Source organism: Narcine bancroftii, chromosome 11 (assembly GCF_036971445.1).
Source record: "Narcine bancroftii isolate sNarBan1 chromosome 11, sNarBan1.hap1, whole genome shotgun sequence".
Taxonomy (NCBI): domain Eukaryota; kingdom Metazoa; phylum Chordata; class Chondrichthyes; order Torpediniformes; family Narcinidae; genus Narcine; species Narcine bancroftii.
In genome coordinates this window covers 56,556,772-56,628,860 of record NC_091479.1, presented here as the reverse complement: position 1 = coordinate 56,628,860, position 72,089 = coordinate 56,556,772, and the positions used below count along the sequence as shown (strand labels likewise).

Genomic DNA, 72,089 nt, shown 5'->3' with positions numbered 1-72,089 from the left:
GTGATGTACGGGAGACTGAGGCAGATACTGTTGCATTGGGTTCACAGTAGGGTGAAGGTTCATGGGTGATGTAAGGTATATTGAGGCGGATGTTGTGATTCCAGGTTTGCAGTGGGGATAAGGTTTAACATTGTTGTACAGTGGGATGAGAGATATACTGTGACACCGGGTTTACAGCAGTGAGAGGTTTAACAGTGGTATACAATAAACTGTGTCAGATAATGTGACACCAGGTTCAGAATGGGGAGAAGGTTTATCGGTGATGTACAATAAACTCTGGCATATACTGTGACACTAGGTTCACAGTGTGCAGAAGGTTTAATGGTGATGTATGGGAGACTGAGGCAGATAGTATTACACCATTTTCACAGTGCGGACAAACTTTAATGGTGATGTACGGTTCATTGAGACAGAAACCGTGACACCGGGTTCAGAACAAAGAGAGGTTTTTTCAGTGATGTACGATAAACAAACATTTACTGTGAAAACCAGGTTCACAGTGGGGAGGTTCATCAGTAATGTTTGTTAAACAGTGGCAGATACTGTAACAACGGGTTCACAGTGTGGAGAAGGTTTACCAGTGATGTACGGGAGACTGAAGCAGATACTTTGACACCGGATATAAAGTGGGGAGAATGTTTAACATTGAAGTTGGATAAATTGTGGCAGATAGAGTGACACCTGTTTCACAGTTGAGAGAAGATTTAACGGTGATGTTCGCTGAACTGCGGCATATACTGTTTCCCCAGGATCACATTGGGGAGGTTCATAAGTGATGTACCATAAACTGTGGCATATACAGTGACACCAGATTCACTGTAGTGAGAAGGTTTAACAGTGATGTACAATAAATTCTGGCCTATACTTTGATATCAGGTTCATATTGGGGAGAAGGTTTAATGGTGATGTATGGTAGAGTGAGGCAGATACTGTGACACCAGGCTCATTGTATTGTTCATTTATCTTAATTACATCTAATTTATATGATCCATTTTTGTTGTGGCAACTTCTAAACATTCCATAAACTTCAATTCTAATCAGATTTTGCTCATTTAAATAGGTCACCACTAAAACCCCAAATCGTTTGGTCTCTTAAGTATTGCTGCACAAAATTAAATTCTTTACCTGAAGTTCAACGGCACTTCAGTCTGCTTCATTATTTTTTCAGTCCCTCATTTTGTGTTTTCTGCTTTGCCCAGCAGATTTGCCAAATGGGCATCCAACTCTGTCTTCTCAGCTTTACCCAACGTCTCCTCTGTAAACTTAAGCAAACCAAGAAGACCAAAGTTAAAATTTTCACATTTGCTTTTTCAAAAACAAAAATGACGCTGTGACTTGCAGTTTCACATCATAATCCCAGTTGCTAAACTTGCAAGCAACTGCACCGCATCCTACAGCTGGAAAATTGCAAGATAACTGCTTGGTTAAAGCAAAGATTCCACCCAGTCACCCCATTAAAGGCCTCCAAGTTAACAACAGATAGCAACCTGAAAGTTAAATACAAAGATCTGCATCAGGAAGATTAATGGGGTTTTAAAAAAAAATCATTTCCACTATTGAAAGGAAACTCCTCAGGGAACACCAGGCTCTTGTTACACAATTCCTGTTGTATTCCTCAAAATGGTTTGAATCTTCATTTCAAGTAGTGTCATTTAGTGAGAGGGATGTTTAGGGTGTTTTTGACTTAATGTACCAGCATCTGAAGTCCGTTATCTCTTCGGAAAAGTTCTGATAGCTTTAGCATGGAGCAGAGCTGAGCCAGGACTTTGCAGGTATTTAAGGGAATGTGTGGGCAGGGTTTGATCTGGACCAACAAAATAATTGAATACATTAAAACAGCAAGGAAAGAATATGAGGAGGAGGTGGGTGAATTAGAACAAGAAATTGCCTGTCTGGAAAGGGACTTTCAAAAATCGGACTCAGAAATTCAACACAGGGCTATTTCAAATAATAAGCTGAATACAATACATTTCAAACATATAGTATGGAAAAGGCCATATTACAATCAAAACAAAAATATTATGAATTGGGTGAAAGAGCCCATAAAGTCCTCAGTTGGCAGTTGAGTGCAGAGCAGGCCTCAAGGATGATCAATGCAGTACAAACTGGGAAGGATAGGGTCTCCTACTGAGGAAGGAAGGGGTTAAAAACTAGTGAGAATGTAGCTAGGTTTTGCAGTTTCTAGGTTTCTAGTAAGGCGAATAAGGCAATTCAAGAGAACCAATAAGCATGATAGGAATTTACTCTGAACCAATCAATGAGCAGGCATGATAAGAGGCTGGCAATCTTATATAGCAATGGAATATAGTAATTGCTTTGGGTAAGAACTTTAGATTGGGCCAAATGTAACTCCGTCCATATGTAGACTGAACAAAGGAAAAAGCTGTGAAACACGAGGTCAGTCTCTCTGCTTGCCTCTATAGAGAAGACATCTTTGTGGGATGAGCAATAGCTCACAATTCTGCAGAATAGAAGAGTCTGATCAGGATGAAGGTTTGGGTATCATCATTTCGTGAGGTCCACCGAACAAACTGGAATTCACACTACAAACCAAAGGAAATTAATGACACCTTCTGGAAATATTATGAAGGTTTATATAAATCAGCATTAGTGGGTAGGATGGACAAAATTGGCAAGTTCTTGTCCATGAAAAAGTTGCCAAATTTGGACCCAGAAGAGCAAGAAGGCCTAGATCGTCCTTTCACAGAAGATGAGATAGAGAAAGCATTAACAAGAGAATGGGTTTCCACCTGAGTTCTACAAAGAATTCAAAGATTTGCTGATACCTCTCTATATGGAGGTGGTAGGTCAGACAATGGAGACTCGTACAGTCCTGGAATCTTTCTCAACAGCAATTATTACGATGATCTTAAACAAAGACAAAGATCTGCTGTTACCATCTTCTTATAGGCCTAATTTGTTATTAAATACAGACTATAAGATAATAGTCTACACAAAAGAGTCTGGAAAAACAACCATCTGAAGAAACACACAAAGATCAGCGTGTACAGAGCCGTTGTCATACCCACGCTCCTGTTCAGCTCCAAATCATGAGTCCTCTACCGGCATCACCTATGGCTCCTAGAACGTTTCCATCAAAGCTGTCTCCGCTCCATCCTCAACATTCATTGGAGTGACTTCATCACCAACATCGAAGTACTCGAGCTGGCAGAGTCCCCAAGCATCGAATCCATGCTGCTGAAGACCCAACTGCGCTGGGTTGGTCATGTCTCCAGAATGGAGGACCATCGTCTTCCCAAGATCATGTTCTATGGCGAGCTCTTCACTGGCCACCGAGACAGAGGTACCACAAAGAAGAGGTACAAGGACTGCTTAAAGAAATCTCTTGGTGCCTGCCACATTGACCACCGCCAGTGGGCTGATATCACCTCCAACCGTGCATCTTGGCGTCTAATAGTTCGGCGGGCAGCAACCTCCTTTGAAGAAGACTGCAGAGCCCACCTCACTGACAAAAGGCAAAGGAGGAAAAACCCAACGCCCAACCCCAACCAACCAATTTTCCCTTGCAACCGCTGCAACCATGCCTGCCTGTCCCGCATCGGACTTGTCAGTCACCAACGAGCCTGCAACAGACGTAGACATACCCCTCCATAAATCTTCATCCGTGAAGCCAAGCCAAAGAAAAAGAAAGAAGATAATAACCAAACCCCTGGCAAATAGGTTGGCAAAGTATTTGTCAAAACTAATAAAGATCAAGTGGGCTTTGTATCAAAAAAACAGGCAGTAGATAACATTGGTAGACTGTTCAGTGTAACACACCTGGCACAAACTAGAAGTGAGAGTGGTCTGGCCATGACCCAGGATGCAAAAAGGGATTTGACAGACTGGAGTGGGACTTTTTATGCAAAGTGCTGGAGAAATTGGGGTTAGGGCCAACTTTTATCAATTGGATATGGACGCTATATCACGCACCCAAGGCAAAAGCTGTGACCAATTGACAAATTTCTCCAGCCTTCCCACTGACAAGATATAGTAGACAGGGTGTCCACTATCTCCAGCTCTGTTCGTACTGGGTTTGGAACCATTGGCCGAGGCTATTCACCAGGATCCAGACATTAAAGGTTTTAAAGTAGGCCAGGAAGAACACAAGATCAGCCTATTTGCTGATGATGCATTGATATATCTGACACACCCCGTAAAATCGCTGTCCAAACTGTGCTCTACTTTGGTGGACTATGGGGAGATCTCCGGGTATAAGGTCATTTGGAACGAATGAAATTATGTCACTTACGTGTGGGAGGGGGAATCTAAATTCAATGTCAAAAGAATTGTTATTTAACGTGGCTACAAAATGGGATCAAATAGATAACAATTTAAATAATTTGTACAAGTTAAGTTACACTGCCTTGCTGGGAAAAATCAAGGAGGACCTAAACAGGTGAATGTCCCTGTCCATCACACTAGTGGGCAGGGTCAACTGTATTAAAATTAATGTGTTGCCAAGACTTCAGTATCTTTTCCAGACATTGCCCATAGCTTTGCCTCGGGGCTTTTTTTTTCTCCAAAACCTGCTCTCACATTTGAGAGGATTCTAATGGAATGGAAAATTAGCCAGGGTCTCTATGGAGAAAAATTGACCTGGGAATGCCAGATTTCAAAAAGTACTTTTGGGCAGTCCAGTTGAGATACATCTTTGAGGGAGGAGAGGTACCATCCTGGGCAAAAATTGGTCTGCACTTGGTGGGTGAGAAGGTGGCAGAGGATTTTATTTATAAATGGGATGCCAAATTGTTATCTGGGAAAACAGACAGACCTATATTGAAACAAATTATCAGTATTTGGAATAATATTAACTGATATTTCAGAATAAAAGTGGGGCTGTCCCCAAAAACATCCCTGACTCTAAATAGATTAATATCATTGATGGTAGGTAACAAGATCCTGGACACCTAATGTCGAAATAGCATCAGGTGCATTGAGGACTGTTACAAGCAGGGGAAACTAATGTCAGCCCAGAAGTACAATTTATTAAATAAGACATTCCACTGCTACCTTCAGATAAAATGTTTCTACAGGACAAATTAGGTCCAACCACGGCCTTACCAAAGTGCAGTGACATAGTGACTTTGATTTGAAGGAAAACACACAGAAATCCATTTCGGCAATGTATTTTTTGCTGCAAGTGGAAGGACCTAAACAAGGCCTTCATAAATCAAGACAGATGGGAGTCAGATTTGGGAATGTCATTGATGAGTGATGCTGGTCTGACCTGTGTCGGACCGGCATGACTGTAGTCATCAAAGCGCGGTATAGATTGGTGCAATTCAATTTTTTTGCACTAGCTGTACCTGATCTGTAAAAAATTACTAGATCTAAACCAGAACTATCAGACCAAAGTTTTAGATGTGGCATTAAGACAGAAACCCTTGAACATGAGACCTGGACATGTACCAAGGTGAAGTCCTGTTGGGTGGAACTAGGCGAAGTCCTGGGGAAAATTATAGGTAAGGAATTCCCACAGGACCTGGAGTTGTTCCTCTTGGGTAACATAATGGATGTAAGACTTAAAATGAAGCTGTCCAAATTCCAAATTCATTGGCGATGGCCAGGAAGTGCATAGAGGTTACCTGGAAGACTGACTCCTGCCTGAGTATTGCATAGTGGAGCAAGGAAATGCAAGGCTGTGAACCCTTGGAGAAAATTACATAACTTAAGGGGAAGGTATGTTACTTACCAAAAAATTTGGCATACAAATTTATAGGAGCACAGTTGTAAAGAGAATTACTGCACCTCATTGCTTTGCCTTCCCACTTCCTCCTTAACCTTTTGGGGAAAGGGGGTGTGGTGTGAGGAGAGGGCTGGGGTTTCTGTCTCATTCCAGCCAGGTAAAGTCAGGAAAAGAAACTGGCCTGAACTTGGGCCGCATGCCGCGACAAACCTACCACTCCCCGACACTATGATTTACTCCTTTGTTGTAAGTGTTTTTAATATCCTGTATGCTTTTTTAATTCGTTGAGTGTTGAGTTTATATGTCACGGGAGTGGTGGTGGTGGGGGGGCGGATGGACTTGGCAGAGAAATCTGTATAAAATAAATACGGATAAGCTGTAGTCACTGACATTGACAATGTTGAAAACTGCTCAAGTTCAAGTCTGCAAAATCGTAAACAAAATATTCAACAAAAAAAGTGGAAGAACAGAGAGTTTTGACTAAAAAACAGAAGAAGATGAAAGAGACATATATCTACAACAGAAATGAAGAAATATATAGATACTTTTCAGCACTCTTTGGTGCAATTGACAATGAAAGTGAAAAGATGTAATGAGTGTATAGTTGAGAATAAAAGTTTTACATAAAAGGTGGAAAAATTATGTTGCAAATGGATAAAAAATGTGGAAGAAAAAATTAAAGAGAATGAATTTGAAATTAAAAATGTTAAAGAACAAAATGAAAACAATTCAAGCTGAAGCGGCCACAACAAAAGATCAACTAACTCAAAAAATTGACATTTTAGAACATTTTAGTAGAAGAAATTATATAAAAATTGTTGGATGAAGGTCAAGACATGGAGAGGTTTTTGCAACATTTTTGCAATCTTTGGGATGAATTTCAAAGAGAAGTTGAGATTGAAAGAGCCCATAGAGCATTACGACCAAAACCGTATCCAGATCAAAAGCCACGTTCAATACTGGTCAAGTTACTTCCTTATGAAGTGAGGGAAAAAATCTTGGTACTGGCAGCAAAGAGAGAATCACCATTAATTTATAATGAAAATAAGATCTCTTTTTACCCTTGTAGAGCTTGTCGAAAGAATCAAAGACTTGTTGATCCAAACCAAGGCTTTTATTAGCAAAAGACAGGAGCTCTTCACAGGTGGCCGACCAGTCCGGAATGATTTGTCCTGGCTAGGGACACAACCCTTTAAGGCCCAGACAATATGTGTGGCTTAGCTCTCAGCCAATCGCTGTAAGCACAGTCTAGATACAGTAACTATATACACTATTTACATTGGTGATAGATCTGTACTATCACAACCCTGATATAAGTTTTGGTTTATTGAAAAATAAAAGAATTCAATGCTGTTAAAAATGTATTATGGAGAAAAGGTTATGCTTTTGTGAATGTTTTTGTTCCTGAAGGAAAAAAATAGATTTTTACAGAACCCAATGAAGCAAAAGTGTTTGCAGATTCATTGCCTGAGAGAGGGAGACAAGAAGTGAGTGATGTTTGAAATCAGAGAGGAAGTAGAAAGATTACATCAGATATAAAAAATAAATATATGCTTTGAGAAAGAGAGAGAATATTAAGGAGGAAAATTCTTACCCAGAAGATCTATAAAAAAGTTTAAAATGCTAATTGGCAGAGGTTGAGGCATTAAGATACAGTATAATATTTGGGCGAGCCATTTGGAAGTATGAGCCTAGCTTCTGTGGAGTCATGAGAACGGATGTGGTTTTGACCACAACTCCTATAGATCTGTGGATTCCACATCTTTTGGTGGATCACACAAAATGACTATATCCAAACTTTAATCTTGGTCGAACTTCCTTTATTCTGCAGAATTGTGAGTTATCTGCACAGATCCTCACAGAGATGCTCTCTCTTGTGAAAGCTGGCAGAGACTGACCTCGTGTTTCACAGCTCTTTCCTTTGTCTTGCTCACACATGGGTGGAGTTACATTTGACCCAATCAAAAGTTCACACAATACATTCTTACCCAATGCAATTCCTACTAAATACATGTTCCATTGCTACAAAGGATTGACATCCTCTTATCTAACCTGCTCATTTAATTGGTTCAGAGTAAATTCCTACAGTTGGTCATCATGCTAATTGGTCCTTTTGAATTGCCATGCCCACCTTACTAGAATGCTGCAAAACCTACCTACACTATTACTAGCTATTAACCCTTTCCTTTCTCAGATAAGGGGTGTAAGGAAGTATTATCAAAAATGTACACCTTTGGTTTGGGGGGTCATTCTGTCTTTTTCTGTGTTTCTTTTATTTTTTTCTTTCTCAATACACCCAAATATAATAATTATATTATGAAATATACTATTAGTGTTTTAAATGTGAGAGGAATGGGAATGGAAAGATGGATGATTAATAGATTTCATGGAAGTTAATGGCAGATAAATTGAATTTTATTAGTATTAATATTAACGGGATACAGAACCAAATAAAGCAGAAATTGTAGCAGCAGCTACACTGCTACTGAAAGAACACACAACCAGACGGGTTGAGCTCAGTGAGCAGAACTGATTTATTGCAGGCTGCTGGACTGGACTTATACTCCCAGCACGGACCTGGCTGAGAACCGCACTGGGGGGCACTGATGTCACCCGGGCATCATGTGATGCCACAGCACGGGCTTCTGAGCCCTGTGCTGAGAAGGGGAAACCCCCGATGGCGCCATTTTGGTCGGCTGCCCCCGGCGTGTGGATAACAAGCGGGGCCGGTTCGCCTACCTAGTGTTGTGTCACCACACAGCCACCCCCCCCCCCCCAGAACCGGCACCAATGTCCTTTTTAGCTGGGTGGCCTTGCTTCTTGGGCTGGGCCACAATCGCTGGTTCGGTGGGGTCAAGGTGCACTGGCTTCCGCCCGTCCACAATAAATAGTTCCCACCTGCCGCCGATGCCCAGCGTGAACGTAGACCCTGAATGCTGGAAAACCTTGTACAGCCACTCTTAGGCGCAGGCGTGCCCTGCTGAATAAAAATGTACTCTGCGGAAACCAGCTCGCTTGGAAAGTGAGATGGCCGTGTGCCATGTCTGGGTGCTGGTGAGAGTGCAAAGGAGTCAAAGCAGGCCCGGAGTTGGGGAAGACCACTGGGGGTTGTGAGGCACATTGATTAACTCACCACAAAGTGTCAGCGGTGCGCCGTAGACCAGCTCAGCTGATGATAGCTGCAGATCCTTCTTGGGCTTGGAGTGGATGGCCAGGAACACCCAAGCCAGTTCGTCCTCCCAGTCGGGACTGGTGAGGCAGGCCATAAGTGCCGACTTAAGGTGGCAGTGCAGACGCTTGACCAGCCCATTGGCCTGCGGGTGATAGGCCGTAGTGTGGTGTAGCTCGATCCCCAACCTGTTGGCAAGCTGTTCCCAGAGCGCAGAGGTGAATTGGGCACCCTGATTGCTGGTAAGGTGATTCAAAACACCGAACCGGGTGACCCAACCGTGCAACAGCACTTGGGAACAGAAGTCCGTGGAGGTGTCCGGCATCGGGATCACCTCAGGCTAACGAGTGGTGTGGTCTACCACTATCAACAGGTAACGGTTGCCCCGGGAAATGTGTAAGGGCCTGACTATATCCACGTGAATGTGGCTGAACCATTCCCAGACATGCTCGAACCCTTGCACGGGTGGCCTGATGTGCCTGTGTATCTTGGACATTTGGCAATGGGTACGTGTTCTGGCCCAGCCCACGATCTGCTTCTGCAGCCCGTGCGAGACAAATCGCTCTGCCACCATCCAGGCTGTGGACTTAATGGACGGGTGCAAAAGGTCATGGATGTGATGGAAGACTTGCCTGTGCCACTGCTGGGGATCCATTGGCCGCAGGGTGCCCATGTAGACATCACACAGGTCGGTGCTTCCACCGCTCGGAATCAGAAGGTCTTGGAACCACAGGCCCCTGATGGCAGTTCTGAAGGCTCACGTCTCCTTGTCGGAATTCTGGTCCTGGGCGAGCTGGTTGAAGTCAAGGCCGGGCGTCAACACGCAGATGGCCAGTTACGAGAGTTCATTGGCGACCACGTTGTCCTTTCCCACCTTGTGCCGAATGTCGGTGGTAAACTCCGACATGAAGGAGAGGTGATGCTGCTGGTGGGCCGACCAGGGGTCCTTTGCCATCATGAGTGCCTAGGTGAGGGGTTTGTGGTCAGTGAAGATGGTAAAAGATCTCCCCTCCAAGAAATAGTGGAAATGCCGCACCACCAGGTACATACCCAGTAACTCATGGTCTAAAGTCTTATACTTGCATTCTGGTGGGCGGAGAAGCTGGCTGAAGAATGCCAGCCCCTTCCATTGTCCAGAATGGCATCCACGGCACAAATTGCATACTCTAGCTTGAACGCACAGCAAGTGGCAAATTATGATACTGTTAAACAAGCAGTATTGAAAGCTTATGAGTTGGTTCCAGAAGCATATAGACAAAAATTTAGGAGTTTGATAAAAACATGGAATCAATCTTATATGGATTTTGCTCTGAAGAAATCTGTATGGTTTGACCATTGGTGCGCCTCAAAAGGAATAAATAATGATTTTGACGGATTGAGAGAATTGATATTAAATGAGGAAATTAAAAGGTGTGTCCCAAAGGAGATTAAATTGTACCTGGATGAGAGAGATGTAGTACGTGACATCAAACAGCTAGATTAGCAGAGGAATTTGTGTTGATTCATAAAGGTACATCTCGGAATGGTAGGCATTTTTCAGAAAGTTAATGTGGAGCATTTATTCAGAAGATAAATATTGAGCAGGATAGTAAGCCTGAAATTAAGTCTGGAGAGAAGGTTGGAAAGGACAGAACTTCTGGATTTGTATGTCATTTTTGTAAGAAATCTGGTCATCTTATTGTAAATTGTTTAGTATTGAAAAACAAAAGAGAAAAGAATGTTTTACCAGAAGCATGTATTCAAACAGTTGAATTTGGGCAGAGCAGATGTTCTAAATCTAATAAGTGTCATGGATGTTTTCAAACCTTTTGTTTCAGAGGATTTTGTTTCAGTAAAGGAAGGAGAATCACAGGTTCCAGTTAAAATTCTGAGGGATTCTGGTTCTGCACAATCGTTGTTAGTACAAGGAATTTTATCTCTTTATCAAAGAACTGAGACAGGGGAGACAACTTTAATTAAAGGTGTTGGAGGTGAGATGGAGTTAATATCTCTTCACAAAATAGTGCTAAATTCAGAGTTAGTTAAAGGACCTGTTGTGATAGGAGTAATTTCAAAGTTACCCATGCAGGGGGTTCTCAATTTTATTAGGGAATGATTTGGCAGAGGATAAAGTTGGGTCAGTTTTGAGATGAACAAGTAGGCCTAGGAAAGATGAGGTGGAAGAGAATTGTGAGATATATCCTGTGTGTGCAGGATATATCTGTCTATATTTCTTATAGACAGATATATTTCTATATTTCTATATTGTCTATATTTCTTAGACAAGGTCGATGTCTAAGAAATTATTGAGAGATAAAGAAGATCCAGTTGACAGAGATTTGCCAGGTGCTTCTGAAATGGTTTTGAAAGAGCAGGGTAATTGTGAGAGTAAAGATTTCTCTTTGTCAAGGAAAGAGTTAATTCAGCAACAAAGAGGAGATACAAGTCTTGGTGACTTAGCCGACAAAGCTGAATAGGAGATTAAAGAAATGGCTTGTGGATATTACTTAAAGGGTGAATTGTTGATGGGAAAATGGAGACCTCGGGATTCCTGCTAATGAAGAGTGGGGGGGGGGGGGGGGGGTGTCATTCATGAGGTGATTGTTCCTAGAAATTACCAGAATGAAATTTTAAATTTAGCCCACAGAACACCTTTAGGTGGGCATCTTGGTGTAAAGAAAACCATGAATAAGATTTTGAAACAATTTTTCTGGACTGGTTTGAGGAAGGATTTTGTAAATTGGTGCCGGACATGTCATTTTTGTCAGGTTGTGGGGTCTTCCAGTGACTCCATTACAACCTATTCCTTTTGTGGGGAACCTTTCACTCGGGTTATTGTGGATTGTGTAGGTTCCTTGCCGAAAACTAAGTCTGGAAATCAGCACTTGTTAACAATTATGTGTACAGCATCGCGATTTCCAGAAACTATACCATTATAGAATATTAAATCTAAAACGGTGGTAAAGACTCTGGAAAGATTTTTCACAGTGTTTGGATTACCTAAAGAAATTCAGAGTGATCAAGGATCTAACTTTATATCTGCGTTGTTTCAACAGTTAATTTATGAGCTGGGAATAAAACAGATCACTTCATCTGCGTACCATCCTGAAACTCAGGGAGCTTTGGAAAGATTTCATTCTACTCTTAAAAATATAATAAGAATTTATTGTCTGGAGAATGGTAAAGATTGGGACAAAGGTATTCATTGTTATTTGCAGTAATAACAATTTGCAGCAAGGGAGGCTGTCATTAGGTTTCAGCCCTTTTGAAATTGTGTTTGGACAACAGTTGGACTATGTTTCTAAATTTAAGGAATAGGCTACAAAAAGTGTGGACTTTGGCTCAAGAGAATTAAAAAATGGCTCAGGGTAAAATGAAGCGTTTATTTGACAGGCAAGCTCAAGTGAGGAATTTTAAGATAGGAAGTAAATTTTTGATTTTGTTTCCAGCTCATGACAATCTTTTGAAAGCTAGGTTTTCTGGACTGTACAAAGTTAAATCAAAATTGAATGATGTTAATTATATTGTTAACATTCCAGATAGAAGGAATAAAACTCAGGTTTGTCACAATAACATATTGAAACCTCATTATGAGGATAATGGTAGAGAACAATCTGTATCAGAGGGTTGACAGATCTGTTGACAGGGTTTTTAAATTTTTTACACTATGAACCATATTAATGAAAATACACACAAACATTTCCCTCTTGAATATACACAGTGTCATTTTCTCCCCTTTTCCCCCCTCCATTCCCTCCCTCCTTCCCACCCCCCTTCAAAACCATTAAACGTTCAACATATACAATACAATAAACTCATTAAACACTGTCATCACACAATGAAAATAAAAAAAAGAAAATTGTGTCATCCTCTTTTACACACTGAGTCAGTTCGTCTTCTCATTCTATCATTTTAGGGGGTGGAGGTCTGTGGTACCATTCCATGTATGGTTCCCAAATTTGTTCAAATAATGTGACATTATTTAAAAAATTATATATTTTTTTTCCAATGGAATACATTTATTCATTTCTGCATACCATTGCTGTATTCTCAGGCTCTCTTCTGATTTCCAAGTTGACATTATACATTTTTTGCTACAGCTAAGGCTATCATAATAAATCTTTTTTGCGCTTCATCCAGTTTGAGGCCTAATTCTTTACCTCTTATATTATTTAGAAGAAAGATCTCTGGATTTTTTTGGTATGTTGATTTTTGTGATTTTATTTAATATCCCAGATCTTCTCAAAATTTTTTCACATTTTCACGTCCAAATTGCATGTACTGTTGTTCCCGTTTCCTTCTTACAGCGAAAACATCTATCTGATACTGTTGGATCCCATTTATTTAACTTTTGGGGTGTGATATATAGCCTGTGTAACCAATTATATTGTATCATGCGTAACCTCATATTTATTATATTTCTGATAGTTCCGGAGCATAACTTTTTCCATATTTCATTTTTTATCTTTTTGTTTAGATCTTTTTCCCACTTTTGTTTGGGTTTATAGATTATTTCATCATTTTCTTTCTCTTGCAGCTTGATGTACATGTTTGCTATAAATCTTTTAATTATCATTGTGTCTGTAATCACATATTCAAAGCTGCTTCCTTCTGCTAACCTCAGTCTGCTTCCCAATTTGTCCTTTAAGTAGGTTTTCAGTTGGTGGTTTGCAAACATTGTACCATGAGTTATTCGATATTTGTACTTCATTTGTTCAAATGATAATAAATTATTTCCCAAAAAACAATTTTCTATTCTTTTAATTCATTTTCTCTCCCATTCTCGAAAGGAAATCTATTGTGAAAGGGATTAGTTGATTTTGCGTCAATAATAATTTTGGTAGTTGGTAATTTATTTTTTTTTCCTTTCTATGCGAATCTTCTTCCAAATGCTGAGTAGATGGTGCAGTACTGATGAACTTCTATATTGCACCAGTTTTTCATCCCACTTATAAAGTAAAATAGTGTACCTTCTCCCCTATTTTATTGAGCTCTACCTTGGTCCAATCTCGTTTTTCCCTTGTTTAATAAAAATCTGAGATATCTTAATTGTGCTGCTCTATAATAATTTTTAAAGTTTGGTAGCTGCAAACCACCTTGTTTGTACCATTCTGTTAATTTATCTAGCGCTATCCTTGGTTTCCCCCTTTCCATAAGAATTTCCTTATTATTCTCTTTAATTCATTGAAGAATTTCTCTGTTAAGGGAATTGGTAACGATTGAAATAGGTATTGTATCCTTGGGAAGATATTCATTTTAATGCAATTTACCCTTCCGATCAGTGTTTGTGGTAAATCTTTCCAATGTTCTAAGTCATCTTGTAATTTCTTCATTAATGGCTGATAATTTAGTTTGTATAGATGGCCTAGATTATTATCTAGTCTAATACCTAGGTATCGGATTGCTTGTTTTTGCCATTTAAATGGTCATTCTTTTCTAAAATTTGTGTAATCCGCATTATTCATTGGCATCGCTTCACTTTTATTTGCGTTGATCTTGTATTTCTCCTTATTCCTTCAATATCTTATGTAATTCTTTTATTGATAATTCTGGTTCTGTTAAGTATACTATGATGTCATCTGCAAATAAACTGATTTTATATTCCTTCCCTTTTATTTTTATCCCTTTTATTCTATTTTCTGTTCTTATCAGTTCTGCCAAGGGTTCTATTGCTAAAGCGAACAGTGACCTGCTTAATTTAAATTGGTTCGATATATATCCATTTACTGTCACCTTTGCCATTGGTCCCTTATATAATGCTTTAATCCAATTAATATATTTCTCTGGTAGGTTGAATGTTTGTAATACTTTGAATAAATAATTCCATTCTACCCTGTCTCTGCATCTAAAGCAACAGCCACTGTTGGCATCTTATTTCCTTGTACTGCATGGATTAAGTTAATGAAGTTACAGACATTGTCCGTTGTTCGTCTTTTCTTAATAAATCCAGTTTGATCTAGTTTTACTATTTTTGGTACACAGTCGGCCAATCTGTTTGCCAATAGTTTTGCTATTATCTTATATTCTGAGTTAAGTAGAGATATTGGTCTATACAATGCTGGTGTTAGTGGATCTTTCCCTGTCTTTGATATTACTATAATTGGCCAGGAATCCTGGGCAAGCATAGTGTCGGCAAGTGCAACGACAACGGGCGCCTCCTGTTGGAGCTCTACGCAGAACAGCGGCTTGTCATTACAAACACCCTTTTTCAGCAGAAGGACAGCCTGAAGACTACCTGAATGCATCCCTGATCCAAACACTGGCACCTCCTGGACTACGTCCAGGTGTGAGAAAGAGACAAACGAGATGTGCTCCACACCAGGGTCATGCCCAGTGCGGAATGCCGGCTGACCACCGGCTGGTTCGCTGCAAGCTCAAACTGCACTTCAAGCCAAAGTCCAGGAACAGTAAAGCCCCCAGAAAGAGGTTCAATGTTGGAAACTTGCAGTCAGACAAAGTGAGAGGAAACTTCCAGGCAAACCTCAAAGCTAAGCTCGAGGATGCAATCTGCCTCACGGACTTGTCCTCTGAAACCCTCTGGGATCAGCTGAAGACTGCCATACTGCAATCCACTGAAGAGGTACTGGGCTTCTCCTCCAGGAAAAACAAGGACTGGTTCGACAAAAACAACCAGGAAATCCAGGAGCTGCTGGCAAAGAAGTGAGCTGCCCACCAGGCTCACATTGCAAAGCCGTCCTGGCCAGAGAAGAAACGAGCCTTCCATCGCGCATGCAGCCATCTTCAGCGCAAACTCCAGGAGATCCAAAATGAGTGGTGGACTAGCCTCGCCAAATGAACCCAGCTCAGCGCAGACATTGGCAACTTCAGGGTTTTTTTTACGAGTCTCTAAAGGCTGTGTATGGCCCCTCACCCCAAGTCCAAAGCCCGCTGGGCAGCTCAGATGGCAAAGTCCTCCTCAGCGACAAGATCTCCATCCTCAACCGATGGTCAGAACACTTCCAATCTCTTTTTGGTGCCAACCACTCAGTCCAAGAATCTGCCCTGCTCCAGCTCCCTCAACAGCCCTTAAGGCTAGAGCTGGATGAGGTCCTCACCCAGGAAGAGACATGTAAGACAATTGAACAACTGAAAAAGGCAAAGGAGCAGGTATGGATGGAATCCCCCCAGAGGTCTGGAAGGCTGGCGGCAAATCTCTGCATGCCAAACTGCATGAGTTTTTCAAGCTCTGCTTGGACGAAGGAAAGCTGCCTCAGGACCTTCACGATGCCATCATCATCAGCCTGTACAAAAACAAAGGTGAGAAATCAGACTGCTCAAACTACAGGGGAATCACTCTGCTCTCCATTGCAAGCAAAATCCTCGCTAGGATTCTCCTAAATAGAATAATACCTAGTGTCGCCGAAAATGTTCTCCCAGAATCACAGTGCGTCTTTCGCGCAAACAGAGGAACTACTGACATGGTCTTTGCCCTCAGACAGCTCCAAGAAAAGTGCAGAGAACAAAACAAAGGACTCTACATCACCTTTGTTACCTCACCAAAGGGTTCGACACCATGAGTAGGAAAGGGCTTTGGCAAATACTAGAGTGCCTCGGATGCCCCCCAAAGTTCGTCAACATGGTTATCCATCTTCACGAAAACCAACAAGGTCGGGTCAGATACAGCAATGAGGTCTCTGAACCCTTCTCCATTAACAATGGTGTGAAGCAAGGCTGCATTCTCGCACCAACCCTCTTTTCAATCTTCTTCAGCTTGATGCTGAACCAAGCCATGAAAGACCTCAACAATGAAGATGCTGTTTACATCCGGTACCGCATGGATGGCAGTCTCTTCAATCTGAGGTGCCTGCAAGCTCACACCAAGACACAAGAGCAACTTGTCCGTCAACTACTCTTTGCAGACAATGCCGCTTTAGTTGCCCATTCAGAGCCAGCTTTTCAGCGCTTGACGTCATGTTTTGCAGAAACTGCCAAAATGTTTGGCCTGGAAGTCAGCCTGAAGAAAACTGAGGTCCTCCATCAGCCAGCTCCCCACCATGACTACCAGCCCCCCCCCCCCCCCACATCTCCATCGGGCACACAAAACTCAAAACGGTCAACCAGTTTACCTATCTCGGCTGCACCATTTCATCGGATGCAAGGATCGACAACGAGATAGACAACAGACTCGCCAAGGCAAATAGCGCCTTTGGAAGACTACACAAAAGAGTCTGGAAAAACAACCAACTGAAAAACCTCACAAAGATTAGTGTACACAGAGCCATTGTCATACTCCTGTTCGGCTCTGAATCTTGGGTCCTCTACCGGCATCACCTACGGCTCCTAGAATGCTTCCACCAGCATTGTCTCCGCTCCATTCTCAACATTCATTGGAGCGACTTCATCTCCAGCATCGAAGTACTCGAGATGGCAGAGGCCGACAGCTCGAATCCACGCTGCTGAAGATCAAACTGTGCTGTGTAGGTCACGTCTCCAGAATGGAGGACCATCGCCTCCCCAAGATCGTGTTATATGGTGAGCTTTCCAATAGCCACCGAGACAGAGGTGCACCAAAGAAGAGGTGCAAGGACTGCCTAAAGAAATCTCTTGGTGCCTGCCACATTGACCACTGCCAGTGGGCTGATATTGCCTCAAACCGTGCATCTTGGCGCCTCACAGTTCGGCAGGCAGCAACCTCCTTTGAAAAAGACTGTAGAGCCCACCTCACTGACAAAAGACAAAGGAGGAAAAACTCAACACTCAACCCCAACCAACCAATTTTCCCTTGCAACCGCTGCAACCGTGTCTGCCTGTCCCGCATCGGACTTGTCAGCCACAAACGAGCCTGCAGCTGACGTGGACATTACCCCTCCATAAATCTTCGCCCGCGAAGCCAAGCCAAAGAAGGATTGTTTCTGTTTTACATGAATCTGGCAAGTTTTGTGTTTCTTCTATCTGGTTCATTACTTCCAGGAGAGGAGGAAGGAATTCTAAATGTTTTATAGAATTCTATTAGGAATCCATCCTCTCCAGGCATTTTATTGTTTGGCAGCATTTTTAATATAACCTGTATTTCCTCGATTTCAAATGGTTTTATCAATTTGTTTTGCTCCTCTTCTTGCAATTTCAGTAGTTCAATTTTAGCTAGAAATTCATCTATTTTGTCTTCTTTCCCTTCGTTCTCAGTTCGGTATAATTGCTCATAGAATTTCTTGAAGGTTTCATTGATCTCTGTTGGGTTATATGTAATTTGTTTGTCCTTTATCCTTGATGCCAATACCATTCTTTTAGCTTGTTCTGTTTTAAGCTGCCAAGCTAGTATTTTGTGCATTTTTTCTCCTCGCTCATTTCTGCTCTATTTTCATTATGTTCTTCTCCATCTTGTATGTTTGTAGTATTTCGTTTTTTTTTGTCGGCCAATTCTCTTTGTTGTATCTTCCCTTGTTGCTAGTTCTTTTTCTGTACTTACTATTTCCCTTTCGAGCTGTTCTATTTCCCGATTGTAGTTCTTTTTCATCTTAGTTACATAACTTATTATCTGCCCTCTGATGAAGGCTTTCATTTCATCCCTTAACATAAATTTGTCTTTCACTTATACCGTATTTATTTCCAAGTACATTTTAATTTGGCGCTCAATAAATTCTCCAAATTCCTGTCTTTTAAGTAGCATGGAGTTTAATCTCCATCTATATGTTCTTGGTGGGAAGCTGTTGACAGGGTTGAAGAAGCTGTGGATCATGGGATTATGGAAACAAAATCTTGTGAGGGTAATCTTAAAGAATCGATGGTTCCTGTGCGCCTATCTAACTGAGCAATTTTGGAAAATTTGGAGGAAAAGTTAAGTCATCTTAAGTCACAAGAACAGATGCAGTTGAAGGAATTAATTTTAAAGTACACAAATTTGTTTCCTGATGTTCCAAGAAGAACATCAGTGATTTATTATGATGTGGATGTTAGAGAGGCAAGTCTCATTAAACAATGCCCATACAAAAAACAGGTACACATCCTTTATCCGGAACCCTTGGGGTACAGTGTGTTCCGAATTTCGGATTTTTGCCGCCTCTCTCCCCACTTGTCGGATTTTGGAACTTTCCGGATTTTAGATGTCCAGATAAAGGATTGTGTACCTGTAAACATACAGAAAAGTAAAATCATGGATCAGGAGGGGGAAAATACGTTGAGAAATTATATTATTAGACCTTCAAACTCAGATTGGAGTTCTCCTTGTATTCTGGTACTGAAACCAGATCGAACTATTAGGTTTTGTACAGATTACTAAAACAGATGCTTATCCTATCCAAGAATAGATGACTGTATTGATAAAATTGGAAAAACTTCATAAATTTCTTACTAAGTTGGATTTGTTGAAGGGTAACTGGTGTGTGCCTTTAACTGAGAGAGGAAGGAATATTTCAGCTTTTGTTATTCCATCCTGTTTATATGAGTATAATACGTTACCTTTTGACTTGAAAAATGCCCCTGCAACATTTCAAAGGATGATTAATTTGGTAATCCAGGGGTTAACACACACAGATGCTTATATTGATGACTTGGTCACAAAAAGTGACACATGGGAAGAACATTTGAAGGAATTGGACAAATTGTTTGCAAGATTATCCAAAGCAAATTTAACTATTAACTTAGCGAAGAGTGAATTTGCAAATGCCATTGTGATATACTTGGATCATGCCGTTGGTCGTGGCAACGTTGCACCTATTCAAGCAAAAGTGAATGTAATTTCTGATTTTCCTATTCCCAATGGCAAGAAAGCAGTAAGAAGGTTTTTAGCAATGGCAGGATGATAGGAAGTTTCGCAGAAATTTTGCTGAGGTTGCTCTTCCTTTAACCGACTTTTTGAAAAATGGGGAGAAATTGTGTGGACTGAAGAGTGTCAGAGAGCTTTAGAAAATTTAAAGGATATGCTATGCCATTATCCTGTATTAAAATCTCCTGATTTTGATAAACCTTTTTCTGTAGCAGTGGATACAAGTGAGGGAGCAGCAGGGTCAGTTTTATAGCAAAAAACGTAATGAAATTGACCATCTAGTTGCCTTTTTAAAAAAAATGCAATGTTCATCAAAGGAACTATTCCACTATTGAAAAAGAACTGTTGTCTATTATGTCTGCTCTGCAGAATTTTGATGTATATCTCAGTACCGCTCAGGAACCAATTGTGATATTTACTGACCACAATTTTCTCATTTTTTTGAATAAAATGAAGAACAAGAACAGAAGATTGTTAAACTGGAGTTTGATATTACAAGAATATAAGTTGTAAGTTGTTCATATCTGAGTTTCAAATAATATTATAGCAGATTGTTTGTCAAGATGTTAAAATTGATCATGTATAAAATGCATGAAAGACAGCTGTCTTAAAGATGTAATATAAATATTGGGAGAAAATTGAGGTGTAATGTAGATAAATATTGAGTGAGAATTGTAAAATTAGAGTAGGTTACATAAACACATTTTAAAACAGATCTTATTTGAAATAATGAAGAATTCATATTCAGTGGACATTACAGAAACTATAGAGAATGCTATGCACATTTCACAAGTAGCTGCTAATTGAAATGATGTCATCAAATGAATGGACTAGAGACAAGTCATCTGGGTTGAACATCTTTACAAGGCTTCCGACTTTTCTGCAAACTGCTGGTACAAGATCAAACCAGCAACCACAAAGAAGACATATCGCACAGGGGTAAAGATGAACAATTACCTTAACAAAAAAATTCACTTTCAAACTTTAATTCAAAATCCTCCCTTTTATAACAATGCCCACTGGTTACTATGTTAATTTCTATAACAGTGTAAAACTAATAAATTCCCCAGCCTAAATACAACATATGTAATTAAAGTCTAAGTTATATTTCCAACCAGCCCACAGAAAAACTTAAGACACAAAACAAACACAAAACACACAAGACTAACAGTTTGTCTTCCACATCCAGAAATTTTTAGATCATTTTCTGCACATGCCCAGTCCATCTCCCACTCTCTCAGCAGTCCACCTTTACCTTGGCTCTTAAAGGCAAACTCTTTCTTTTCAACACAAAACCACACAACAGACAGGCCAATACACAACACAGAATTCTAACAGTAGAATATATTTGTTCTTAGTTTCAGCACATCTAGAAGCCCAAATTATTCAGGCTTCAAGAGTAGGATTGTGTCGGTTCTGAAGTTATGCAGTCAACTTACCGATGAAGATTTAATGCAATGTTATTGAAAAAAAATGAGTTCATTAATTATATTAAAGAACAAATTGCTTATATTCTAAGTATAAATACTAATTCAGTGAAGAGTAATTTTATTTTGTGGGATGCTTTGAAAGGATATTTACGAGGTCAAATTATTAGTTATTCAGCAAAAGTTAAGAAACAATATTTGGCAGAAAGTTTGACGTTGGAGAAACAGATACTTCATTTGGAAAAGGATTTCCAAAAAAAATTACTTAAGATTTGTTATAATACATTGCAAATATATTAATTTGAATGGTTAATTCAAAGGTCTACACAGTGTTATTATGAATTAGGTGAGTACTCAAGCTGGCAGAGTCCCCAAGCATCGAATCCATGCTGCTGAAGACCTAACTGCGCTGGGTGGGTCACGTCTCCAGAATGGAGGACCATCGCCTTCCCAAGATCGTGTTCTATGGCGAGCTCTCCACTGGCCACCGAGACAGAGGTGCACCAAAGAAGTGGTACAAGGACTGCTTAAAGGAATCTCTTGGTGCCTGCCACATTGACCACCGCCAGTGGGCTGATATCGCCTCAAACCGTGCATCTTGGCGCCTCACAGTTTGGCGGGCAGCAACCTCCTTTGAAAACCGCAGAGCCCACCTCACTGACAAAAGACAAAGGAGGAAAAACCCAACACCCAACCAACTAATTTTCCCTTGCAACCGCTGCAACCGTGCCTGCCTGTCCCGCATCGGACGTGTCAGTCACCAACGAGCCTGCAGCAGACGTGGACCTTACCCCTCCATAAATCTTCATCCACGAAGCCAAGCCAAAGAAGAAAAAGAAGATAGAGCTCATAAGGTATTAGCTTGGCAGTTGAAGACTGAACGAGTTTCGGGGACTATTAATGCTGTTGAAAAGAATTCAATAATTTTGTATAAACCTCAAGAAATTAATGATCAATTTCATTCATTTTATCAAAAATTATATACTTCTGAAGGGGTTCAAGATAATGGTTCTATTAAATCCTTTTTATCTGCTTTGGATTTGCCAGTTTTAGGAGAAGATGAAGTGAAAGAGTTGGAGTCTCCATTTACAGATTTTGAAATTGAGGAAATTATACAGGCGAAGCAAATGGGATATTTCCTGGAGATGATGGTTTACTGTAGAGTTTTCTAAGGCGTTTTATGAAGATTTGTCTCTTGTATTTTTGGAGGTGCTTCAACAAATAACAGATAAGCAATCATTACCAGACTCTTTTCCAAGAGTGATAATTACAATAATTCCAAAGGAAGACAGAGATCCATTGAATGGACCAATTTCTTTATTAAATGTAGATTATAAAATAATAGCTAAAACATTGGCAAAAAGACTTGTTATGCATTTACCATATTTGGTACATGCCAACCAAGCAGGTTTTATTAAGAATAGGTATGCTTTGGATAAGGTTAAATACAACCTTATTAAAGAAAAAATAATTTTCTGATTATGTGAGACAGCAGATAAAAAATGTTCTTGAAACTTCTTCTTTGCTTGGCTTCGCGGACGAAGATTTATGGAGGGGGGTAAATGTCCACGTCAGCTGCAGGCTCGTTGGTGGCTGACAAGTCTGATGCGGGACAGGCAGACACGGTTGCAGCAGTTGCAGGGGAAAATTGGTTGGTTGGGGTAGGGTGTTGGGTTTTTCCTCCTTTGCCTTTTGTCAGTGAGCTGGGCTCTGCGGTCTTCTTCAAAGGAGGTTGCTGCCCGCCAAACTGTGAGGCGCCAAGATGCACGGTTTGAGGCGATATCAGCCCACTGGCGGTGGTGAATGTGGCAGGCACCAAGAGATTTCTTTAGGCAGTCCTTGTACCTTTTCTTTGGTGCACCTCTGTCACGGTGGCCAGTGGAGAGCTCGCCATATAACACGATCTTGGGAAGGCGATGGTCTTCCATTCTGGAGACTTGACCCACCCAGCGCAGCTGGATCTTCAGCAGCGTGGACTCGATGCTGTCGACCTCTGCCATCTCGAGTACTTCGACGTTAGGGATGAAAGCGCTCCAATGAATGTTGAGGATGGAGCGGAGACAACGCTGGTGGAAGCGTTCTAGGAGCCGTAGGTGATGCCGGTAGAGGACCCATGATTCGGAGCCGAACAGGAGTGTGGGTATGACAACGGCTCTGTATACGCTTATCTTTGTGAGGTTTTTCAGTTGGTTGTTTTTCCAGACTCTTTTGTGTCGTCTTCCAAAGGCGCTATTTGCCTTGGCGAGTCTGTTGTCTATCTCGTTGTCGATCCTTGCATCTGATGAAATGGTGCAGCCGAGATAGGTAAACTGGTTGACCGTTTTGAGTTTTGTGTGCCCGATGGAGATGTGGGGGGGCTGGTAGTCATGGTGGGGAGCTGGCTGATGGAGGACCTCAGTTTTCTTCAGGCTGACTTCCAGGCCAAACATTTTGGCAGTTTCCGCAAAACAGGACGTCAAGCGCTGAAGAGCTGGCTCTGAATGGGCAACTGAAGCGGCATCGTCTGCAAAGAGTAGTTCACGGACAAGCAAGTTTACATTATGAAGGCATATTTAAGAGGTGAAACAATAAGCTATACTTCAAAAGTAAAGAAAGAATATGAAAGAAGTTGACCAGTTAGATAAAGAAATAATGAAATTGCCGAAGGAAATACAAGTCCAAAAGATGAGGAGAAACGAAAACTGTTAAGGTCTAAGAAATTATGATATAATACAGTACAGATATAGAATGGAAAGATATATAAGATTATGACAAAAATATTATGAGTTGGGTGAAAGGGTGCATAAAGTCTAAGCATGGAAATTAAAAATGGAACAGGTTTCTAGAACAACAACTGTAATTAAAAAAAACCTACAGGCCAGATTACTTATAAGCCGCAGAAAGTAATTGATAATTTTAAGGAATTTTATGCTAAACTTTATCATTCAGAATCTTTGAAAGATAACAATAAAATTAAAGTCTATTTGAGACAAGTTAAATTGCCTGTGTTAAAAGATAATGAAAAGTTAAGGTTTTCATAAATTGAAGTTTATGAGACCCTAATGTCTTTATTGAATAATAAAGCACCGGGTGAGGATGGTTTTCCCAATAAAGTTTAAGGATTTATTAATACCGATATTAATTGAGGTATTAGACCAGATGAAAGAGATATATGATTTGCCAGAATCATTTAAGTGTTAATAACAGTCATTAAGAAGGGAATGATTGTTTCCAACCTTCTTCATATAAACCTATATCATTATTGAATAAAGATTATAAAATTATATCAAAATTATTAACTAATAGGCTAATTGAATTTTTAACAAAATTAATAAATATGGATCAATCTGGTTTTTATCAAAAATAGTAGAGCAGCAGACAATATAGTTAAATTTTTAACTTTGATAAATATAGTGCAAAATACAAAGATCCCAGCAGTGGCAGTTGCATTAGGTGCAGAGGAAGCATTTGACAGGTTGGAATAGGACTTTTTATTTGAGACACAATACTTTTGGAATCCCAAATACTTTTATTATTGGATAAAACATATATGACCAGCCAAAGGCAAAAGTGATTATGAATAAACAAATACAAAAACCTTTTTCATTAGAAAGGTCTTCTAGACAAGGTTGTCCATGATCACCCTTTTTATTTGCATTAGCAATAGAACCATTAGCAGAAATAATTAGAATTCATAGAGAAATTAAGGGATTTGTAGGTATTAAAGAACATAAAATTAGCCTCTTTGCAGATGATGTGATAGCATATTTAATGAGACCAGAAATATTGTTAAATAAGTTGAATGAGAGATTAAAAGAGTTATAAAGGTAATGTTGATAAAAGTGAGGTATTGCCTCTGGTAGATATGGATTATTTTCAGTGTAAAAGATTGAGAACATTTAAGTGAAAAAATGATTCAATTAAATATTTAATAAAAAAACATTAGAAATATAAATAATTTGTTTAACTTGAAATATTTACCATTTTTAAAAAAGATGGAAAGATTCACCAATAACGTTAATTCCAAGAATACAATATTTATTTCAATTGTTACCCATTCATGTGCCTGAACACTTTTTCGGTTTGAATAAAATGATACGAAATTTTATTTGGAAAGGTAAGAGGTCAAGAGTTGGTCTAGAAAAATTAACGTGGAAATTTGATTAGGGTGGACTAAGATGACCAAATTTTAAGAATTATTTCAAAGCAGCTCAATTGAGATTCTTGTCCTCCTGTTGTCAAAGGGATGAAAAAACAGCTTGAGTTCAGATTGAAATGAGTAACATTGGAGAATCTACCCTAGAGCAAATTTTATATAAATGGAATAATGAGTTATTTCAAAGGATTAAGGAGATATTAGTTTTAAAACATTTTTAAATGTGGAATGGAATTCGTATGGGAGAGAAATGATCAACGACCAAAAATGTTGTTAAAACAAAACCAACTTCTTCCTTTGACTTTGAATAATCCTTTATTTGATAATTGGTTCAGTAAAGGTTTACAGAGGAGAAAAGATTGTTTCTTAGGATCATTCTTTTTAAGTTTTGAACAATTAAAAGATAAATATAATATAAAAATAATACAATCTTTGCATATTATCAGTTAAAATTATATTTAAAAAAGAAATTGGGAACAGTTTTGAGGCTTCCAAATCAAAGTCAATTTGATACATCTTATGGTCAAGAAATTTATTACTAATATGTATATAACATTACAAGAAACCACGAGGAAAAAAGATTTATATAAGTCAAAAATGCAATGGGAGAAAGATTTAAATATAGAAATTCAAGAGGAAATGTGGTCAAAACTATGTCAAGAAAGTGTCATGAATAGAGAATGCCACATACCAAATGGTTCAATTTAATTTTCTCCATCAATATTATACTCCACAAAATTTAAATGGACTCAAATCTAATTATTCCATTAAGTGTTTTTGATGTACAAAAGAAATAGGGACTTTTTTTTTACATGAGGTATGGTCTCGTGAAAAAGTGGAAAGTTTTTGAAATGATTTGAGTGTTTTACTAGGACAAATTATGAAGATAAAGATACCAAAGGATCCAAGAATATTTTTTACTTGGGAATATATATGAAAAGGATATAAAGCTGAAATTGGATAAATGTCAAGAGAAATTTTTAAGTACAGCAAAAGCGACAGCAAAGAAATGTATAGCAATAACATGGAAAACTGAAAACGTATTATTAAGTAGATGGCATAACGAATTTCAAAATTGTATACCTTTCGAAAAAATAATATTGTTTAAAGAATTGAGTTGAAAATCCTGCTGGTGCGAGATCCCTGGTGGCCACAGAGTCTTCCTGTGCCTCACTTCCACGGGCTCCACCAGCGGATCCGTCCTGTGGCATCTGCAGTGCTTCCAGAGGAGCTCCGGTCCTGGTGTCATCAGCCATCTAGGGAGCACAGTGCCTGTTGTGGCTTTCCTCGAGAAAGAAAACATACGGTCATGAGGTGTCATGTTAGTGGCAGCACACAATAGCGAGAGTATGGAGTGCAGGGCCTCCAGTAACACATCTTGCCACCTTGCCACTGGTAGGTCCTTTGCTTTTAGGGTCAGCAGGACCGTTTTCCAGATGGTGGCGTTCTCCATTTCTACCAGTCCATTGACCCTGGGGTTATAGCTTGTCGCAATGCCCATATCTCTTAGGTATTGCTGGACATCAGTGCTCATAAAGGCAGCACCCCTATCCATGTGCATGTAGCTGGGGTACCCGCACAAGCTGAAGATGGACTGCAGGCACTTTATTACCATAGCTGCAGAGACGTTGGGACATGGGATAGCAAAGGCGAAGCGTGAATATTCGTCAATGGCATTGAAGAAATAAATGTTCCTATCGTAGGAAGGGTGCAGACCTTTAAAGTTAAGGCTGAGACGCTTGAAAGGCCTGGTAGCTTTATTTGGTCGGTCGAACTGCGGTTTACACTCATCACAAGTGGGTTTACCATCCGTACCTCCTCTACTGAGGATGGGAGGTTTTGGGCCCTTAAAAGCCTAGCAAAAACCTGTCTGTTTTTGCTTGTACCTTGTGAAGGGTTTAAGCTGTTACCCTTTACGATACATGCTGCGTGACCTGCTGAGTTTCTCCAGCATGTTTGTGAACTGCCCCAAGACTGATGCATTGATGGGGACGCAACTGTTCTGAATAGGAGGATCAACCTGTGAACTCTTTCCCAATGTGCAGTGGATTAAGATCCCTTATCAAGAGCTGAACAACTCAATTAACAGGCAATTCTCCCTCCAGAGGCCTTGAGAGGAGTTCCAAATGCCAATCAGCAAATATTGGAGAGAGATTTGGAGCAGATACCCTTTTGGTCAGCTTCGACTCAAGAATTATTGAGGACCCTTTCCATCCAGACCACAGCATCTTTAACTTACTACTATTATGGAGGGACAGGAGCATCACAATCAGGACTGCCAGGCTGGGAATTGTATGTAAACACTGCTTTACACCACTTCAATCAATGCAAAATTCAGTTACAGCGATTCGGAAAACAGCGACCATTTCGGTTTTACACATATGATTATTCAGTTATCCTACCATGGTATCTTTCTGGAAATTTCTTTAAAATTCTGAGATAATCTTGGTCCCTGGCATCAAGGATGCAACATACTACCATCAGTGATACTCGATCTCTTTCACTCAGGACAGGACAAGGGTCTCTGGCTGGTGTGGATCCTCTGGTGCTTCCACAGGTTGGAGGTCTGGGTGAAGCCATAGCTGTACTCAGGGAAGGTGAAACACCTCTCCCTGGTGTGGACCCGTTGGTGCTTTCTTAGGTTGGAAATCTGATTGAAGCCCTTGCCACGCTTGGGTCAGGTGAAGGGTCTTTCCCCAGTGTGGACCAGCTGGTGCAGCCACAGGTTGGAGGTTTGGGTGAAACCCTTGTCACACTCAGGGTAAGTGAAGGGCCTCTCCCTTCTGTGGAATCACTAGTGGCTCAGTAGGTGGGAGGACTGGATGAACCTCTTTCTGCACTTGGGGCAGGCAAACGTTTTTTCCCCAGTGTGGCCCAACGGATATCTTAGCAGGTAGGAGGACTTGGTGAAACCCTCACCGCACACGGGGGAAGTGAAGGGCCTCTCTCCGGTGTGGCCCCATCAGTATATGGCAAGGCTGGACCAGTTGAAAGCCTTCTCACACTCAGGACAGATGAACGGCTTTTCCCTTTGTGGACCCACTGGTGACTCCGCAGGTTGGAAGACCAGGCAAATTCCTTTCCGCAATCGGAGCAGACGAATGGCTTTTCCCCTGTATGGACCCGCTGGTGGGTCAGCAAATGGGAGGTCTGGGTGAAACCTTTGCCACAGTCAGGGCAGGTGAAGGGTCTCTCCCCAGTGTGTCCTTGCTGGTGTCTCTCAAGATTGGACCTGTTGGCGAAGCCCTTTTCGCACACAGGGCAGATGAATGGTTTTTCCCCGGTGTGGACACGTTGGTGTATCTCAAGGCTGTACTTACTAGCGAAGCCCTTCCCACACTCAGAGCAGATGAAGGGTCTCTCCCTGGTGTGGACCCGCTGGTGGGTCTGCAGATTGGACCTGTTGGTGAAGGCCCTCCCACACTCAGGGCAGGTGAATGGCCTCTCCCCACTGTGGACTTGCTGGTGTCTCAGCAGGTTGGAAGTCTGGGTGAATCCCTTGCCGCACTCAGGACAGATGAAGGGCCTCTCCCCGGTGTGGCCCCTCTGATGGGTCAGCAGATTGGAGATTTGGCTGAAGCTCTTGCTGCACTCAGGGCAAGTGAAGGGCCTCTCCCCGGTGTGGACCAACTGGTGGGTCAACAGGCTGGACCTGTTGGTGAAGGCCCTCCCGCACTTGGGGCATGTGAATGGCCTCTCCCCGCTGTGGACCTGCTGGTGTCTCAGCAGGTTGGAGATTTGGGTGAATCCCTTGCCGCACTCAGGACAGATGAAGGGCCTCTCCCCGGTGTGGACCCGTCTGTGGGTCAGCAGATTGGAGATTTGGCTGAAGCTCTTACCGCACTCCGGGCAAGTGAAGGGCCTCTCCCCCGTATGAACCCGCCGGTGTCTCGTTAATTCACTCGGACTTTTAAAGTTCTTCCCGCAGTCGCAGCACAGAAACAGGTTCATCGCTGTGGGGACGAGAGGGTGTGACCAGGGGATAAATCAATGCAGTCCTGCCCCGGAGCGCACAGTGCAGGCTCAGCCCGTTGGAGGGTCCCGGAGAGTTGGGCCACGGGTTAAACCAACACCGAGGCTGTGACTAAAGCCGGGACCAGGGGAGAAGCGTCCTCTAACCGGGCGTTGCAAGCCCCAGACCACAGAAGCCCTCCGTTCCGGGACCCAGTGGTGAATCGAACCTCGACGAGCACCAAACGAGGGAAGACCGACCCCCCCCCCAGTCGGGGAAACACGCACTGCGCGTGTCTGTCAATCACGACATACACCACGATACCGGGCTGGCGAACGTGATGACGTCAGCCAGCATGACGTTCTGCTCCACGTTCCTTAAAGGCGCAGAGATCTGTCGTCTGCCTGGACTGGGTGTGACAGAGCTTCCTCATTGCAATAAATTCAAATAATATGAGTGAAGGTCACTCATTGCTCTGGTTCCCATCGAATGTGGGGTTAGGACTGCTGGAAACCTTCTCATTTATTACTTCCACACTGAATAATAATGCTGAATTGGCAGCTCCCTCCGTCCCTGGCTGCAAACGTGCCGGCGTATCCCGACCCAGGTGTGTGCGGGCTGACGTCACAGGGCGAGCCAGCATCCCTGAGCGCCGTTCCCTCAGCAACTTTCCATGGAGGAGGCTGCAGGCTGGCCACGGGGTGGAGCGGCAGAGCTGGGTAGCCAGGCCCTGCTTGGAGCCGCGCTGCCCGAAGGTGTAGCCTGGAGGTGAGTGAAGCCTTTGGGGATGAGTGCGAGTCGCAGTAGGTCCGGCCGGGGCCTCGTCCCCCCACAGTCGGGCCGGAGAGGGGGGGAGGAGGAGGACAGGGACCGCGTCTCCAGTCACACGGGGAGGGAGAAAGGTCCATGACAACGCTATGGGCAGCGAGTGTGTCCGGTTGCAGCCCCTGTTCCCGGCCGCACGGATGGGTGGGTCCATCAGTCGGACTGAAGAGGTGGGGGTGAGGAACAGGGTTCAGATCGTCTCCCACGCAAGGCAAAGTGAGTGCGCAGCTGGCGGACGAAGGGATAGAGCACGGAGCGTGGCCTGGGGATTGGGGACGTTGGGAAGTGGCTCTTCCTGGGGATTGGTGCAGGTTGGATAGGGACTCTGCATGGGGATTGTTGGAATCTAGGGGTTAAAACATTATGAAAGAAATGATTAATTAATAATTTTATATTTACTGCATGGTTCAGGGAAAAAGAGGAATGTGATTAAGTGGCAATCACAAAATTGTCTGCCCCAAAATACAGGGAGAGGAAATGCATAAAACGATTTAGGAGGAATGCTTAAACTGAAGGAGGTGGTGAGTAGCACAGGAGACACAGGCCAGACCAGAACAAAGAATGGCCTGCAAGAAACAAAGGGAATGGAAAACCAGTCTAGGAGGAAGATTAAGGCAGGAGGAGGTGTTAAAGAGAACAGCAGAAATTGGCCAGACAAGAACAGAATGGTGATTAGAAATATCTGGGGATGAATTAATTTCTGATCAACACAACAGGATAGTCTGGCCTGGAGGATTAAGATGGGAGTGCTACACCCCAGATATCTGCAAAACAGGAGATGACTTGTGATATCCCTTATGCAAAAAGATCTAGCAAAGGAAGACAACTTTTGTTCTGTATGATAATGAAATCTAGCAAAGGAAGCCAACTTTTGTTCTGTATGATAAGGTTGATCTATATAAACTGAGCCAACTGGACAATAGGGGTCAGTCTTGGGGAGTAGCTCACTGTGCAGGAGACCTATGAACTAATGATTGACCCAGAGCTCTGTTAAGTTTTATTCTTGTGCTGTGTAATAAATTGACTGTTGAACCGAATACCTTCTCCTATCACTTCATTCAAAGAACACACTGGACTCAGACTTTTTTTTCTTTGGCTTGGCTTCGCGGACGAAGATTTATGGAGGGGGTAAAAAGTCCACGTCAGCTGCAGGCTCGTTTGTGGCTGACAAGTCCGATGCGGGACAGGCAGACACGATTGCAGCGGTTGCAAGGGAAAATTGGTTGGTTGGGGTTGGGTGTTGGGTTTTTCCTTCTTTGCTTTTTGTCAGTGAGGTGGGCTCTGCGGTCTTCTTCAAAGGAGGTTGCTGCCCGCCAAACTGTGAGGCGCCAAGATGCACGGTTTGAGGCGTTATCAGCCCACTGGCGGTGGTCAATGTGGCAGGCACCAAGAGATTTCTTTAGGCAGTCCTTGTACCTTTTCTTTGGTGCACCTCTGTCACGGTGGCCAGTGGAGAGCTCGCCATATAATACGATCTTGGGAAGGCGATGGTCCTCCATTCTGGAGACGTGACCCATCCAGCGCAGCAGGATCTTCTGCAGCGTGGACTCGATGCTGTCGACCTCTGCCATCTCGAGTACTTCGACGTGAGGGGTGTAAGCGCTCCAATGGATGTTGAGGATGGAGCGGAGACAACGCTGGTGGAAGCGTTCTAGGAGCCGTAGGTGGTGCCGGTAGAGGACCCATGATTCGGAGCCGAACAGGAGTGTGTGTATTGCAACGGCTCTGTATACGCTTATCTTTGTGAGGTTTTTCAGTTGGTTGTTTTTCCAAACTCTTTTGTGTAGTCTTCCAAAGGCGCTATTTGCCTTGGCGAGTCTGTTGTCTATCTCATTGTCGATCCTTGCATCTGATGAAATGGTGCAGCCGGACTCAGACTACACATAGACTAAATTAAGAGTAAGGTAAAGCCAGAGTCTGACAATTTGGTGACCCCGACGTGATGAAGATGGAGAAGTGATAGAAGAAAAAGATACGAAACACCGGTCGATTGTGGTGTGGTGATAACAACAAGTGACCATCCTACAAAGGGAGGTAAGCAGACGCCTGTTTTAACGAAGTTCTGCTATTGGCAAAGATAAATTGTGTGTTGTCACTACTCTGCAAAAGCCCTCGTTAAAGCCAAAGAATAAAACAAAAGGGGGTTGGAGTTCCCCTAGTAGAACGGGGTTGGAGTCCCCTGTAGTAGAAGGGGGTTGGAGTCCTCCTAGTAGAAGGGGGTTGGAGTCCTCCTAGTAGAAGGGGGTTGGAGTCCTCCTAGTAGAAGGGGGTTGGAGTCCTCCTAGTAGAAGGGGGTTGGAGTCCTCCTAGTAGAAGGGGGTTGGAGTCCTCCTAGTAGAAGGGGGTTGGAGTCCTCCTAGTAGAAAGGGGTTGGAGTCCTCCTAGTAGAAGGGGGTTGGAGTCCTCCTAGTAGAAGGGGGTTGGAGTCCTCCTAGTAGAAGGGGGTTGGAGTCCTCCTAGTAGAAGGGGGTTGGAGTCCTCCTAGTAGAAGGGGGTTGGAGTCCTCCTAGTAGAAGGGGGTTGGAGTCCTCCTAGTAGTAAAAAGGGGGTTGGAGTCCTCCTAGTAGTAAAAAGGGGGTTGGAGTCCTCCTAGTAGTAAAAAGGGGGTTGGAGTCCTCCTAGTAGTAAAAAGGGGGTTGGAGTCCTCCTAGTAGTAAAAAGGGGGTTGGAGTCCTCCTAGTAGTAAAAAGGGGGTTGGAGTCCTCCTAGTAGTAAAAAGGGGGTTGGAGTCCTCCTAGTAGTAAAAAGGGGGTTGGAGTCCTCCTAGTAGTAAAAAGGGGGTTGGAGTCCTCCTAGTAGTAAAAAGGGGGTTGGAGTCCTCCTAGTAGTAAAAAGGGGGTTGGAGTCCTCCTAGTAGTAAAAAGGGGGTTGGAGTCCTCCTAGTAGTAAAAAGGGGGTTGGAGTCCTCCTAGTAGTAAAAAGGGGGTTGGAGTCCTCCTAGTAGTAAAAAGGGGGTTGGAGTCCTCCTAGTAGTAAAAAGGGGGTTGGAGTCCTCCTAGTAGTAAAAAGGGGGTTGGAGTCCTCCTGGTAGTAAAAAGGGGGTTGGAGTCCTCCTAGTAGTAAAAAGGGGGTTGGAGTCCTCCTGGTAGTAAAAAGGGGGTTGGAGTCCTCCTAGTAGTAAAAAGGGGGTTGGAGTCCTCCTGGTAGTAAAAAGGGGGTTGGAGTCCTCCTGGTAGTAAAAAGGGGGTTGGAGTCCTCCTGGTAGTAAAAAGGGGGTTGGAGTCCTCCTGGTAGTAAAAAGGGGGTTGGAGTCCTCCTGGTAGTAAAAAGGGGGTTGGAGTCCTCCTGGTAGTAAAAAGGGGGTTGGAGTCCTCCTGGTAGTAAAAAGGGGGTTGGAGTCCTCCTGGTAGTAAAAAGGGGGTTGGAGTCCTCCTGGTAGTAAAAAGGGGGTTGGAGTCCTCCTGGTAGTAAAAAGGGGGTTGGAGTCCTCCTGGTAGTAAAAAGGGGGTTGGAGTCCTCCTGGTAGTAAAAAGGGGGTTGGAGTCCTCCTGGTAGTAAAAAGGGGGTTGGAGTCCTCCTGGTAGTAAAAAGGGGGTTGGAGTCCTCCTGGTAGTAAAAAGGGGGTTGGAGTCCTCCTGGTAGTAAAAAGGGGGTTGGAGTCCTCCTGGTAGTAAAAAGGGGGTTGGAGTCCTCCTGGTAGTAAAAAGGGGGTTGGAGTCCTCCTGGTAGTAAAAAGGGGGTTGGAGTCCTCCTGGTAGTAAAAAGGGGGTTGGAGTCCTCCTGGTAGTAAAAAGGGGGTTGGAGTCCTCCTGGTAGTAAAAAGGGGGTTGGAGTCCTCCTGGTAGTAAAAAGGGGGTTGGAGTCCTCCTGGTAGTAAAAAGGGGGTTGGAGTCCTCCTGGTAGTAAAAAGGGGGTTGGAGTCCTCCTGGTAGTAAAAAGGGGGTTGGAGTCCTCCTGGTAGTAAAAAGGGGGTTGGAGTCCTCCTGGTAGTAAAAAGGGGGTTGGAGTCCTCCTGGTAGTAAAAAGGGGGTTGGAGTCCTCCTAGTAGAAGGGGGTTGGAGTCCTCCTAGTAGTAAAAAGGGGGTTGGAGTCCTCCTAGTAGTAAAAAGGGGGTTGGAGTCCTCCTAGTAGTAAAAAGGGGGTTGGAGTCCTCCTAGTAGTAAAAAGGGGGTTGGAGTCCTCCTAGTAGTAAAAAGGGGGTTGGAGTCCTCCTAGTAGTAAAAAGGGGGTTGGAGTCCTCCTAGTAGTAAAAAGGGGGTTGGAGTCCTCCTAGTAGTAAAAAGGGGGTTGGAGTCCTCCTAGTAGTAAAAAGGGGGTTGGAGTCCTCCTAGTAGTAAAAAGGGGGTTGGAGTCCTCCTAGTAGTAAAAAGGGGGTTGGAGTCCTCCTAGTAGTAAAAAGGGGGTTGGAGTCCTCCTAGTAGTAAAAAGGGGGTTGGAGTCCTCCTAGTAGTAAAAAGGGGGTTGGAGTCCTCCTAGTAGTAAAAAGGGGGTTGGAGTCCCCTCGTAGCGATCTCGAGAGAAAGGTTTAGACACTTGGCCAATTAGAATAAGGTGTATGGTGATGGTTATTTGCTTCTATAGTGTGTAATAAGTATTTGATTAAGGATCGTGTACCATAGTAGTGTATAATAAGTATCTGTATAAGGTGCATTGTGATAGTTATTTGTTTCTATAGTGTGTAATAAGTATTTGATTAAGGATCATATACCATAGTAGTGTATAATAAGTATCTGTATAAGGTGTATTGTGTTATAGTTATTTGCTTCTATAGTGGATAAGTATCTGTTTAAGAATCGTATAGTGTATCATAATAGTTTATAATAAGTATTTGTTTAAGGATTGTGTACAGTGTGCTGCTGGTGTTTATAATAACGTGGGAAGGGTCGAAGTAGATTGCAGGGTGTCAAAATCCTACCAGGGGAGAGACCCAGTGAAGTACGAAGTCTAAAGGGTTAAAAATCGGAACAGAGATAGGAGTAAATACGGATGTAGGGCAAGAGCTCGTGGAAGACAGAGGAGTTCCCCCATCTGTAAACCGACAGTGGGGAAAAAACAAGGAATCAATTACTGGGAGGAGTACCGAAGGGAGAGGAAGTACAGGCTATGGCACGGTACGAACAGATATGGAAAGAGCTGCAGAGTCAGGGGAAGGTACCACGAGGGTTTGAAAAAATCCGGCTGGTGCTGTACATAGGAGAAGCAGAGAGGGAAGCAGCCAAGGAGGTACAGGAACATGAGGCAAAGGGACAAGGATCTATATGGAATAGAAGAAGGCTTAAACAGCAGAAAGAAGTGAAGGAACAGAGAAGGGCAGATTTACACAATATGACATTGGCTTGCATGGCTGTGGAAGCGAACCTTCAACATGATATCATAAAGGAGAAAACGGGGGAGGTTAAGCCGTCAGCCCCGCTATATCCAAAGTTACCAGAGACATTGCCACCACCTTATCCTATTCCCCAGATGCCAGTGATGCAGATAAATGAGGGAATAGTGAATGTCACTGAATTAGCAGGTCACGAACTCCAGAGGGCAAAGGAGAGACTTAAGAGAGTTATGCAGGAAAGGGTGGAGGAAATGAAGGAGTTAACAAAGGAAATACAGAATGTATGTAAAGTAAGGGAAACTAGTATGCCACTGGAAAAAACAAATGAGAGAGAGCAAGAACAGTCACTTGAGAATGCCTTCTCGGTAGGAATGTCAGAGGATCACACTACCCCCACTCCTCACAATAGACAAAAGGAGTCAGAGGATGAGGAGATCTTGACCTTTTTGAGTCAGTGTAAGGAGAGTTGGACGGATAAAGCAGGAGTACACCCAGCCACAGATCCCTTGCAGACTACACTCTTTAGGGCTGCAGTAATGAGTGGACTGCCAGCTGTAGTTAGGGAAACGTTAGAGAATAACCCTGATATTCCTGGCTGCTCGAATGAGCAATGGGAAAAACATTTGACCCATCACATGAAACGTTACAGGGCTAGGCAAAAGGAGGACAAACAAACTACGGAGTCGGCACAAGTGCAACTCCTTATGCTTCAATTGGAAGAGGCTAGGAAAAAGGCGAATGAGGCAAAAAAGAATCCCTCAAAGGGTGCGAACCAGATGATTCAGCAGCCACCACAAGGGAATAATATGAGTTGGCACCCGGCCCCATATTGGGCACCGGGTCCCACCTATGTGGGCAGAACGGGAGGTCCAATGGGGGGATTCCGAATAAGAGGGAGAGGTCGGGGTGCTCCACGAATGCAACCAGCCGTATGTTTTGTATGCGGTCAGCCAGGACACTGGAAGAGAGACTGCCCCCTGGCTTGGAATCCTCAGGACACTGGGGGAAGGGGATATGGACCACCACAAAATGAGCATTGGGTCCAGCCCCAGAGATCGTCAGTGCCACCCCCGGTACATCAGGCACCCCATGCGGCTTTAGCTCCAAAGAGACAATTCCCTTTGCTGACAGAGGAGGAGCAATATTGCCCACAGTGACGGAGCCCGAGCACCCACGAGCAGGCTAGGTTGGCAGACCCTTTCCTGCAGATTAAAGTAATGGACATGGAAGTATCCTTTTTAGTGGATACGGGAGCCAGATTTTCAACACTCACTGGCGCTGAGTTTCAAGATAAAACATCATCCTCTAGCGTCCAGCTGATAGGGTTCTCGGGTACACCAGAAAATCTGCCGTTTTCTACACCACTAGTCACTTCTGTGGCGAGACAGACTTTTACACATCAATACATTTTGTCAGCCAGGTGCCCTATTAATCTTTTGGGCAGAGACCTACTGGTCAGGTGTGGAGCATCGAACCTTTGTGGACCCAGCGGAATAGAGGTCACCTTTCCAAATGGATATTCTATGAACTGTTCAGTAACTACACTGCATTCCAGTTCTCAGATGTTGTTGGCAGCAGCTGGAGTATCCGCGTCTGAGGGACAATGGGCTGACATTTACTGGGGGCTGCTGCAACCAGAGGACCCACAGAAGGGAGGGCTGCTAAAGCTTTATAATCAATGGAAGCCGTAGATCCAGATGTTACACCCGTATACCCCTCCCTCGGACCCCCCCCTCATATGACCCTCTTTTACGATAGGGATGGGGATGAAATGTATCAGCATGCCTTTTATGAAGAGGTAGAGGGCAGGCAATGGGAGATAAATTCGGACTACATAGTGGTAGGAAAGGAGGGAGTGGCCACTACGGTGGCACTGACGTCTGAACAGCTGGAATGGTATGAGATGGCAGGTGAGGCCATTCCTCATGTCACCCTTGCAATTGGCACTACTCACCAGGCAAAAGATTTGGGACCGAGGTGTCGGAACTTGAGGTCCCTTAGTGACTGGTCTGACACCCAAATACCGACAGTGCAGTTCTCCTCATCTGGTCAGGCATACAAAATTTTGTCTCCGACATATGATCAAGTCCTCCTTGAGCATAGACAGATTGAACGCTTTCATGGTAGAGAGAAGATGGATCACCCCGACTCGGCCCCTATGCTAGATTCTCTCCCTGAGAACCTGTGGTCAGTGGGATCAGCAGATGTGGGTTTTTGTCAGCAGGTTGATCCCATAACCTTCAAACTGTCAGATTACACCCCTATTTGGCAGATGCAGTATCCCCATAAACCTGAAGCTGAGGAAGGTTTGGCAGATACCATTGATGGCCTTATGCATTCAGGGGTGTTGGAACATTCGTGTTCTAGTTGGAATACACCCATCTTACCTGTTCCTAAACAAGACACGGGCAAATATCGGATGGCCCATGACTTAAGGCGCATCAATGGTATTGTGCGAACACCCACAGTTCCAGTACCAAACCCATATACTGCCATGACTGCTTTAACCCCTAACCACAAGTGGTTCTCTTGCATAGATTTAGCGAATGCTTTCTTTTGCTTGCCGCTGGCAGAACCATTAAGAGATGTGTTTTCGTTCACGTATAGAGGTAGAAAGTTGCAATATACTAGGCTTCCGCAGGGCTTTATCTTATCTCCAGGGATTTTCAATCAGGTGTTGAAAGAACAGCTGGGGGGGCTAGCACTGCCAGGTGGGGTAGTTCTGATCCAGTATGTAGATGACATCCTATTAGCAGCACCTGATCATACTTCCTGTTTGGAGGCCACCTGTCTCCTGCTAGTGCAGCTGTTCAAGGCAGGCTTTAAAGTCTGTCGCTCAAAGCTGCAATGCTGCAGGCAGGTGGTCACCTTTTTAGGGAGAATGGTCTCAGCAAAAGGCACAGGGATTTCCCCTGCACATCGAACAGCGATACTACATCATCCAAAACCAAAGACAGTAAAAGAGATGCTTTCGTTTTTGGGTTTGTCAGGTTATAGTAGGCAATTTATCCCATCGTCTGGTGAGTTGACACATCCACTGCGAACTTTGGTGAATGAGCAGGGGATGAGGAATCTGGGAGCTACACTTGATTGGACTGCACAGGCTGAGATGAGTTTTATTCTATTGAAGCAAGCTCTTACAACAGCTACAGATTTGGCGATTCCAAATTATAAACTACCTTTCTTTTTGGATGTTTCTGAAAAAGCACACACAATTGATGGTGTTCTTTCAGAAAAAAGGGGGTGGAAGATGTGTGCTCATGTATTTGAGTATCACACTAGACCCAACGGAAGACAAACACCCACCATGTATGAGACATGCAGCGGGAGTAGCAAAGATTTTACAAAAGGTGGCACACATAGTAATGGGACATGGCCTGACGGTATTAACAACACATAGCATTGTAGCATTTGTGAGCTCGACAGCATTTACAATGACTTCGCTAAGGCAGACGAGACTAGAAAAGATCCTGAATGCTCCGAATGTTACATTTACCCATGAAGGCATTAACATGGCAGACAATATGGGAGAGGGAGAACCACACTGTTGTGAGAAGAGGGTAGTGAAGGATATTAAAATAAGACCTGACTTACAGGCTACACCCTTAAGAGAACCAGATGAAACCTTGTTTACAGATGGGTGTTGTTACAGACACCCCACAGATGGATTGAAAGCTGCCTATGCGGTGGTACGGAAAACTACAGGAGGATTTGAAGAAATCATTACAGGGACAGTGAGAGGAAAGGAGTCAGCACAACTCGCAGAACTACAGGGAATGATAGCAGCATTAGAATGGGCAGAAGGGAAGGAGGTCAATATATATACAGACTCGGCATATGTGGTAGGGACAATACAGGTTGAACTTAGTCAATGGATTAGAAGTGGGTTTTTAACAGCAGCAATGACCCCAATTAAACACGAGAAGGACGTTAGGAAATTGGCTGAGGCCCTCCTGAAACCAAGGGCATTAGCAGTTCTTAAATGTAAAGGACATGATAGAACAGATACGATGGTGGCTCGGGGAAATCAGGAAGCGAACATGGCCACTAAAAGGGCAGCAGGATACGGCCCTCAGTTTATTATGATACAGGCAGACAGAACAGCACATGACTAATTACCACCGTGTAGGGTAGAAGTAATAGTACAGGAACAAGCAAAGGCATCACCTCAGGATGGTATGGGAGGAAAGGGGGGCAACCAAGGATCAAGGATTATGGAGATCGATAGACGGGAGGCCAGTCTTACCATCTGGACTCATGAAACCCCTCCTCGAGGAGGCGCATGGGCTAACACACTGTGGAACGAAGCAGATGATAAGGTACTTGATACATTGGTGGCACCCCTTCCTGCCGGCGATGGTGGAGAACCATATTAGAGAGTGTGAGGTATGTATAACTTTCAATGTAAAGGCGACTGTAAAGCCACATGAAGGACAGTTCCAGTTACCTAAGCTACCAGGGCAGGAAATCGTACTTGACTGTACGGACATGATTCAGAGGGTAAGTGGCTATCGATACCTCTTAGTAGCAGTAGATGTGTTCACAGGGTGGCCGGAGGCAATCCCTGCCAATAGAGAAGATGCAAGGATGGTATGTAAATTCCTGATCAACCAGTATATTCCGAGCCACGGATTTCCTAGAAAAATTAGGTCCGATAATGGAAGTCATTTTAAGAATAACGATCTACAGGAGGTAGAAGCAATGTTGGGATTGAAACATGCCTTTGGAACGGTGTACCATCCACAATCCCAAGGGAAAGTGGAGAAGATGAACCAAAAAATAAAAGGTAAGATCGGGAAAGTACGGGCACGGACCAAACTAAATTGGGTGGATGCGTTGCCCCTGGCATTAATGTCAATAAGGTGTTCGGTAAGTTCTGTGACAGGATTTACTCCATATGAATTACAAACAGGGCACCAGTTTCCAGGACCAGGAGCCGGAATTCAGACTACGAAGAATGAGGTAAGTTCAATGGGATGCAAGCTTTATTATGATAAACTAATGGCTCTGGTGTCAGATTTTTCACAACAGGTCACAAGTCCCAACAGAGAAGGGGAAACACCGATACCTTCAGTCGCGGAGTGGGTTCTGCTAAAGGTCATCAAAAGAAAGTGGTCGGAGCCCAGGTGGACAGGACCCTACAGAGTGGTGGAGAGGACGTCCCACGCGGTTCGACTACAAGGAAAAGGCGAGACGTGGTATCATTGGAGTCAGTGTGCAGCAACGAACCCACCTACACGGACACTGGAACAGATTCGAACGGAGATGACTGAGAACCTGTGAAGCAACTATGGACTAAGAACTTTTTGAACGGGTCCCTTTAAAGAGACTATTGGATTACAGTGACTGTATTTCAGTATTCGAAGTGATATTTCTATATTGAAGTCAACAGAATTTAGGGGGCTGTGATGGACACTATGTGGGGACTATGGGTGATGTTGTTCCTAGCCCTTGAAGCATCTGGAGAAGGAAACAACTATACAAAGTGTTTGTGGTCAGCCTGGGAGGCCCATAACGAACCGAAACAGTACTTTGCGGATAGGACTGACGTTCCTGAACACTGTGTTGGGGCCCCCACTGGACTGAAGTGTGTTCATAATGACCAAGTTTGTGAGGTTAAGTTTAACAAGGGGTCGTAGATGCCGGTCCTTGCAAAAACTCCTGAGGTCTTGGTCCCATAAGTTAACTGGTGGTTGGTCTCATTTTCATGAGACCAAAAGGGGGACTGTTGGAATCTAGGGGTTAAAACATTATGAAAGAAATGATTAATTAATAATTTTATATTTACTGCATGGTTCAGGGAAAAAGAGGAATGTGATTAAGTGGCAATCACAGCATGGAGCAAAGTTGGCTGAGCAAAATTGTCTGCCCCAAAATACAGGGAGAGGAAATGCATAAAACGATTTAGGAGGAATGCTCAAACTGAAGGAGGTGGTGAGTAGCACAGGAGACACAGGCCAGACCAGAACAAAGAATGGCCTGCAAGAAACAAAGGGAATGGAAAACCAGTCTAGGAGGAAGATTAAGGCAGGAGGAGGTGTTAAAGAGAACAGCAGAAATTGGCCAGACAAGAACAGAATGGTGATTAGAAATATCTGGGGATGAATTAATTTCTGATCAACACAACAGGATAGTCTGGCCTGGAGGATTAAGATGGGAGTGCTACACCCCAGATATCTGCAAAACAGGAGATGACTTGTGATATCCCTTATGCAAAAAGATCTAGCAAAGGAAGACAACTTTTGTTCTGTATGATAATGAAATCTAGCAAAGGAAGCCAACTTTTGTTCTGTATGATAAGGTTGATCTATATAAACTGAGCCAACTGGACAATAGGGGTCAGTCTTGGGGAGTAGCTCACTGTGCAGGAGACCTATGAACTAATGATTGACCCAGAGCTCTGTTAAGTTTTATTCTTGTGCTGTGTAATAAATTGACTGTTGAACCGAATACCTTCTCCTATCACTTCATTCAAAGAACACGCTGGACTCAGACTACACATAGACTAAATTCTTTGGCTTGGCTTCGCGGACGAAGATTTATGGAGGGGGTAAAAAGTCCACGTCAGCTGCAGGCTCGTTTGTGGCTGACAAGTCCGATGCGGGACAGGCAGACACGATTGCAGCGGTTGCAAGGGAAAATTGGTTGGTTGGGGTTGGGTGTTGGGTTTTTCCTTCTTTGCCTTTTGTCAGTGAGGTGGGCTCTGCGGTCTTCTTCAAAGGAGGTTGCTGCCTGCCAAACTGTGAGGCGCAAAGATGCACGGTTTGAGGCGTTATCAGCCCACTGGCGGTGGTCAATGTGGCAGGCACCAAGAGATTTCTTTAGGCAGTCCTTGTACCTTTTCTTTGGTGCACCTCTGTCACGGTGGCCAGTGGAGAGCTCGCCATATAACACGATAGAGCTCGCCATATAACACGATATAGACTAAATTAAGAGTAAGGTAAAGCCAGAGTCCGACAGGATTGAGGGCATGTTGGGCAGGGCTCCGCCTGGCTATTGGGGACAGGTTGGACAGGAACTTTGCCTGGGATGGGGGACAGGTGTTTTTTTTTTCTTTCTTGGACTGCCTTGGTGTGGTATGCTGTACTGGTATATATGGGTGACTCCCATATATAGTCGGGTTGACGACGACCTCCGGCCTTCGCTGGCCTCCGGGGTTGTATGTGCTGAGCTGCTTTTTGCAGTTGCTGGGCGACACTTTTCTGTCCCCATTTCATTCGGCCAAAGGGCCACAGCAGGTCTGGTTCTATCTCCTCCAAGTCGTAAGCTAGTTTGTCGACTTTAGTATGGGAGAATGCTCGCAAATGGCAATGTGTCGTTTCCACAGTCTGTTCCCCACTAGAACAGAGGACAGGGGCTCAGCTTATCACTCCTATCACCCGTGTGTCTTTGTATTCTTTGTAATCTTGTGCTTGTACTCTCGCCCACCTTCAGTGTTTTAGGTAAAGTTTGCGGTGCTGTTGATTTTTCTAAACGGAGGCCCAGATCCGGGTGAACTCTAGATAGCCTTGTCCACAGGTTGCGGCCAAAAATTCATTGCATTGGGTTGTGTTTTGTGGTAGAATGAGATGTGTTTTTGAATCCCAGTAGGAAATCTGCCATCTTGTGACTCCAGGAGGTGTTTAGAAGTTAACTTGGTTTTCTTTTTTAAAAAAAACATATAGTCAAAGAGTGATTATTATGTAAACTATTGGCGCTAGCAGGAGCTGAAGAAAATCACTGCTGCCTCACCGAAGGTCGTTAACGACTCTTTGTATTCCAATTCACCGCGCCCCTTTAAGGGCAGCATGAGTTCAATCACCCGGTGCATTGTGACATCATAATCGCTGCCCAGGGTGTGCGCTGGAAAGAATGCTGGAGTCAGAGAGAAATTCTGATGATGCCATTTCCCCATGGCTGCCCCTCCATGTGGTGATACAAGCGGGGTCAGTTCGCCATGAGGATGTGCACCGCCAGACAAACCCCCCCCCTCCCGAACCGGTTACACGTCCTGTCACTTTGGTGGCCGGTCATGATAAGTCAAAATGAGCCACCTTTAAGCGGTCCACAGTAAACAGTTCTTCTTCCCTGCCCCCCACATCTAAAGTAAAAGTCCCACCCGACCGCCGGAGAACCCTGTATGGCCCTTCGAATGGGCGCTGCAGCAGAGCTCTCTGTGGTCCTCTCCGGACGAACACAAATTGCACCACATCCAGATCTTTCGGTCGATGGGATGGTTGGGTACTATGGTGCGATAGGGGCAGCGGGGTTAGGTTGCCCAGTCGTTTACGGAGGTCCGCAAGCTGCTCGCCTTCATTGTGCATCGTCTCGGTCTCTGGGCCGAAGAAGTCACCTGGCAGGGAGAGTGACACGCCGTAAACCATTTCTGCTGACGAGGCTTGCAAGTCCTCCTTGGGCATCCTAACCCGGACACGTAGGATAGGTGGTGCTGTTGCTTGGCCATAGCCAGTTAGGGTTAGGGGTTTGTGATTGGTAAAAACGGTGAAAGTTCTGCCCTCCAGGAAGTATCGGAAGTGGCGGATGGGCAGGTACAACACCAGGAGCTCCCAGTCGAACGTACTGTATTGAAAAAGGTCAACGGGGCACCACTGCCCTTCCAGCCACTCTTCCAGTACTCCCCTGACCGCCGTAGTGGAAGCGTCGGCCGAAAGTGCCGTCTGCACTTCTGGGAGCGAGGGCACCAACAAAATCGCTTCTGCAAGGGCCTGTTTTATTGCAGTGAAGACCTCGCCCGCCTCCTCTGACCAGGCCAGGGTCTTCTCTCTCAAATGCTGGATGGCTGCCACTTTCTCTGGTGCCGGAGCTGCACAAGAGGGGCCGGTTCACCATGAGGATGTGTGCTGCCACAATTATATGTTATTTTTTTCTAAATAGATACATGATTTCAATTCATTATGCCATCTTTGAATACTTATCTCTGCATCATCCTTCCATGTTACCGCTATACATTTTCTTGCCACAGCCAGAACCAAGCGAATAAATGCAATTTGAAATTTATCCAAATTTAATCCCTCTTTTAAATCCATCATGAGTCCTAATAAAAATAATCAACTAATAACTGAATATAAACATTCTAAAAATTCTCTAATTTTCACCCAAAAATTTTGCACCTTTTCCCTTTTTGTATTCCACTCCGAAACATAGATATGAATCCCTAAAGCCATATCTTTTCAACTTTTCCGGTGTCAAATATAACCGATGTAAAAAATTATAATTAACTAAACTATATCTCACATGAATCAATCTAGTTACAGCACCTTCACACAACTTTACCCAATCTTCCTTCAATATAACGTTCTAAATCTTTCTCCCATTTATTTTTTTTATTTTAAAGACATTAGGTTTATTCATCTTTTCTCGTAATAAAGTATATATTTCTGATAGAAAACCTTTTTTCAAAGATTCTGTAATTAACTTTTCAAACATAGTCAAATTAATAAGTTTAAGTTCCTGTCCAAAATTTTCTTTTAAAAAAGCTTGCATTTGATAATAAGCAAATATTGAATTCAATGATATCTCAAATTTTTCTTGCAGTTGAGCAAAAGAAAGACACCCTTCTCAAAACAATCTTCCACCTTTCAAATAACTTTCAAATCCAACTCTTTTAAGTATCGACTATCCATTTAAACAGCAATGAGCTCTCTGAACCCTTCTCCATTAACAATGGCGTGAAGCAAGGCTGCGTTCTCGCACCAACCCTCTTTTCAATCTTCAGCATGATGCTGAACCAAGCCATGAAAGACCTCAACAATGAAGACGCTGACTACATCCGGTGCCGCACGGATGGCAGTCTCTTCTATCTGAGGCGCCTGCAAGCTCACACCAAGACACAAGAGCAACTTGTCCGTGAACTACTCTTTGCAGACGATGCCGTTTTAGTTGCCCATTCAGAGCCAGCTCTTCAGCGCTTGACGTCCTGTTTTGCAAAACTGCCAAAATGTTTGGCCTGGAAGTCAGCCTGAAGAAAACTGAGGTCCTCCATCAGCCAGCTCCCCACCATGACTACCATCCCCCACACATCTCCATCGGGCACACAAAACTCAAAACGGTCAACCTATCTCGGCTGCACCATTTCATCGGATGCAAGGATCGACAACGAGATAGACAACAGACTCGCCAAGGCAAATAGTGCCTTTGGAAGACTACACAAAAGAGTCTGGAAAAACAACCAACTGAAAAACCTCACAAAGATAAGCGTATACAGAGCCGTTGTCATACCCACACTCCTGTTCGGCTCCGAATCATGGGTCCTCAACCGGCATCACCTACGGCTCCTAGAACGCTTCCACCAGCGTTGTCTCCGCTCCATCCTCAACATTCATTGGAGCGACTTCATCCCTAACATCGAAGTACTCGAGATGGCAGAGGCCGACAGCATCGAATCCACGCTGTTGAAGATCCAACTGCACTGGGTAGGTCACGTCTCCAGATTGGAGGACCATCGCCTTCCCAAGATCATGTTATATGGCGAGCTCTCCACTGGCCATCGTGTCAGAGGTCCACCAAAGAAGAGGTACAAGGACTGCCTAAAGAAATCCCTTGGTGCCTGCCACATTGACCACCGCCAGTGGGCTGATATCGCCTCAAACCGTGCATCTTGGTGCCTCACAGTTCGGCGGGCAGCAACCTCCTTTGAAGAAGACCGCAGAGCCCACCTCACTGACAAAAGACAAAGGAGGAAAAACCCAACACCCAACCCCAACCAACCAATTTTCCCCTGCAACCACTGCAACCGTGTCTGCCTGTCCCGCATCGGACTTGTCAGCCACAAACGAGCCTGCAGCTGACGTGGACATTTACCCCTCCATAAATCTTTGTCCGCGAAGCCAAGCCAAAGATCCATTGAAATGGTATAATCCTATTTCTTTATATAGGGGTCTGACCAGTAATTTTACCCTTAGATCCAATCATATAATCTCTCTTATACCAAATTTCCAATAAATGTCTAAGTACAGGCACATTATAAGTCTTTTAAAAATTTGGTCTCCATTTATATATATATATAAAATAATTTGCATTATTCTCTGAAAGCTGTTTCCAGTCAACTTTAGCCCATGTTGGAATTTGTTCAGTATTTGACATATGGTTAATAAGTTTCAATTGTGCTGCTTCATAATAATTCTGAAAATTTGATAACTGAAGGCCTAAAGCATATTTTCAAGTCAATTTTAGCAATGAAACTCAAGATAATTTACTCTTCCATAAAAATAAGTAAATTGCAGCATTCAATTCTTTTAAATAAAAATCTTTGGTTGAAAACAAGGAATAGATTGAAAAAGATACTGTATTCGAGGAAACATAGAAACATAGAAGATAGGAGCAGGAGTAGGTCATTCAACCCTTCGAGCCTGCTCCGCCATTCAACGAGATCATAGCTGATCTTAAAGTTCAGTACCCCGTCCCCGCCTTCTCTCCGTAACCTTTAATACCCTTATACTGAAGAAATAGATCTAATTCCCTCTTAAATATTTTTAATGAACCTGCCTCTACTGCCCTCTGTGGCATTGAATTCCACAGATTCACCACCCTCTGGGTAAAGAAATTCCTCCTCATCTCGGTCCTAAATGGTTTGCCTATTATCCTCAAACCATGGCCCCGGGTTCTGGATTTTCCCATGATTGGAAACATCTCATCTGCATCCATTCTGTCCAGTCCTGCCAGAATTTTATATGTCTCTATGAGATCCCCTCTCAATCTTCTAAACTCCAGCGAGTACAATCCCAATTTGCGCAATCTTTCCTCATAAGTCATTCCTGCCATTCCAGGTATCAGCCTGGTGAATCTCCTCTGCACTCCCTCCATTGCAAGAACATCCTTCCTTAGATAAGGTGACCAAAACTGCACACAATACTCCAGGTGTGGTCTCACCAAGGCCTTGTACAGCTGCAGTAAGGTATCCTTGTTCCTATACTCAAACCCTCTTGATATGAAGGCCAACATAGCATTTGCCTTTTTAACCGCCTGATGTACCTGCATGCTCGCCATCAGAGACTGGTGTACAAGTACCCCTAGGTCTCTCTGCACTTCCCCATCTCTTAATCTATTGCCATTCAAATAGTAATCTGCCCTCGGGTTTGTATTACCAAAGTGGATAACCTCTCATTTATCCACATTGTAGTGAATTTGCCATGTATCTGCCCAGTCCCTCAATTTATCCAAATCACACCGGAGCTTCCTGACACCCCTCTTCCGTGCAAACAACCCCTCCTAGCTTAGTGTCATCTTCAAATTTGGAGATATTACATCCAATCCCCTCATCCAGATCATTAATGTAAATTGTGAACAGCTGGGGTCCCAGTACAGATCCCTGTGGCATCCCACTGGTCACCGCCTGCCACTCAGAAAACGAGCCATTTATCCAACTCTCTGTCTTCTACCTGCCAGCCAGTTCTCAATCCACATCAATACTTTGCCCCCAATCCCATGAGCCTTAATTTTGGAAGCCAGTCGTTTATGCGGGACCTTATCAAAGGCCTTTTGGAAGTCCAGGTACACCATATCCACTGGCTCTCCAATGTCACCATCTCAAAGAATTCCAATAGATTTGTCAAGCACAATTTACCTTTTGTAAATCCATGTTGACTCTGTCCGATCCCTTCTCTGCTAGTCATATGCTCAGCTATTACATCCTTAATAATGGATTCCATCATTTTGCCCACTACTGATGTAAGGCTCACCGGCCTATAATTCCCCACTTTTTCTCTACCCCCCTTTTTAAATAGTGGGGTAACATTAGCTACCCTCCAATCCATGGGTACTGATCCTGAGTCTATCGAGTTCTGGAAAATAATTCTTAAAGCATCTGCTATCTGAATAGCCACTTCCTTAAGAACCCTAGGATGTAGATTATCAGGCCCTTGGGATTTACCTGCCTTCAATCCCATCAATTTCCCCAAGACCATGTCTTTAGAGATACTGATTTCTTTCAGTTCCCAATCTTCTTGGGAGGTTATTTGTATCCTCTCTTGTAAAAACAGAACTAAAGTAAGAATTTAATTGCTCTGCCATTTCCTTATTCCCCATTATATATTCCCCTGATTCCGACTGCAAAGGACCTACTCTGGATTTCACCAATCTTTTCCTCTTGACGTATTTATAAAAGCTTTTGCAGTCGATTTTTATATTTGCCGCAAGCTTACTTTCGTAATTTATTTTTGCTCTCTTGATTAATCTCTTTGTCCTCATTTGGTGCATCTTGAACTGCTCCCAGTCTTCGGTTGTGGTACTTTTTTAGGCCAATTGATATGCTCTCTCTTTGGACCTAATGCTGTCTCTAATTTCCCTTGTTATCCACGGTTGAGTCACCTTTTTTGGTTTATTTTTATGCCAAACGATTTTTGCAATTTCTCCATTAGATCTGTGAATGCTTTCCATTGTCTATCCACAGTCAACTCCCCCATAAACACCACCCAATCAATCTTACTCAACTCCCGTCTCATACCATCATAATTCCCTTTATTTAAATTCAGGACCTTAGTCTCGGTTTTAATTTCATCACTCCCCATGTCGAGTGAGAATTCGATCATATTGTGATCGCTCCTACCCAAAGGGCCTTGTACAACAAGATTGTTGATTAGCCCCTTATCATTGCATAATACCCAATCTAAAATGGCCTGCTCCCGAGTTGGTTCCTCGACATATTAGTCTAGATAACCGTCCCGTAAACATTCAAGGAATTCCTCCTCCTCAGTATTTTTACTAATTTGGCTAGTCCAATCTATATGCAAATTAAATTCTCCCATGATGACAGCTGTTCCCTTATTGCACACTTTTCTAATTTCTCTTTAAATGCCTTCCCTCACCTCTACACTACTATTTGGGGACCTATATACCACCCCCACTAACGTTTTCCGCCCCTTGCTATTCCTCAGTTCTACCCATATAGATTCTGCATCTTCCGAGGTGATAACCTTTCTGTCAATCGTGTCGGTCCCTTCTCTCACCATCAATACTACCCCACCCCCTTTTCTTTCTTGCCGATTCCTCCTAAATATCGTATACCCCGGGATGTTAAGTTCCCAGGCTTGCCCACCCTGCAGCCATGTTTCTGAAATCCCAATCAAATCATATTTGTTTATCTCAATTTCCACAGCTAATTCATCTACCTTGTTCCGAATGCTTCTTGCATTAAGATATAAAGCCTTCAGATTTGCTTTCTTCACCCTCCTTGCTCTTTCTGATTTTTTACTTTCGCTGCCTAACCTAACTTTTCCTGTTTTATCTTTTCTGTCCTTTGCCCTATCATACAGGTTCCCACCCCCCTGCCAAATTAGTTTAAACCGCACCCGACGGGTGTACCAAACCTAGCTGCCAATATATTGACCCATTTTGGGTTTAGGTGTAACCCAACCTTCTTGTAGAGGTCATGCCTTCCTCAAAAGAGATCCCAATGATCCAAGAAGCCAAAACCCTGTACTTTACATCAGCTCCTCAGCCACACATTCATTTTTCTTAACCTTCCATTTTTGTCCTCAGTTGCACTTGGCACAGGGTAGCAAACCAGAGATCACCACCCTGGCTGTGCTATTTCTTAGTGTCTGTCCTAGCTCTCTGTAATCCTTTTTCAGTACTTCCTCCTTTTTATCTATGTCATTGGTACCCACATGTACCAAGACATCAAGCTGTTCGCCTTCCCCTTTTAGAATACCCTGGACCCGATTTGAGATATCCACACCCTTGCACCAGGGAGGCAGCACACCATGCGGGCATACCTATCTGGCTCACAGAATCTCCTGTCTGTATTTCTGACAATGGAGTCCCCAAAGACCACTGCATTCCTCTTTATCTTTTGGTCCACCATGCCAGGCTCAGTGCCAGCGACCTGGCACAACCCCATCCTTCTTCATCACGCGGAAATTACCCTCATATGGTCATTGTAACGGCGCTCCTGGGACCTGTCTGTGCACAAAAACATAATCAGTGTCCAGGAGTTTTGGGGGCACATACTGTTTAGGGCAACCATGCCAGTGGGTAGGAAAAGATTTGCTGATCACAACACCATGTCGAAGCTGCTGAAGGACGTTCAGATCAGAGTTGGTGTGAAATGAATGTCCCATGAAACTGTAAGGACCGTACCATAAACCATCTCTGTGGACAATGCAGACATCTTCCTTTGGAGCCGTTTACACTCCCAATAGAACCCATGGCAATTCATCGACTAAATTGAGACTGGTGAGTAGGGCCTTCAGTTGCTGATGGAAATGTTCCACAAGGCCGTTGGACTGTGGGTGAATTGTGGTGCGTGGTCTGATGCAATGTGGGTCGGGAAACCAAATCTAGCCATCCAATTAATGATGAATGCGATGGCCCTTGTCTCAGTGTCACAAGATGGAAACGAGATGGCCTCTGGTCAGCGTGTGAAACGTTCTACGACTGTAAGAATGTATCTCATGTTTTGAGATTTTGGCAATGGTCTGAGCAGATCCACGTGCACATGTTCCAACCGCGTGCGTACCACCGGGAAAGGTTGAAGAAGTGCCTTAGTGTGCCATTGAATTTTGGCAGTCTGACATGAGGTACATGTGCAGACCAATTGCGCGACGCCTCGTGTACTGGTTTTCTGCCAGGGGATCAGCAAAAAATTCTCTTCTACGACATGCTTTTGCAGCATCCAAAGCACCAACTATGTACTAGAATTTCATGTCCTCTGCCATTATGACACAAGACAAAACTAGGTTTCAGCCTTGGTTGATGGGTCTGGAAAGGAGGCAAGTGAAGTTCTAACATCGATTGGGTAACAGTCAGGTGTCTTCTCACGTCATTTTCCGATGCCATCTTTCCACGACCGCCCCCTCCCCTCAGCTGACTCCTTGAACACCATCCAATCCATGGACTCTAGGCAGCCCTGCAGCTGTCTTCCCTCCCATGACAACCTTCTGGTTGTCCTGATCTCGTAAGTGTTGTGAGCAATTTTAGGCCCCATTTCTAAGAGAGGATGTGATAGCCCAGAGGTTGTTTGCAAGAATGATCCTGGGGATGAGAAGAATAATGTTTGAGGAGCATTTGATGGTTCTGGGCCTATACTCGCCTGAGTTTAGAAGGATGAGGCAGGACCTCATTGAAATCTGATGACTAGTGAAAGGGCTGGAGAGAGAGAGGATTTTGCCAGTCGTGCGAGAGTTTAGGACCAGTGGCCACAACCTCAGAATAAAAGGATGTCCGCTTAAAACGGAGATGGAGAAACATTTTCATCTAGAGCAGTGATTTTCAAACTCCTCCTCCACACCCCCACCCCCGGATCATACTCCACTTAATCCCTGTGCCATAAGTGCTCTATTAGTAAGGGATTACTTAAGGTGGAATGTGATTGGAAAGAAAAAGTTTGAAAACCACTATTTTAATTGTACGTCATTGACTTGTTCTGTGCGTAGTTTCATAACAAATGACATTTTTTCTCAAGCAAAATATTTCCTTCACAATTGGGTCTACTGCAGTCTTTCTCAGCCTTTTTTTTCCCATTCATATACCACTTTAAGCAATCTCTTACTCATTTTTCAACACTCCAAGGAATAAAGTCCCATCCTGTTCAACCTTTCCCTGCAGCTCAACTCTTGAAGATCTGGCAGCGTCCTAGTAAATCTTCTCTGCACTCTTTCAATCTTACTAATACCCTTCCTGTAGCTTGTTGACCAGAACTGCACACAATACTCCAACTGTGGCCTCACCAACATCTTATACAACCTCACCATAACTTCCCAACTCCTATTTTTAACATGTTAATTAATGAAGGCCAAGATGACAAAAGCTGTCTTTAGAACCCTGGCGTCCTGTGACACCATTTTCATGGAATTATGTAACTGTGTTTTATCTCTTGTTGCCAATTTCTATAACTTGATTGTTCAATTTCATATCGTTGGCTTTTGGACTATTTTATTTTGCCCCTTGATCTAGAGAGTTCTGGCAGAGCAAAGCAATTTTGTTTTCTTTTGTCAGGTCAAATTTTGTCACATTGATCCAAAAACAAGTATTTTCACCATTCCTTCATTTCAGATTCTCTGCAGCTGTCGTATTGAACCTCACAGTGACGGCATCGTGTTTGTCTTGTTTATCCTTTACCCCTCCATCCAGACATATGTGTTGATCAATGAGTGGACTCCACTCATCCAGCACCACTGCCATTTCTGCTGCTCGGGCATTTCATCGCACATATTAAATTTGTTATTTCCTCTCTGCTTTTTCTCAGCAAAAAGAATCAGGTTTATTTGATCATCTTTCTGAATCCCAGTGAAAGGTTATCGACCTGAAGGTTTTAACTCCAATTATTTTTCCAGTAGATGACCTGCTGAGTATTTCCAGCATTGAGTTTTTATTTTACTGCCTTGGTGTATTTCTGAGTGCTTTGAATGGGAGAAGAAATGTGGGTTGGGTTAAGTAAAGATGTCTAGATTATGGAGTGGATTTAGAAAAATAGATGTAAAAGTGGATGGTTCATGGAAATAGTTAATTCATCTTTTCGAATTTTGGTGTCTCCTGCTGGAAAGCGCGGGATACTCACGGGACTTCATTCAAACCTGCCAGCAGCAAACTCTTAATGATGTCCCACCTTGTCTCGAGCCCAGCACATATAGCCATATGACAGTTTACAGCACGGAAACAGGCCATATCGGCCCTTCGAGTCTATGCCAGTTCACATGAACAACTGCACTAGTTTTCCCCTCCAACTCTCTGCCCATATCCCTCCAACCCCCTCATATCCATGTACACATCCAACCTTCTCTTAAATTACAGAAAGGACCCTGCCGCAATTATCTCTTCTGGAAGATCATTCCATTCTGCCACCACTCTGAGTGAAGAAGCATCCTCTAACATTCCTCCTAAAGTTTTGCCCCCTTACCTTGAACTCATGCCCTCTTGTTCCAACCACCACTGCCCTCAGGGGAAAGAGTCTACTCACGTCCAGTCTATCTATTCCTTTCATAATTTTGAATACCTCTATCATAACCCCCTTCATCTGTCTACGTTCCAATGAATAAAGTCGTTGTCTCCTTAATCTTTCTCTGTACTCGAGATGTTGTAAGCCACGTAACATTTTTGTAAATCTTTTCTGCACCCTCTCCACCTTATCTATTTCATTCCTATATTTGGAGACCAGAACTGAAAACAGTTCTCTAAACCTGGCCTCACCAATGCCTTAAACTTTTGCAGCATCACTTTCCAGCTATACTCTAGTCTATGCTATGATTTATGAAGCCCAGCGGACCATATCTCAGGTTAAGACCCACTGTCTTAATGTCCCTCATATGCAAGATTTTGCCTCCCATCTGCACAATTTTTTGCTTTCATCAAGGTTGATACCATCAGATCCCATCCATAAGGAAGACATTCCTAAAACGGTGATTATTACCCCTTCTGGGCTTTTTGAATGTCTTAGGATGCTTCTTGAGTTGCAGAATGGTGTTCAAACCTGCCAGCGGGTTATAGACACTTTGGGCAGAGATTTAGAGTTCCCTTACATCTACTTGGATAACATCTGGTAAAAACAATCTCGTCATGAATATTCTGTCCAGACCGACTGTATATCATACTCAGTGTGACATTGATATTCCTGAATTAGCCAGTGTCCAGGCAATGGACCCTGATGTTCAGACATACAGTACGGCCATTACTAACCTGGACATACAGCAGGGGGCAGCACAACTGGGTGGCCAACCTTACTTTGTGACATGTCTTTGGGCTACATTAGACCAATGTTTCCTGCATCCTGGAGGAAACACCTTATTGACCAGATACACAGCTTATCTCATCCATCCATCTGAACATCTGTCAAGCTCATGTCAAATAAATATGTATAGCATGGATTGAGAAAAGGCGTCATGCAATGGGTTTGCACGAGTTCCTCATGCCTGACTGCCAAAATTCAGTGCCACACTAAGGCACCTCTTCAACATTTACTGACAGTATGCAGGCAGTTGGAACATGTGCATGTGGACCTGCTTGGACCATTGCCAGAATCTCAAAACATGAAATACATTCTAACAGTTGCAGAACATTTCACGCGCTAGCCAGAGGCCATCCCGTTGCCATCCAGTGACACTGACAAAAGGGCCAGAGCATTCATCGTCAACTGCATGGCCAGATTTGGTTTTCCCACATTAATTCAGTCCATGGAACACAATTCACCCACATTCCCACCGGCAACTGAAGTCCACTTTTAAGGCCCGACTCACTTGTCCCAATTAGGTTGATGAGTTGCCATGGATTCTTTTGGGAGTACGCACAGCTTCAAAGCAAGATATATCTGCATTATCCGCAGAGATGGTTTATGGTCTGGTACTTAAAGTTTCATGGGACATTCATTTTTCAACCAACTCTGATCTGAACATCCTTCAGCAGCTTCGACATGGTATCGTGATCAGCAAATCTTTTCCTACCCATTGGATTGGATCCCCTTAACAGAATGTGCCCCACCACTCCTGGACGCTGATTTTGTTTTTGTGCGCAGACAGGACCCAGGAGTGCTGTTACAATGACCGTATGAGGGCCTTTTCCGCATGGTGAAGAAGGATAGGTTTGAGTATACTTTGGACATTGGGGGACATTCACAGCTGTTTAGTTTGGACAGACACAACCCTGCCCATGTGGATCCCGCTTCACCCATTCAGTGCCCCCAGCCCAGACGATGAGGGTGTCCACCTAAGGTGTATGCAGCTGGTGTTTTACTTTCTGGTGACGGTTCTGGGGGGGTGTAGCAGCTGTGTAGCGGGCCAAGAAGGCAAGGTTCTTTGGCGGGCACATGAAATCAAAAGGCAGACAGCTGGGAACTCATCCATTTAATTGACCTCATGCACGTGGTGCTGCGTGCCGAGAACGGCATGTTGATCTGTGATTTCCCCTGCCGGAAGGTGCGGGACACTCACAGGGCTTAATTTAAACCTGTGGTCCCGTGGATCTGCAGCAAACTCAGAATGATGTCCCACCTTGACCCATGGAGCCCGGGACATGCTGTAAATAGAAGAAGCCCGTAAAGACTGAATAAAGCAGTCTTGTGTTGACTAACCTGGTATGGTTAGTGTGTGTTGCTTTAGTAGCTCTATTGAAGTAGCTGCTACATATTTTGGGAGATTATCGCACTTACAGGATACTTTTCATCCATCTCACAGCCTGTGGGAAGAAGCTATTCCCCAGCCTATAAGTCCTGATTTTGATGATGGACATGGTTAAAGATGCTGTTCACTAGATCAAAATGGTCTTTACACTATTCCTTGAGCCCGATTTGAACAACACTCCTAGTGAATGTCACCTACAGAAAAAGGGAGACCCCAGTGATCCTCACTACTCTGCATCATTGCTGTCTGATGCTTTACAGCAACTAGATCATCCAATGGTGCAGCCAGACAGGAGACTCAACTGCGCTCCTGTAAAATCTTAGGATGAGAGCCGTTGGCCTTGACCTCCTCAGCCTCCTTGGGAAGTGTAGGCACTTCCTGACCGATAAGGAGGTGTGATTGTTTTGTGTATTAATACGTGTGCTGTATGGATGGGAATTTTAAGTGATTGTATTGTCTATTCTTGATCTTTAACAATCTTTAGTGGATAGAAGTAGTCATTGTACTTTAGGATGTACAATCACGTACAGATTGTCCTTAAATAGCCATTTGGCCCAGATGTCTATTCAGTCCAAGAATACTTTCCATCACAGGCAGATTTTGAACAATAACACCATTCATTCTTAAACAAACGTCATTTTTAATTTTCTTTAAAACAAAAAAAACAGGATCAAACTTTAACTTATCACTATTAACAGCCTTCCATTACCGCCTTCTAATTTTAAGCGCAGTTGTATTTAATGTGCATAAAGTTCTTTGACACAACTCCAAGTTTACCGGTGTCTATCAATTCTTATACTGTGCATAGAATTCAACATTTATGAATTTTCACCAAGCTCCGGTGCTTAAAAATAAATGTTTACCCTCCAGGAAGGTTTTTGTTGGTTTCAGAGAGGGATTTCCTGCTCATTGGACACACATAAACTGATTCCCTCTGATCAGCCACTTTGGTGTCTTGCCAAAGAAACTTAACCAATCAGGATATTCCAAATGATAACCTCTTCTGCAGGTGTCCATTGATTTCCTTTTGTTTCCCTTATTTCAGGTAAAACATCATTTCTAGCCAGCCATTTCCTCTTGTATGGACAACAAAGTTTTTCAATAGGCTGAACTGAGAACTCACAACCTGTCTTCAAAACAAGATGCCAGCTTGCCATCTCTCTCATTCTTTCTCTCTCTCTCTCTCTCTCTCTCTCTCTCTTTAGAAAAACCTATTTGGTCTCTCCTATCTGCTTGCAAAACCACATGAACTTCTTAGAACAGCAAACTGGTACCAGCCAGATGACTGCACTGGACCCAAACTTCTGAGTCCATTCATCTGTTGCTTTCAAAACAATAATCCATTTACTCCTGCTTTTGAAATTCTTTAGCAAAACAGTCTCCTTCTTTTGTCTTTGCAAAGGCTCTCGGCGCCTGAATGACTCGCTCTCAGCAAAGCTCTTGCATTTTAAATAAGAGCTGTTTTGTGAAGTGTATGTGTTTGTTTGTGACCTAAATGACTCCAACAATCCATCTCTTTCAAAAACATCTCGATATACAATGTAAAATATATAATCTGTCACAGGACAGATGCAGCAGAGGAGTTGTGATAAAATCAATAAAAAAAATGTGGGAAGAGGTATAATCTGGTGAGTGGAGTTTGTAATAGATTGAAACTTGAAACTCTCTATTTCAGGAGACAATTTACTGTCATGTAATTAAAAAGTGTGATAAAAGTGAAAATTGCTTTTTTCTTGCTGTAAGGCAGACAGCCTCATCTCTGGCAGAAATTGTCTGAAATGCCTCTTGCAGTCAGAGAAAGACTGAGTGCTTCCCCCCCCCCCCCCACCACCACCCCAAACCATGGGCCAAGTCACTGAGGGTCTGTGGATTCTCTTTTAATGCTCACAGACCATCCAAGTCATTGGCAATGTGAGCTCCAGTTTTCTTCCTCTGACATAATTAGGAACCATTTAGCACTCACTTGTATCCCAGGTCTGATACCTGACACCCTTTTACCCAGTTTAGACCCAGTCTCTAGAAATCCACAGCCTGGTGTGAGTTCCTTGACTGCTATGTCCAGAAGCACGCAGCCTGCGTGGGTTCCTCTCCTCAAGTCACCAACAGCCTGCCACCTATGTGGGTCTTTCAGTTGCAGAACCCCTCACTCGTCTGCTTCCTTGGTCACTGACCTGTGGATTGAATCCTCTGCTTCTGAGATGTTGGGGGGTTGTGGTCTTCCTGTTTTCTGGTGCCCTGCACTAGTTATCCGCTTCCCCAGAGTTCACGGTGGCAAGGAAATCTAACAAATCTAAATAAAAATTTTTAACTAAGAGGAGAATCTCACATGTCTAGAGGGATGGAAAGGGCATTATTATAAATTGAAGCCTGATATTTGAATATTCAGGTGCCAAATTTGCAAAAGCATGGAGTATATATTTCTCAAGCTATATGTAATTTTTTCCAAAGGAATACAACCTTGAATATATGCATGTCATCTTGGCATCCCTAAAAATATGTGTATATCTGATTTCCAAGTAAGTGCAATACATGTCCTCATCACCACTAACGTTAATTTAACAAATTTCAATTGGTATATTAATAGATTTAATTTGGGCCTTGTTCCTTCAATATTTCCTAATAAAAATAAGGTCAGATTCTGCAGAAAAACATCTCCTATAACTTGTTCCATTAATATTGTAATTCTCCCCGAAAAGATCTTGCATTAGGACAAAGATAAGTTGAATGCAAGAAAGTTGCGACATCTTCACCACACCTAAAACAATGATCTTATAATTCTGATTTTATTCTATTCAATTTCACTGGTGAAAGAAGTAACTGTAGAAGAAAAACTAGTTGTGAATTCCTTCCTCACTTGCTGCAGTGTGGAACTCTGGTCAATAGTTCCAGACTGCTGATTTGAAGTGAATTAATACAACTCCCCTGGATCACGTGATCTCTATTGGAAATCAGCTTCCTGGGGGGGCGTGGCAAGATGGCGTAGGGAGCGGACGTGCATTCCCGGTCTCCCCCAAGCAGTTATATAAATACCTGTTTTAAGAATATTTCTTTTCTGTTAAAAGTCTTTGTTTTGTTTATCAATTGTTTTTAGTTTAAAATGGCAACAAAGATTAAGGAAAATAGAGTTCAAATACAGAACAAAACTACACTCTCTGACTTTGGAAGAAACTCGGCCTACTTGCCCAGACAGAACCACGGAGTCAAGGCTGGAATTTTCTTAAGAACGGAGCTCATTAATTGGACTGTCGGATAAGCTGGCCTTGGACACCCCTCTGAAAGGTGGTGATGAATATTGATTTGAAATGTTTTATGAAGATAAATTGCAGTAATTGGCATTGGTTGCCCGTGAGTTTTAAAAATCCAGATAACATTAAAGTTTATTAGTGATTTTTTTTTGGATGGAATATCGGAAGGATGAATTTATTATCTATAAATACAGAACAAAATTACATTCTTTGACTTTGGAAGAAATTTGACCTATTTGCCCAGACAGAGCCGGAGTTGGTGCTGGAATTTTCTCAAGAACAGAACTTATTAAAGTTGATTTCGGACTCCTTTTTGAAAGATGGCAACGAATGTTGATTTGAAATATTTGAAATATTTTCTAAAGATAAACATACATATGGAACTCCTTGACCTGCAATAAGGTTTATCAGTGATTTTTTTTTGGATGGAATATTGGAAGAGTGAATTTATTATCTGTGAGTATGCATACATTGCAAACAGATTTTAATAGTTTTGAAAAGGTTTTTTTTTAAACTAAACAACAAGATCAGCTTAATATTGAGAAAATTGGAAAAAATGGAAACTTTATTATTAAATTTGGAAATTCAGTAGAAAGAAAATATGAACAAGATTGATGATTTATAAAATTAAAGTCGAAGGAGCAATGTCGAAGAAGAGTTAAAAATTTTGAATAAGTTTTTCTTGAAAATAAACAATAATTTCAACTTAACATTGAGAAGATTGACAAAGTGGAAAATTTGGTATTAAATTGGGAAACACAGAAGAAAGAACTTATGAATAACATTGATGCTTTAGAAGATCAAGACCGAAGAAATTATGTTCAAGAAAATTTTAAAAGATTTGAAAAAAACTTTTTTTGAAAGTAAGCTACAAATTCAACTTGAGACTGAGAAGAATGGAAGATTCGGTGTTGAACTGGGATGTTCAGAGGTGTTTTAATTCAGTGGATGAAATTCAGGAAGACTTGAAAAAAAAATTTAAAAAAAAAACTTTTATTGATTGTAAACAATGTTTAACTCAGTGTTGGGAGGGTGGAAAGGGTGCAAAATTTAATATCAAGTTTGGATTTTCAAAAAAAAGAGTTTATGAATAAGATTGGTTAAATTGATGGACCGGGGTTTTATGGATATAAGAAATGATGATTTTTCAGTTTATACGTGTATTTTGTCTGCCTGGGGGGGGGAGGGAGTGGTACTTCTGCTCCCGAAGGTCTATGCCACTTGTGGTTTATACCACACCCATTTGGGTTTTTGGGAATTAACCACCACAAGGTGGTTTCCTAAGGGATTAGGGGAGGTGGGGGGGATGAAAATTTGAAAATTATTTAGTATCTATTATGTAATATTATACTAAGTCAATTTGAAATGAATGTATGGAGATACTATAAATAAATTTTGAAAAAAAAACTGTAATTTAATGAAGCAGGGAAGCAATTAATTGGCACCAAGTCATAAAGTACCAATGCAATAAAGAAAATCTTTTTAGCTATGTTGACAAAGGATACATTCACAACATAATAAATGTACTGCATTAAAAGATGAAGAAAAAAAAATTGGAATCAACATCAAATTCCTGATGCATTACTTCAGAAAGAAGTTAATTGGATATTTTATCCACCCATAGCTATGGGTATGGTACGAGTAAGGGTTAGTTTGTTGTGGGGAATGTTTACAAAGGTCAGTCCAGCCTTTATGGGCCAAAGGGCCTGTACTGGGCAGCAATGTTTGATGTTGTAAGGATGCGGAAGCTCTGGGAAGGGTTAAGGGAGGGGCTGGCCAGGAAGCCTGCAGATGCTGGGGCCGAGGGCAATGGACAAAAATGCTGGGGAACTCATGGATAGTTTTGTGAGGAGCAGGTCCTGCTTCACGAGTCAAATTGAGTATTTCGAGGAGGTGTCAAAGGAAATAGATGAAGGTAAAGGTGTGTATGCACTGCACGTGGATTTTAGTAAGGTGCTTGACAAAGTCCCAACGGTGGCCTCATTCAGAACGTCAGGAGGCATGGTATCCATGGAGCCTTGGCTGTGTGGATTCAGAATTGGCTTGTCTGCAGAAAACAGAGGGTAGTAGTAGATGGAACAATGACTAGTGGCGCTCCAAAGGGATCTGCTCTGGGACCCCTACTCTTTGTGATTTTTATGAATGATGATGGGAGTGGAAGGGTGGGTACGTCAGGGGATGGTACAGAGGGAGAGATGTTGTAGACAGTGTAGAAGGTTGTCATAGGTCATCCAGTTTGCAGAGAAGTGACAGATGGAGTTCAATCCTGTAAATACAGATGTACTTAAACTAGCAACTGGTACAGGTTTATTTCCAGAGTCATTTTCAAGGGCACGAATAACAGTTATTCCAAAGAAGGTTGGAGACCCATTAAAAGTAGTTTCATATAGACCAATTTCTTTATTGAATGCGGATTACAAGAACGTGAGGGCAGAGCACTTGGTTAGTGGCAGGATTATGAACAGTGTGCAGGACAGAGAAATATTTATATCCTGCTCCATAAATCACTCAAGTTTGCTGTGCAAATTGAGAGATAGTTTAAGATGGTGTATTGTGTGCTGGCCTTCAGGAGTCAGGGGATTGAGTTCAAGAACTGAGAGGTAATGTTGCAGATGTATAAAATTCGAGTCAGACCACACTTGGAATATTGTGTGCATTCCTGGGGCGAGAATACTAGAGGACGTCTAAATAAGGTGAGAGGAGGGAACTTTAGGCAAGACGTGAGGGGTACATTTTATTCACACAGAATGTAGTGGGTTGCTGGAATGCATTGCCGGGGTAGTAGCGAAGGCTGGTCCAAAAAAGGCATGAAAATGATTTTAATATGGGGACAGGAATAAAAGAAAAACAGAAGGTACTGGTGTGAGGGAGTGAAGGGTAATATCGTTGTGGGGTAGGTTCATATGGGGCAGCTGAAGGGATTCGACCAATCCATCCATGATTTGTCCAGCATCTTGCTGCCATGTCGTGGTGAACCAGGGTGTTGCCTGATGGAGACACGGTGCTCTGAGCTCTGCAAAGATAGATCGTGCTTTTCTCCAAAACACACTTCCACAGGTAAAGCAGAGGAAGGGGAAAGGCCCTAGTGTGCATGGGTAGGGAGGGGGGTGATGGGGGAAGAGTTGGGACCCTCCAAAGAAATTGTGATCAGGCATCGCAGACAGCATCTCTATCACCCATATTTCTCTTCCCAGGAGGAGCGATCTCAGAGACAAGACACGAGTCCAGAAGAACCTCACATCCCAGCTCATCAAAGGTCGGACAACATCATGATGGCCTGAATCCCTCCCCTTCTCCCTCTGTCCCTGCCAACCCCATTCCCTGCATCTTCGATGTCCCTTCACCCACTTCTCCTCTACCCCACCTCGATCCCAACCCCCTCCCGCTCACCTTGCCCTTCCCTCACACCTATGCCGTAACCTCCCTTCACCTCCCCTTCCCCCTCCCCCTTTCCCCTTTCAACCTTAACCTAGGGGAAGGAGGAGTAGGGGAAGGGGGTAGGAGAAAGGGGGTAATGGAAGGGGTTAAGGGTAGGAGTAAGGGGTAGGGTTGGGGGTGTGGGTATGGGTGAGGAGTATGGTTAGGGGAAGGGTAGGGTTTAGGTTTGGGTTGGGGAAGGTGGGTAGAGTTAGAGTCAGAGAGGGCTGGGATAGAGGTAGCATTATGGTTAGGGTTAGGAGACATGGGCTCGGATTAGGTCTAGGTTTAGGGTGAGGTTTAGAGTTTGGTGAAGTGGGTTTATATTAGGTGTAGGGGAAGGAGTAGGAGGTGGAGGTGGGGTGAGGGTTAGGGTTAGGGGAAGGTGGGTAGGATTAGGGTTGGGGTTAGGGGACGGCATAGAGGTAGGGATAGAGTTAGGGTTAATGGATGGGGTGGGGGTAGAGTTAGGGGACGTGGAGTAGTGATAGGGGGTATCGGTAGTGTTAAGGTTAGGGTTTGTTAGGGGTTAGAGTTAGGAGTAGGGGAATGGGAAGGGCGTGGGGAACATGAAAGCGAGCGGGGGAAGGAAAGGGGGAGGGGAATGGGGAGAGGAATGTAATGGAAGATTTAAACCGTCTTTTATACTCTTGCAGACTTTGCTTCTGCAAGGCTGACAACCTGCTTGTTTTTTACAATCAGCAGACATAAGCTAAATTCCTCCGTGGGGCCAGAGATGCAGTTATCTGACAAAAGGACATCTGTGAACCAAGAACATTTAATCTTTCTGCTTGTTTTGGTCAGACTGTCAGAGGCCTAGCCTTGATGCAAAATAACCATTGTATTCAAAGTGATAAGCTGAAAATTATGTTATTTGTTAGAAGCCTAGCATGCTAGCTTGCTCGTTTATCTTTCTTACTGTGCTGGGAATAGGTGCTTGGGTAAGCAGTTTTCGGGTAATATAAGTCATGGTCCCGCTGCTGAAGAGAGAGACTCTCTGAGAGGTGGCAACATCTGTCAGCAAGAAGAAGAACTTCTAGAGTCCAGCTAACGTCCCAGTCGAGGGAGGTGGAGAAGCTGCTACCAGCGCCCGACAACCTACTGCAAGTGTGCAGTCGTTGCCTCGCTTCGGCAGTTGGGACCAGTCCAGGCGTTGATAAGTATAATTGGGAAGGGCTTGCATATTGTAGTTTGAAATCAGCTTTTGATTTTGTAATAAACCTTTGTATAAACTGAACTGCTCTTGATGTGGGTGTCTATTTTCTTGAGGTAGCTCAAACACTGTGACCAATCTCAAACGAACAAAGTGAGAAGTACAAGTTTACGCAGGACAGGGAACTGGGTAGAGGAAAGGGTAGGTGAATGGTGGAAGCCATCCCTACCCCCTCCCCTCCCAAACCCTTCCCCCACATTATCCGTGCTTCTTTTCTCCTCCTTCTAGCAGAAATCGGGCCTCATTCTGGCCAGAACCTCCCTGTGGTTTCAGAGCCTCCGTTTCAGGAAGTGCCTTAGACGCTCGCTGCTGGACAGACATCTTGTCTCTTGATTCATTCTGTACCGATATTATTAAATTTAAAAATGGTTGGGTTTTTTAAAGCTAGAATGCAAAAGGCTGATCCAGATAGACAACACAGAATCAGGCCCTTCGGCCCCTCTCTCCTGCTGCTGAGTTGTTGTAATCAGTCCATATTCCTCTCCCCGTTTACATTCTTTGCTCCCATGCAGTTCATGTTGCCTTGTCAATCTCATTGCCTGTGGGAAGAAGCTGCCTGGCTGTCCTGCTTTTATTCCATATCTCCTTCCTGATGGCAGGGGGACAAAGATGCTCTGTGCTGGATATATATGTGTCTATTTACAAATCCCATCCTTGCAACAATCAGGGGTCCCTTGCCTTGAGGTTCCACCCATGTTACCTCTCCCTCAGCATTCTCTCGTCAGAACACTACTGCACCCTCCTTCCCCTCCTCTCCCAAGTCTCAGTATCCCGCTGACAATTCCAGTCAGCTGCCATATCTATACCCTGGCCCAGCTAAACCAATGGATTGATCAGCGCCTTCTACCCTCAAGAGTTCGAGGAATCCACTCTCTCGCAATGTCTTGCTAATGAATGTCCTGCATCCTCCTTCCCCCTTGGTTTCCTCCTGTTATCAGGCACCTGGATGGACCCCACCCTGTTGAAACTACCTGTGTTCTCACTGATCTCTCTGCACCTCTGCTCTCCATCCAAGGGTCTTGGTTGTCTTGTGGGGCTGGTGGAGAACAAAGCACCAACTCAAGGAGATGGGGAGCAGTACAGAGACCCCCAGCTCCAGGAGACAGGGAGAACCACAGAGATGCCCAACTCTGTCAATCGGATAAAACCTGATGATCAGTTGCAAGGTGCAATGAACTCTCAGTACTGCTGCACGTGGGGCAAGTGTGGCCCATCCCCACACCTCCACCCTGGCAATTCGAAAAACAGTTTTCCTATTCTTGTGGGGGTCCATGTACGTGATCAATCAATGTTGACAAGGGTGTAACCAGCATGGCCATCATTGTGTGTGGCTGTTAATGGAACCAAAGTGCAAGAGCACCAAATGGCGCTCTGTCCTGAGGTTCTACGTGGCTCAGGTGTTGCGAAAGAGTGGTCTGGCCCTGGTGCCGCTCAATGTCCCAGTCAGCAGGACTTTGCCCCATCACCTTCCTGGGAATGGTTTCATAGACAAACACTTTTGACCACAAGGCTATCAGCCAGTGGTCAGCAGAGAATTGCTGACACAGAGACTCTAGGCTTGATGGGATACTGTGGGGTGGTCCACTGAGCAGAGACATCCAGGTGTTCCAGAGGGCCAAGGATGCACTGGCCAACACAACCCTTCTGGTACACACCAGGCCAGAGACACCCACCACTCTCACAGTAGATGCTTCCAGCACAGCAGTAGGGGGCGCACTGGAGCAATTCATTGAAAGGCAATGGCAGCCCCTGGCCTTCTTGAGCAGACACCTCTGGCCACCCGAACTCAACTGCAGCACCTTTGGCTGAGAGCAATCGGTGCTGTATCTGGCAGACTGAGGCAGGTAATCTGACCCCAGCTTCACAGTGGGGAGAATGTTTCACGGAGATGGACGAAAAACTGTCACAAACACCGTGACACTGGGTTAACAGCAGTGAGAAGGTTTAACACTAATGTACGATAAACTGTGTCAGATATTGTGGAACCAGGTTCACAGTCGGGAGAAGGATTAATGATAATGAGACAATGGGTTCACAGCAGTGAAAAGGTTTAACTGTGATGTACGATAAACTATCGCAGAAGCAGTGACAAATGGTTCACATTGGGGAGAATGTTTAACTTAATATACGGTAGATATGACAGATATTGTGACAACAAGTTCACAGTAGTGAGAAGGTTTAACGGAGATGTACGGTGGACTGTGATGGATACTGTGAAACCAGGTACACATTAGTGAGACGGTTTAATAGTGAGGTTCAATGAACTGTGGCAGGTACTGTGACACCAGGTTCACAGTGTGGAGGAGGTGTAAAGGTGGCACGTGATACATTGTTGCAGATACAGAGACACAGATTTAACAGTGGGGAGAAATTTTAATGGTGATTTTCGGGAGACTGGGGAAGATACTATTTCACTGGGTTCACAGTGGGGAGAAGGTTTAACACGGATGTATGTTTGACTGAGATAGATACTGTGAAACTGGGTAGACAGTGGGGAGAGGATTTCGTGGTGAGAAATGGTAGACTGAGGTAGATATTGTGACATCGGGTTCACAGTCGGGAGAATGTTTCTCAGTGATGTAAAATAAACTGGGGAAGATACTGTGACACCAGGTTCACAGTGGGAAAGAGGTTTAATGGTGATACATGATTCAATGTTGCAGATACAGTGATGCTGGTTTCACAGAAGAGAGAAGGTTTAACATTAATGTACGGTAGAATTAGGCAGATTCTGTGACAGTGGGTTCACATTAGGGAGAAGGTTTAACAGTGATTTTCGGTAGATTGAGACTGATTCTATGACACAGGGTTCACAGTAGTGAGAAGGTTTATCAGTGATGTTCGGTAAATGTTGGCAAATACCATGAAAATGAGTTCACCGAAGTGAGAAGGTTTAATATTTATGTACGATTAACTCTGGCTGATACTGTGACACCAGGTTATCAGTTGGGAGAAGGTTTAATGGTGATGTACGGCAGACAGAGGCAGACACAGTTACACCGGGTTCTCAGTGGGGAGAAGGTTTATCTGTGATGTATGATAAACTGTGGCAGAAAATCTGACAACTGGTTTCCAGTGGGGATAAGGTTTTACGGTGATATAAGATAAACTGTGGCAAATACTGAGACACAAGGTTAACGGAGGTGAGAATGTTTAACAGTAATGTACGGCAGACTGAGGAAGATACTGTTACACCGAGTTCACAGTGGGGAGAAGGTTTAATGGTGATATACGGAGGAATGAGGAAGATAATGTGTGACCGGGTTCACGCCAGTAGTTAGAAGGTTTAACAGTGATGTACAATAAACTACAGCAGATGGTGTGGCATCAGGTCAACAGTGGGGAAAGGGTTTCATGGTGATGTATGATATAATGTGGCAAATACTGTGACAATGGATTCAGAGTTGAGAGATAGATCAACGGTGATGTACAGTAGACTGAGACAGATAATTTGACACCAGGTTCACAGTGGGAAGGAGGTTAAACAGTGATACACGATTCAATGTTGCAGATCCAGTGATACCTGTTTCACAGTAGTGAGAATGTTTAATACTGATGTCCAATAAACTGTGTCAGATACTGTGACATCAGTTTCACAGTGGGGAGAAGGTTTAATGTTGTTGTCCAGTGGGCTGAGACAGATACTGAAATGCATGCCATTCAATGCAAAAAGCAGAGTGACAGGTAGATGAGCTTAGAGCCTGGATTGGCACTTGGAATTATGATGTGGGGGAAATTAGTGAGACCTGGTTACGGGAGGGACAGGACTGGCAACTCAATATTCCAGAATACAAATGTTTTAGATGTGATAGAACAGGGGGTAAAAAAGGGGGAGGAGTTGCTCTGCTTGTGAAGGAGGACATTACTGCCGTGAGGTGGCAGGATGGTGTGGAGGGATCGTCCAGTGAGGCTGTTTGGGTGGAATTGAGGGGTGAAGGAGGCATGAGGGCATGAATAGGAGTGTATTATTGACCACCAAATGGGCCAAGAAAATTGGAGGAACAAATTTGTAAGGGGATAGCATATATGTGTAATAAACATAAGGTGGTGATCATGGGAGATTTTAACTTCCCTCACATTGATTGGGATACCCATACAGTAAGATGGCTGGATGGGCCAGAGTTTGTCAAATGTGTACAAAATAGTTTTCTTAATCAATACGTAGAGGAACCGACTCGGAACGGTGTAATACTGGTTCTACTGTTAGGGAACGAGATAGGTCAGGTTTCTGAGGTTAATGTTGGAGAACAAATTGGGTCTAGTGATCACAACTCTATTAATTTTAGGGTAGTTTTAGGGAAGAGCAAAGAAGGGCCTAAAGTTGAGGTTCTGGATTGGAGAAAAGCAAATTTCAAAGGAATAAGAATGGATTTGGGGAGTATTGAGTGGGACATGAATTTTTCAGGAAAGGATGTAAATGAAAAATGGAGAATATTCAAAGAAGAAATGTTGAGAGTACAGAGTAGATGTGTCCCAGTGAGGATCAAAGGAAAGGCTGGAAGTCAGAGGGAGCCTTGGTTTTCGAGGAATATTAGAAATTTGGTTAGGAGAAAGAGGGAAGTGTACAAGAGGTATAAACAACAGGGTGATGAGAAATTGAAAGAGGACTACAAGGAGTGTAGAAAAAATCGTAAGAAATAAATTAGAAAGGCCAAAAAGAGGCACGAAGAGGCTTTGGCAGGAAGAGTAAAAATAAATCCAAAGGGTTTCTATAGGTACATTAAAAGTAAAAGATTAGTGAGGGATAGAATTGGACCCCTGTAGATAGGGAGGGTAGGTTATGTGAGAAGTCAGAGGGGATGGGGGAAATTTTAAATGATTTCTTTTCCTCGGTATTCACGAGGGAAAAAAAATATTGTACCAGTTGAAGTAAAGAAAAATAGTGGGGAGGTCATGAATCATTTAAGGATAACCGAGGAGGTAGTGATGGCAGTGTTAAAAAAGATAAAGGTGGACAAATCTCTGGGTCTGGACAAAGTATTCCCAAGGACACTCAGGGAGGCTAGTGCACAGATAGTGGGGCCATTAACAGAGATATTTAGGATGTCACTGGTCATGGGGGTAATGCCAGAGGATTGTAGGGTGGCTCATGTTGTTCCGCTGTTTAAGAAAGAGTCCAAATGTAAACCTGGAAATTATAGACCCGTGAGTCTGACGTCTGTGGTGGGTAATTTAATGGTAAGTGTTCTGAGGGATGGCATTTACAAATATTTGGAAGAACATGGATTGATAGGGAGTAATCAGCATGGTTTTGTCAGGGGTAGAATCATGCTTAACAAACCTTATAGAGTTTTTCTAGGGGGGGTTACAAAAAAGATTGATGAAGGGAAGACTGTGGATGTTGTCTATTTAGACTTTAGTAAAGCTTTTGACAAAGTTTCCCATAGGAGGTTAGGTAAAAAGGTAGAGGCATTAGGTATAAATAAGGAGGTAGTGAAATGGATTCAGCAATGGTTGGATTGGAGGTGTCAGAGAGTAGTGGTAGAAAATTGTTTGTCAAATTGGGGGCCGGTGACTAGTGGAGTTCCTCAGGCATCGGTCCTGGATCCACTGTTGTTTGTTATACATATTAACGATCTGGAAGAAGGGGTGGTGAATTGGATAAGTAAGTTTGCAGATGATACAAAGATTGGTGGTATTGTGGACAGTGAGGAAGATTACCATAGCTTAAAAAGAGATATAGGAAAGCTAGAGGAGTGAGCTGAGAAATGGGTGATGGAATTTAATACCGATAAGTGTGAAGTGTTGCATTTTGGAAAGGCAAATCTAAATAGGTCATATACATTGAATGGTAGACAATTGAGGAGAGCAGAGCAACAAAGGAATTTGGGAGTTATGGTAAATTGTACCCTCAAAGTTGATACTCGGGTAGATAGAGTGGTGAAGAAGGCATTTGGAATGTTGGCCTTCATAAATCGGTGTATTGAATTCAAGTGTTGGGATGTTATGATGAAATTGTACAAAGCATTGGTGAGGCCAAGTTTGGAATACTGTGTGCAGTTTTGGTCACCAAATTATAGGAAGGATTTAAACAAAATAGAGAGAGTGCAGAGAAGGTTTACGAGAATGTTGACAGGATGTCAGGGTTTGAGTTACAGAGAAAAGTTGAGCAGGCTGGGGCTTTTTTCTCTGGAGCGTAGAAGATTAAGGGGGGATTTGATGGAGGTGTTCAAGATTTTAAAAGGGACAGTGTCAACGTGGATAGGCTTTTTCAATTAAGAGTGGGGGATATTCAAACCAGAGGCCATGGTTTGAGTTGAAGGGGGAAAATTATATGGGGAATATGAGGGGGAAATTTCTTTACGCAAAGGGTGGTTGGGATGTGGAATAAGCTTTCGGCGGAGGTGGTTTTTTAATTTTTTTTTTATTTTTCATACTATAAACCACATTGATCAAGATACATGCATTTTCCTTTTCAAATATATACAGTGTCGTTTTCTCCCCCCCTCCCTCTTCCCTTCCCAGCCTCCCTACCTCCCCTCCCATTCATTCAAAGCTCAGAATCCAAGATACATCAAACCCGCCAAACAATGTTGTCATTCAACAAAAACAAACAAAAAATTCCACTGAGTCAGTTCTTTTCATTCTCTTCTCCTTCTGTCATTTTAGGTGGTAGATGTCCCCAGTAGGTTTTCTCTATTATGTTTCATGTCTGGCTCCCATATTTGTTCAAATATTGTAATATTATTTCTTAAATTATATGTTATTTTTTCTAATGGAATACATTTATTCATTTCTATATACCATTGTTGTATTCTCAAGTTATCTTCTAATTTCCAGGCTGACATAATACATTTTTTGCTACAGCTAGGGCTATCATAACAAATCTTTTTTGTGCACCATCCAAATCAAGTCCAAATTCTTTGTTTTTTATGTTACTTAGGAGGAAAATCTCTGGGTTTTTTGGTATATTGCTTTTTGTGATTTTATTTAATATCTGGTTTAGATCTTCCCAAAATTTTTTCACTTTTTCACATGTCCAGATTGCATGAATTGTTGTTCCCATTTCCTTTTTACAGCGAAAACATCTGTCAGATACTGTTGGGTCCCATTTATTTAACTTTTGAGGTGTAATGTATAGCCTGTGTACCTAGTTATATTGTATCATACGTAACATCGTGTTTATTGTATTTCTCATAGTTCCTGAGCATAACTTCGGTGGAGGTGGTTGAAGCAGGGACGTTATTTTAAGGAAAGACTGGATGATGACATGGAGGGGAGAGGATTGGAGGTTATGGACCAGATGCTGGTCAGTGGAACTAGGAGGGTGGGGATTTGTTCCGGCATGGACTAGTAGGGCCACACTGGCCTGTTCTGTGCTTTATATGGTTGTATAGCAATGAGAGGTTTAACAGTGTTGGATGATAAAATGTGTCAGAAAATGTTTCATGAGGTTCACAGTGGGGGGAAGCTTTACTGGTGATGTACAGTGCATGGAGACAGATGTTATGACACCCAGTTCACAGTGGGGAGGTTTATCAGTGATGTATAATAATGAATTCACAGAGGGGAGAAGTTTTAAGTGTGATGTTCGGGAGACTCAGACGGATACTGTGAAACCAGGTTCACATTAGTGAGAAGGTTTAACAGTCAGGTTCAATTAACTGTGGCAAGTATTGTGACACCAGGTTCACAGTGCGGAAGAGGTTTAAAGGTTGCAGATACAGAGACACAGAGCAAAAAGTGGGGAGAAATTTTAATGGTGATTTTCGAGAGACTGAGGCAGATATTATTTCACTGGGTTCACAGTAGGGAGAAGGTTTAATGGTGATGTATGGTTGGCTGAGGTAGATACTGTGACACCAAGTTCACACTGGAGAGGAGGTTCATCAGAGATGTACAATAAACTGTGGCAGATCCTGTAACACCAGGTTCACAGCAATGAGAAAGTTTATCAGTGATGTACAATAAACTGTGGTGGATAATGTGACACCAGGTTCACAGTGGGGAGAATGTTTAACAGTAGATTGAGGCAGGATATCAGACACCAGATCACAGTAGTGAGATGGTTTAACGGTGAGGTACAGCAGACTGAGGCAGATACTGTGACACCGGGTTCCCAGCAGCAGTGAGAGGTTTAACATTGATGAACAATATAGCAGATGCTGTGGCACTAGGTTAACAGTGGAGAGAAGTTTTAATGGTGATATACTGTAGACTGATGCAGATACGGTGACACTGGGTTTGTAGTGGGCAGAAGTTTTGTCAGTGATGTTCGATAGAGTAAGGCAGATTCTTTGATGCCAGGTTAACAGTTTTGAGAATGTTTAACAGTGTACAATAAATTTTGTCAGATGCCATGAAACCAGGTTCACAATGGGAAAAGGGTTAATTGAGATATACGGGAGATATACGGTAGACTGAGGCAGATACTGTGACACCATGTTCACAGTGAGGAGAATGTTTAACGATGATGTATGGTAAATTGAGGTAGATACCATGACTCCAGGTGCACAGTAGGGATAAGTTTTAAAAGTGATGTACGGTAGACTGAGGCAGATACTATGAGATCATGTTCACAGTGGGGCAAGGTTTAACTGTGATGTACGATAAACACTGGCAGAAACTTTGACAAATGGTTCACATTGGGGATAAGGTTTAATGGTGATGTATGGTAAATTGAGATAGATACTGTGACACCAGGTGCACAATGGGAAATAAGGTATAACAGTGATGTATGGTAGACTGAGACAGATACTGTGACACTGTGTTCACAGTGGGGAGAAGATTTAATGATGATATACAGTAAATTGAGGTAGATACCATGACTCTAGGTGTACAGCACGGAGAAGGTTTAATGGTGATGTACGATAAACTGTGGTAGGTACAGTAAAACCGGCCTCACAGTGGGGAAAAAGTTTACTGGTGATGTACGAGAAACTGAGGCAGATGCTGTGACGGTGGGGAGAACGTTTAACAGTTCTGTATGATAAACTGTGGCAGAGAAAGTGACACTGTTTTCACTGTTGGGAGAATGTTTAATGGTGACATACGCAGATACTCTGACACCAGCTTCACAGGGGGG

General features: G+C 43.2%; 1 protein-coding gene, 1 long non-coding RNA gene and 1 pseudogene across 2 annotated transcripts; 1 reads left to right on the top strand and 2 right to left on the bottom strand.

Moving 5' to 3' along the window:
* Window positions 1-18,674: 18,674 nt before the first annotated feature.
* On the bottom strand, window positions 18,675-27,597 carry LOC138745776 (uncharacterized). Its single transcript, XM_069903072.1, has 2 exons — window positions 26,185-27,597; window positions 18,675-18,901 (listed from the first exon to the last, which is right to left on the bottom strand). Exons 1-2 carry the CDS (start codon window positions 26,714-26,716, stop codon window positions 18,783-18,785), a joined length of 651 nt encoding a protein of 216 aa, XP_069759173.1. The 5' UTR covers window positions 26,717-27,597; the 3' UTR covers window positions 18,675-18,782.
* Window positions 27,598-27,693: 96 nt separating this feature from the next.
* LOC138745775 (zinc finger protein 84-like) lies at window positions 27,694-29,378 on the bottom strand (annotated as a pseudogene).
* A 318-nt stretch (window positions 29,379-29,696) lies between these two features.
* LOC138745466 (uncharacterized) lies at window positions 29,697-30,915 on the top strand. The gene is made up of 2 exons (XR_011346284.1): window positions 29,697-29,821; window positions 30,347-30,915. It is a non-coding gene; the product is annotated as an uncharacterized lncRNA (long non-coding RNA).
* The last annotated feature ends 41,174 nt before the right edge of the window (window positions 30,916-72,089 follow it).

Coding starts and splice junctions, on each gene's coding strand:
- LOC138745776 (XM_069903072.1), bottom strand. CDS start 26,716: ATGGTAATAAAGTGCCTGCAGTCCATCTTCAGCTTGTGCGGGTACCCC. Junction 18,902..26,184: donor CAATATTATTTTTTCGAAAG/GTATACAATTTT, acceptor GTATGTTTACAG/GTACACAATCCTTTATCTGG.